The sequence below is a fragment of the Cryptomeria japonica genome, chromosome 7 (assembly GCF_030272615.1).
Source record: "Cryptomeria japonica chromosome 7, Sugi_1.0, whole genome shotgun sequence".
Classification (NCBI taxonomy): Eukaryota; Viridiplantae; Streptophyta; class Pinopsida; order Cupressales; family Cupressaceae; genus Cryptomeria; species Cryptomeria japonica.
The window spans coordinates 335,544,694-335,616,782 of record NC_081411.1 but is presented as its reverse complement, the minus strand read 5'-3'; the positions used below and the strand labels follow the sequence as shown (position 1 = coordinate 335,616,782).

General features: G+C 37.0%; 2 protein-coding genes across 2 annotated transcripts; one reads left to right on the top strand and one right to left on the bottom strand.

Annotated features, from left to right (window-relative positions):
• Positions 1 to 31,391: 31,391 nt before the first annotated feature.
• On the top strand, positions 31,392 to 33,299 carry LOC131057128 (L-type lectin-domain containing receptor kinase IV.2). Its single transcript, XM_057991311.2, has one exon. It carries the CDS (start codon positions 31,392 to 31,394, stop codon positions 33,297 to 33,299), a length of 1,908 nt encoding a protein of 635 aa, XP_057847294.2.
• A 3,632-nt stretch (positions 33,300 to 36,931) lies between these two features.
• LOC131057127 (glucan endo-1,3-beta-glucosidase-like) lies at positions 36,932 to 40,901 on the bottom strand. Its single transcript, XM_057991310.2, has 2 exons — positions 40,654 to 40,901; positions 36,932 to 38,046 (listed from the first exon to the last, which is right to left on the bottom strand). The coding sequence occupies exons 1-2, from the start codon at positions 40,730 to 40,732 to the stop codon at positions 37,052 to 37,054; spliced, it is 1,074 nt and encodes a 357-aa protein (XP_057847293.2). The 5' UTR covers positions 40,733 to 40,901; the 3' UTR covers positions 36,932 to 37,051.
• Positions 40,902 to 72,089: the final 31,188 nt, after the last annotated feature.

Genomic DNA, 72,089 nt, shown 5'->3' with positions numbered 1-72,089 from the left:
AATAGAATATGAAGCTTTGGTTACAGGGATCAAAATGGCTATAGAATGGAACATTACATAGCTTCAAGTCTTTGGAGACTCTCAGCTCATCATCAATCAAATTAATGACGATTACCAAACAAATGATGAAAAGTTAATACATTACAAAAAGATGGTTGACGATGTCAAGAAATATTTTGTAGAAATAACTTTTTAGTAGATTTCAAGGAATGACAACAAAGCCGCAGATGCCATGGCAACACTTGCTTCTCTCCTTCAGACACAGTAAAATCAAGAGCGTTATGAATTCCTGGTGGAAGAGTTGTTTTACCCTGCACATAATTGTCGTGATTCCCAAACTATTTGTCACCTTGTTGGGCATGATTCCTCCCGCTATGCCCAAACTTACACATACCTGAAAGATAATATCCTCCCTTCGGACTTATCAAAGAATCAAAAGAGAAACTTTATTCGCCAATCCTCCCATTGTACTCTCGTCGCGAATACCCTTAAACGAGGTCTGGACGATACTCTTTTAAGATGTCTTGAGCAAGAAGATTCTGCGAAGGCCTTAAATAAAGTCCATAACAACATTTGTGGCACTCATTCAAGTGGTCTTACCCTTTCAAAAAAACACATACACTTGGGATATTATTGGTCAGCTATGGAACGAGATTCTTTTCAGATAGCTAAAACATGCAAACAATGTCAGATCCATGCACCAGCACAAGAACTTCATGCTTTGGCAACATCTTGGCCTTTCTGCCAATGGGGTCTTGATCTAGTAGGAAAGATAAATCCTTCTTCATCCAATGGTCACAAATTCATCCTTGTAGCTACAAAATATTTCACAAAATGGATTGAGGAAGTACCTCTCGTCAATATCATAGGAAAACAAATTGTTGCATTTATTTTGAACTACATCATATGTCGCTATGGAATACCCATGATCATTATCATAGATAATGGGCGATCGTTCAAGAATTAGGATGTACAAGAGATATGTGAAAAATTCAAGATCCAACACAGATTCTCCACACCCTACTATCCACAAGGAAATGGACAAGCAAAAGCATCAAATAAAACCATTCTGAAAATCCTCAAAAAGATAGTAAATGATGCTGGCAAAGATTGACATATTCAATTGAACCTTGCCTTATGGGCCTACCATACCAGTATCCACACACCAACAGGTGCCACACCTTTCTCTCTTGTTTATGGATCAGAAGCAATACTGCCAATCGAAGTAGAGATACCTTCTCTCCGAGTATCATTAAAAAGCCTTATCCCAGATGAAGAACAACGAGTATCTAGATTGCAAGAGTTAGAATTGATTCATGAATGAAGACAAAATGCCTTTGATCATTTAAAGGTATATCAACAAAGAATGTGTTGCAGTTACAATCACAAGGTCAAACTGAGAGCATTTCAAGTTGGGGAACTAGTACTCAAAGAAAATCCAAGCAACCAAGTAGATCGAGAAAAGAAAGGGAAGTTTGAACCAAACTGGTTAGGACCATTTGTGGTCACAACAGTATTTGGGTCAGGAGCATATCAACTATCAACACAGGACGAGGATCATCTCGAGGAACCCATAAATAGCATGCATTTGAATAAGTTTTATGTCTGAAAAAGCAAAAAAATCCAAAAAAAGTGAAAAATCCTCCCCCCCCCCCCCAAAAAAAAAAATCAAATATGAGAAAAAGTGCAATAAAAACAAATGGTGAAAACCTGGCAAACAGGTACTATCTGTCAGCTAGCTCTTCCATCTATTAGTTCCTGCATCTTTTCGTTTGCATTCATTTTCCATAAATGTTGTTCATATCCATAATAAGCCTTTGTACATACGTAAACATCACAGCTGATTTCTTGCCATGGTTTGGATTATTGGGTATATCATAATAACCTTGTTTCTAGGCTTGGGGCAAAATCCTACACCTAGTTGGGGGCAAAATTTACGATCATTTTGAGCTTAATCAAATAGGTAAACCAATAGTTAGACAACACTTGTCAAGTGAAAATACTGAGACACATCCAACGTTGAACATGAAATCACATTGTTAATCATCAAGCTATCACACGTCAGTTTAAGCACATCACACTTTTTTCAATGTATGATATCGTTTGGATATTACTTTTCAACAGTTTGGTTCAACTTTACTAACTTGATTTTTGCTATCATGATTTCTGAGTGCCTCCAGGATGTCTTTGATTAGAGGAACAAGGAAGGAACATGATATGTTTCTTGTCTGTTGTCTGTAAATTAATCATTAGTAGGTACAAATTTTTCTCAGGACATGATCATCAGAGTATCATCGAAGACATTTCTGATTTGCATATACCAATGGTTAATATTGCTTGTTTTACGCAAGCAACACTCAGGTCATCTTGATATAATTATACCTCGATGCTTGTGCTAACTTTCAATATCAAAATCCAGGAAAGCAGTTCTCAAGTTATCATGGTTTAATTATACCATCGATGTTTGCACTCACTTCCCACATTTTCAAAAGCTCAATGATGACAACACACAATAACCCAGTGATTGGTCCAATCGTAGCTTTGCATTTCATTAGCATTCACATTGGCATTTAGCTTGCATTTCATTGTTGCATGGGATCCCACAAGCTCATCTTATCCAAGGCTAAATATATCTCACACCAACATCAATATATCTAAATCGTCCTACAACCTGATATCAACAAACTGTCAGTTCTTTATCCAATCAACCTTATCCATTCTATCAATTGATAGCATCTGATCTATTCTATCATGACTTATACAGGATATATCTTTCCTGGAACCAGATGTTCTGATCAAGTCTTATACAAGATATATCGTTCCTGAAACCAGACGCTTTTGATCATCTTTGTCTTATACAAGAGGTGTCATTCCTAAAACCAGACTAAATCTAGATCTTATCAAACTAGTCAATCTAGTCAAAATTTTTCAAGCTCTATCAATCATCAAGAACCACACCATCGTGATCAAAGAACTTGCACTTTCATCAATTAATGTCACAGAATCAAATCTTTTCTAATCGAGACATCAATTTCGCAATCGTCCAAACACTCCAAAAGTCAATTATCTCAATTGATCTCCCGAGGGGGCATAATCGTACCACAATTTATCAATCAATGTCTAGGGTATCCTATCAAACCTATATCATCATAAAAAATGAGATTATTCTTTGAATCAACGTGTCATCACACCTCACTTCAAAGAGGGGCAAACTGTATACACCTAGAAATGGTCTGAAGATAATTAATTGAATAAGCAATTATTTAATTAACCCTCCTTCCCAATTTAATTGAATTCATTAGCAAATTGATTAACTTCTCTCACTCATCTACTTAATCTAATGATTTATTCAATAGGTTCATTTAAATAGTCCCCTTATATTAATTAATTCAATTTAATTAATCCTCCCCCATCAAATTCATTTCTTCTAATCTCCAAATTAATTAAAACAAATCAATTTATGAGTTGTTGAGAGATAATTAGCCTTTTTCTATTATTTGAATTTTTAAATTTAAACTCCCCACATGCCTCCTAACTTCTAACCACCTAACCTAACCACTCCTAAACCTAACCCATTCCATCTAACCCTAGGTTTAACTAACCCTATCCTATCTTGCACATCCTAACCTCCTTATCCTAACCTCCTATGGTGTGGATACTCTCCCCTTGAGACACATGGCATTTTGGGCCACATGTCTCCTCTCTTGGACACTTGCCCTCTCATGAGAAAGGCTCCTTGACACTTGTCACCACATAGATGATAAGTGTCCCTTCCTCCAACCTCTTCTCCAACCTCCTCCAATTTCACCCTTGATATCTTCAGACTCAATCTTGACCGTTGATTCCTGCCACCTCACCCCTGGCCTTGGAAATCCTATAAATATCCCCCATATTGGAGCACAAAGGATCCCATCTCATTTGCATCTTAGAAATTGTTACTATAGGCATATCTGTAAAGCGGAAAATTGAACCCTAGGTGTTCCCCCACTCCAAGGAGAGAGAAAGGAGGTCACTAGGATTGACAGTTTTCACTTAGGAGAGACTTTACATTCAAAAGAGGGGTTGAAACTCACAAGATCCAATCCCACACAATGCAAGATTGAATTCTAAATGAGTTTCAAGGGTTGAGACAGCAAGGATACCCTCTTTTGTAAAGAACGTCGATAGAAGGATTGAACTAGGAGTGTATGTAAAAGTAGGAAAGATTCGCTTGTAGATGGAGACAGAGACACTGGATGAAGCTACAGACCTGAAATTAGTAGTAAAATGTCGAGATGATGCTGTCCTGCAAGTTTGAGCGAAAGTTGACGGGACGATGGCACCCGGAGTGCACATGGTCCTCCGAAAAATTCGCGAAATGAAGGGGGATCTGTTTGTCTCTGCACAAGGATTCCAGATCTTCAATTACAGCCGCGTACTTGCAACCTACACACAGAAAAGAGAGGATGATTGGGGGGTTAGGGAGTAGGGGTTTGCCTTTAGGTCAAACCCCGGTTTTGGAATTAACCAAGAAATGAGAATGTTGTAAATGTAAATGTTTGTAATGTAATCAAGTATTGATACCTTGTTGTAAGAATGTTTGTATTCTTACATGCGAAGGTGTAATGATGTTGTATGTTGTAGGTGATCTCCTCTTCAATGGTTGAATCCTTGTCTTGAATGCAACACCTAGCCTTGAATGGAGACCTAGGATGCTCAATTGCTTGAAGGAATGGTTGAATGTTTGAATGTTTGAATGTTTTACTGTTTGCCTATCGCTTCCGCCTCTTGCACATTTATGTTTTTCCTCCCCTTTTTTCTAGGAGGGGAAATGTAGTTTATATACTTGTCAATTAGGGTTAGGAGACTGATTTTTCTGACCTTAGGCCAACCTAGGAGCATTATTTTCCAAATTGCAAACTTGAAGACCCGATGCCCAACAAGAGACCGGGCCCAAAATAGGGCCAGGGACTAGGGCGCTGGGCGGCATGGTCCTGGAGGACCAAGGCGCTAGGTGCCATGGTCCTGAGGGACCAGGGTGCTGGGCGCCATGGTCCCACCTCCCGGGACAGCAGGGTGCAAGGAGGATCAGGCCAAGGTGCAGAAAGATGTAGTTTTTGATGTCGTAAACAGGTTTCGGGGTCTCCATTCAGGTTCAATGTTGCGCCGCCATCGTGAAGACCCAAATGCAGTCAAAATTGCAAGTGTCGCAATTTTACGATGCTACATTTAGCCCCCACTTTAGCGGGAGTATAAGCGTACGCCCATACTTCCAGTAAAGTACAAGGAAAAAACATTGAAAGACTTTCACCATGTCAAGGAGGCAAGATACACCAAGCCCCCAGTGGACTAAGGATCTTACGACTTCGATTGACAAAGTAAAAGGGAAGATCACGAGGGAGAACCATGACTGACAGTAGTAAGGTTCCCTCACTATGAGTCATGCAAGAATAATACCAAAAATTTTCAACGCAAAGCTAAGTTTGCCAAGAAATTTTCAAGTATCTTGAAGAGATATGGACAGAGTGTATGCCCCCTATGTTAAAGCGATTGCACATGCCTCATCGGGGGTGATTGCTTTAAGGTAGTGATACACATAAGAAATGAGAAGGGAAAGGAGCATGTTATCACAAAGATTTAGCCCCCAAGTGTGAGATAAACCCAAGGATAATAGACACAAAACACAAAGCACGAGGTGACTTCGCTTTCCTTGGGGTCAGTATGCTGTATGATATCATGTATATCATATGTATGTATGCATAATTGTTCTTCATTCCCTAATCAAGGAAGGTCACCTAGAAGAAGGGAACACATGTGTCTTTTGAGTCAACATGAGAGAGACCAAAAGAGATCTCAATGCTTTGCATCGTCCTCAAGTAGACAACACTAAGGACAACAAATAGAAGAATGAGAATAACAAATAGAAGAAGTAACAAAAGAGATCAAGAGAGGAGGAGAGAGTCTGCTGTGCTAATGAACTAGTCTAGCATGTCATCCACCCCCCAATCTTGCTGATCAATATTTCGGGAAGGCAGGAAACACGCTAGAGGAGGAACATCCAACACAGCAGATGGAGCTATCACAAGATCCAAACAAGGGCTGTGTTCATGTTCCAAGCCATGTTGTTCTTGTCTAGGAGCTAAGATAAGTGCTTTAGAAAATTCGTTAGATAAATGGTTATCAATATCAACATATTCATATTCACTATCAGAAGCAAGAGAAGTAACATTTTCATCATGAATAACATTTTCATCTATATCATCATCAAGATTTATAAAAATAGGATCTTTAACTCGCACAGGATCAAAACCATCATGTATCTTATGCTTAGGAGATTTTGGCTCAATTTTTGGCTAAGGAAAAAATGGAATAATACTAGCTGAAGGTGTTTTTGGGGATTGCAAAGTTTGAGAAGCAGTTGCACGAGCTCTAAGACGACGCTTTCATCGGCGTTCATGCACAGAACGATTTCGTCTAGTCTTAGTAGGAAGTTGAGAAGATTGAGGAGGAGGAATGTTCTCATCCTTATCACTTGGGTGTTTAGGTTGTGGTCTCTTAGGTTGGATAATAGGAGAAGAGGAAGGTCCCTTCTCTTTATAAGAGGAAGGAGGAGGAACTGCTCCATATAAAGGAGGAATATTTGGTTTAGGAAGGAGACCAAGTCCATCATGATGAGGAGGTATAGGTCTACTTTTAGAAAGTTTATTAGACATAGACATAGTCACATCCATAGGAATGGGTTGGGAATCTTCTTGAGGAAAGACATTAGTTTTATCTTTCAAAGGAAGAACTTCCTTCTCAAGAACAATTGGAATATCAAGTTTGGGTGTTCGAGGTTCACTTAGAGATAGGATCATATCTTTTTTCCACTTTTGATAGATTTGAAAAGATGATCACTTCGCGGTGGAAGAGATTGGAATTGTTTAGGCCAAAAATAATCAATAGGAACGCTAGAAGTTCTTTCAGCTGGTTTAAAGAGACTATGATTGACAGTAACAACTTCACCATTATGGGGAAATTTCAAACACTTGTGAATAGGAGAAGCAATAGCTTTCATGGAAGATAGCCAAGGATAGCCTAGCTTCACACGAAATTGTTCGGATGATGGAATAATAGGAAAGCTCACATCAAGGGATTTGTTATGGACCTCAATAGGTAATGTAATAGAACCAATTGCAGGAGAAGAAAATGCATCAAATAATTTCACAACCACATTTGTTTTGTCATAGATCACTTGATTCAATTGCAAAGTAAAAAGAAATTCTTCAGTTATGACATTAACCATGCAAGAAGGATCAATAAGCACTCCACGACAAGGTGTATTCTTGACTTTTGCAACTATATATAAAGGACCATTAGGTGCCCTGATAGTTTCACTGGAATCAAATGTGATGGAAGGTTCTTTAGGGATTTTCTGCTGCTCTACAAAGTTAATCACATTCGGAGTCATAGACACAAGACCATCAGGTGAGAAAGAGGAATCATTAGTCTCAATCACATTAGAGGTATGAGAAGGTAATGGATCAGTAAAAATCTTAAGATTTTGGTTAGGAAGAGCTATAGATGTGTTGCCTTTATCATTCACACCTGAAACAGAGATAGTATTATTATCAATCAAATCTTGAATTTTACCCTTTAAAGAAAAACATTTTTCAGTATCATGCCCAGGTTGACGATGAAATTGACAAAAAGATTTGTTATCAAAATAGGGTGAATTAATCTTTGCAGGATCTATTTTCTTTATAGGAGAGAGAGTAAGCACATTTTGTTCCAATAACTTATTCATAATACTATGCAATGATTCATTCAAAGGAGTAAACTCTCTTTCTTTCTTGAAAAACTTAGAAATAGGAGGCACACCTGATGCTGCATTCACATTGTTGTTGGTGATGTTTTCATTGAACTTAACGAACCCTCTGTTCGGTTTAAACTTCCCAAATGGTTGTTGACTACTATCACTCTTATCACTCGGAGCCATAGGATTTGCTTGTTCCATTTGACTCACAGTTAGTTGATAATTGTGAAGAGTTGCACACAACTGTTGGAAAGAAGTAAACTCAGAAAACAGAAGTTTTTCTCTAATATCTTTTTGTAAATTAGAAATAAAGATTCTTTGAATATCATTGTCAGGTACTGGAAAAGAAATTTGAGCACACAAATGCTTATATCTACCAATGAAATCAGTCACTTTTTCTTTAACACCTTGTTTACAATGCATTAAATCAATCAAAGTAACTTTAGGACTTATATTGTTTTGAAATTGTTGAATAAAAGCATTTGCCAGTTGTTGGAAAGAAGTGATAGAATAGGAAGGCAATGAGCAATACCATTGTAGAGCCTTATCTCTTAATGTTCTAGTAGATAGTTTTGCAAGCAACCTTTGGTCATGAGCAAAATCGGTACATATTGTTTGAAAGGTCTTAACATGTGTTAGAGGATCACCTTTACCATTATAAAGCTCCAACTGCGGGATTTCAACATGCTTAGGGGGGATAGCTCGAACAATGTCAAGAGAAAGTGGGCTCGCAACATCAAATTTGGGCACACTAAACTTAGACTGATTCATAAAGGCAATTTGTTGCTGTAACGAAGAGACAGTTTGTGCAAGATTGTTAATTGTCGCTTCAGTCGAAGAGTTCATATTAGACATGTTAGATTGTGATGGAGGTATTATGTTATTGAAAGAAGGTATTGATTGAGAGTAAGGTGGCGGGACACTATGATAGTTAGTCATAGGAGATGATTGGAAAAAAGGAGCACTACAAGGAGGAATGGAATGGTTGAATGAATTGCCCCCTTGCATCATGTTCATTCGTGGAGATGTAATAGGGACACTCATTGAAGGAATGAATGAAGAAGTCGGATTGAATGAAGGAAGAGGGTTGATTGAAGAGGAAGGATTGCCCCCATGACTGGTGATCATAGGTGGAATGTTTTGTATTGAAGTAGTCATTATGTTTGATGTAAAAGCAGGTATACTAGCAATAGAAGTTGTCAAAGGGATAGAATGATTGACTTGAGTAGGAGGTTGTGTATAACCTAAAGTTTCGGCACAACTCTTCATAGGCATCACATTCAAATCCACAATGTGTGCAATACTACGCAAAATATCAATTCCATTCTTATCACTTTGAACCATACATTTTAGACCCTTAATTAATGGAAGAGCTTCACTATCAGGGTATTCTTGAGACATCCATTGCTGAAAATCATCAAATTGGTTATCCAATTTCGAAAGTTGTTCTATAGAAACCTCATGGAGAGCTTCTTCATCATTAAGAGGATTAGAGGATTTACCCATGTCCTCGTTAAAAAGGCCATTCAAATTAGGTTCCATCTCCTCGATAATTAAACCTTGGAAAGACTTAATTCTAAGGCTTCGTCTAACGGGAATAGTGTAAGTAGGGCTTATTGTTGTAAAACTCATGCACTAGAGAGAGAGAGAAGCTTTTGAATTTTGAAAATAAAGTTGGCAAAATTGAACAATGAGATAATGATTATCCAATTTGAACTTTGTGAAAGAAGAGGGAAACACAACTTCCAAGAAAGGTAGGCACAATTGAAAATTAGGGCCAAGGGGGGTAACTCTTAATTTTAATTGTTATATTGAAAATTGAAATCTTGAATTTTGAATTTATTTTCGAATTTAGAGGTAGCAAATTTCAATAAAATCAGCCAATCTCCTAGATTTAAGCTGTTAAATGCAATCATGACAATCTCCCGAAATTTCGAAAAAAATGTCGGGGACCGTGGCGAACGGAGTGCACACGGTCCTCGCAACTTTTTTCGAAATTTTTAGGGATGAAAGTTATGATGATTTTAAAGCTAATCTAAAAAAATTGAGTGATTTTACGATCTGTAGATAGGCCAAATTAAAGTTGCAATCTCAAAATTGAATCCTACCAAGATTGTTGAAAAATGCAAAATTTGAATTTTGAAAAAGAGAGGGAAACTGAAATTTTGAATTTTATGATTTTAGAGGGAATACTAAAAGCAATGCAAGCTTTGAAATTTAAAAGTTGACTCAATTTCATGCAAAATTCAATTTTGAAAGCGGAAATCAAAGTTGTTGCAATTAAACACTTAATTTCAAAAGTCACAAATTGCAAAAACTTGAATAAAGCACTGAAACTTTGAACGAATGCCAACACACTTTTCAGATTTAGGATAGTAAGAAACACAATTTTAACACAAAATTTCAATTTCAACAATTTTTGAATGATTAGAAGCCTTAATCCAAGCAATCACTAGACCAACTTTGACTTTAATTTTGAAAGTGTTAGAATTGATGAAATCAGCCAAGATTCTGGATTCTAGCAGAAAAATACAGTAAGATCTAGCTCTCGAAATTTCAGAAAAAATGTTGGGGACAATTGCGCTCGGGGTGCACACGGTCCTCGCAACTTTTTTCAAAACTTTCAAGGATGACAGATATTATGATTTTGTTGCGGAATCCAAAGTTACAGCCGATTTGGAGGTGTTCTGATCAGTAAAATCATTGGTCAAAGGTTGAATCAAGAGGGTTTTAAAAATTAGGGTTTTAACACTTAACCACTTAACTTTCAGAATTAAAGCACAAATATGAATTGATAATTTGCAATAGAAGGGTAGATTTGAAACAAGCATTAACAATTAAACATTTCACAAGCTCAATTACTAAAAAGAAAATTTAGGGTTTTTATGCAATTAACCTCTAAAAAAAGATCAAACATGGAAATGTAATTAAGGAAGCAAATTTTTTTTTTTGATCTAACCATGAATAATCAGAATTAGGATGTTCACGTCGGGTTCACCAAAATGTAAAGCGAAAAATTGAACCCTAGGTGTTCCCCCACTCCAAGGAGAGAGAAAGGAGGTCACTAGGATTGACGGTTTTCACTTAGGAGAGACTTTACATTCAAAAGAGGGGTTGAAACTCACAAGATCCAATCCCACACAATGCAAGATTGAATTCTAAATGAGTTTCAAGGGTTGAGATAGCAAGGATACCCTCTTTTGTAAAGAACGTAGATAGAAGGATTGAACTAGGAGTGTATGTAAAAGTAGGAAAAATTCGCTTGTAGACGGAGATAGAGACACGAGATGAAGCTGCGGACCTGAAATTAGTAGTAAAATGTCGAGATGATGCTATCCTGTAAGTTTGAGCGAAAGTTGATGGGACGATGGCGCCCGGAGTGCACACGGTCCTCCGAAAAATCCGCGAAACGAAGGGAGATCTATTTGTCTCTGCACAAGGATTCCAGATCTTCAATTACAGCCGCGTACTTGCAACCTACACACAGAAAAGAGAGGATGATTGGGGGGTTAGGGATTAGGGGTTTGCCTTCAAGTCAAACCCTGGTTTTGGAATTAACCAAGAAATGAGAATGGTGTAAATGTAAATGTTTGTAATGTAATCAAGTATTGATACCTTGTTGTAAGAATGTTTGTATTCTTACATGCGAAGGTGTAATGATGTTGTATGTTGTAGGTGATCTCCTCTTCAATGGTTGAATCCTTATCTTGAATGCAACACCTAGCCTTGAATGGAGACCTACGATGCTCAATTGCTTGAAGGAATGCTTGAATGTTTGAATGTTTGAATGTTTTAATGTTTGCCTACCCTTTCCGTCTCTTGCACACATATGTTTTTCCTCCCCTTTTTTCTAGGAGGGGAAATGTAGTTTATATACTTGTCAATTAGGGTTAGGAGACTGATTTTTCTGACCTTAGGCAGACCTAGGAGCATTATTTTCCAAATTGCAAACTTGAAGACCCGATGCCCAACAAGAGACCGGGCCCAAAATAGGGCCAGGGACCAGGGCGCTGGGTGCCATGGTCCTGGAGGACCAAGGCGCTAGGCGCCATGGTCCTGAGGGACCAGGGCATTGGGTGCCATGGTCTTGATGGACCAGGGTGCTGGGCGCCATGGTCCTACCTCCCGGGACAGCAGGGTGCAAGGAGGATCAGGCCAAGGTGCAGAAAGATGTAGTTTTTGATGTCGTAAACAGGTTTCGGGGTCTCCATTTAGGTTCAACGTTGCACCGCCATCGTGAAGACCCAAATGCAGTCAAAATTGCAAGTGTCACAATTTTACGACGCTACAATATCCATTTTAGCATATTATTTGAACATTGTTATTATAGGCAATTGCATCTTAGATCTAGCTTAATTTGATTATTTTCTAGCATAATTGTTGAATCATGTAGCTTAATCAATCTCTTTTTTAGCTTAATTGCATTATCATCATAGCTTACATTTCATCATCATTTCAAATCCTCCATGTAGGTGTAGTCAAGTCACTGGGATTGTTTATCCAGATCTGAGAGCAAATCCACAGTCGTATCTCTTAGGAGGCGATAGATCGCTTTGTCATGGTTTATCTTTCATTTGCTTTAAATTTGCTAACCATGCTTGTAATGATCTATTGAGTGTTTGTGTTGCAGCTGTAGGTATCACATTTCACAGGCACGACACTCTCCACTCTCTAGTTCTTTCATTCTCTCTCCACCTCTCCACCTCTCTCTCTACCTCGTTACCCCTTTCTCTCTTTCTAAACTACTCTCTTATTTTCTTTTCTTTCTCCCTCACCTCTCTACATCTCCCCTCTCTAGGTCTCTCACTCCTTGTCTACCTCTCCCTCCATCCTTAGCCCTCTCTTTCCTTTTGTTATTCTCTCTATCTCTCATTCCCTCTCCCTCCCCTCTCCAGGTCTTCAAATATATCTTCTATCACCATACATCTATCTCATCCCTCTCTCTCCCCATCTAAGTATCTCACCTCTCTCTCCTCCTTGATGTCTCTCAAATCTCTATCTATCCCCTCTCTAGTTCTCTCCCTCCATCTAGTTCTAGAGAGAAAGGTGATGACCTAGACAATGGAGAGAGAGAGATGGGGGTGAGTAGGGAGAGGGGGGGAGGGATAAGAGAAGAGACATAAGAATAATTAGAGAGAGGAGTAAGAGGGGATGGAAGGAGTGAAAGACTTACAAAAGGAGGAGACAAAGAGGTGAGGAGAGAGAGAAGAGGGGGGAGTCTATAAAAAGAGAGGGGGAAAGGGGAAAGAGAGAGAGGGGGGGGAATTAGAGAGGGGAGGGAGGGAGAAGAGGAGAGATAGAAGAACAAAGAGAGAGAGGAGGGAGTAAGAGGGGATGGAGGGAGATGTAGACATGGAGGGTATCAGAGACCTAGAGAAGGATTAGATAGAGGGGTGAGGAGAGAGAGAAAGAGAAGGAGAGAGTTAATAAAGGGATAAGGGTAGGGGGGAAGAGAGAGGTGGAGAGGGAGAGAGAGAACTAGAAAGGGGATAGATAGATAGGTGAGAGACCTATAGGGGGAAAGAGAGGTGAGAGACCTAGATGTGAGAGAGTGGGGTGAGATAGATAGAGGGAGATAGAGAGGGATAGGTAATGAGACATGTATGTAGAGGTAGATATAGGTGTACAATAAGAGAAGGAAAACCTAGAGAGGGGAGAGAAAGGGTGGGAGGTGGAGGTGATGACCTAGATAATGGAGAGAGAGAAAATAAGAGAGAAAGAGAGAATAATAGAGATTGGGAAAGGGAGATATATATGGGGGTAATGAGAGAGGTGGGTAAGGAGATAGGGAGATAAATGTAGAGATGTAAATATAGATGAAATTAGAAACCAAGGTATGGGGAGAGAGAGGGTGGGAGGGAGAGGTAGTGATCAAGAGAATGGAGAGAGTGTGGAAAGAAACGATAAGAGAGGGAGGGAGACACAAATAGAGATGTGGGTAAGGAGGGAAGGTGAGGTAGAGAGGGAGAAAGGGTGGGAGAGACCTAGAGAGGGGAGAGAGAGAAGAGAGGGATGGATATAGGTCTAGAGTTTAGGGGAGATAAAAAGAGTGACATAGAGAGAGAGAGAGAGAATATTGATAAGAGCATGCTGATTATTAAACTGACTAAGTCTAAAAATTTATATGATCTTCTAAAACCTAGAATCTACATTGTAACTCCTAGAGATCTAAAACCACTCTCAAACATCCTACCAATATATACATGAAATATAAAAGGAAAAAGACATATTTAAATCAGAGAGTTTTTTAGTGGTGATTCTTCACCAATTGGCAAATTTCATGCGAATTGTCTGGGGCAAAATCGTGGTCAAATCGCCCAGAATTTTGGGGTTAATGGTGCATTGTAGAATCTGGCTTCGCCATTGACCACACATCGCCGACATGCATGCCCGTAATATTCACCTGAAATCACTCAGACACGGGTATTAGATCACCTCGGTTATTCGACAACAATAGTAAAATGACCACGTACCCAGGACCTAATTCGCCAATGGTAAATTAAATGTTCATTGCACGCGTCGGCCAAATTCACCAATATCAATTAAAACATTATAAGCATTCGAGGACCCATTTCACCCCGCTTAAATTAAATTTTCATTGCACGCCCACGCAATTCACCAAAAATGCAATTAAATTAAATGTTTATTGGCAATTGCGACGCCTGGGCCCCACGCAATTCGCCAAAAATGCAATCATGGATTGCTATAAATACACTCTTTCTTACACTCTTTCTTACAATTTGTTCGTGTCTGATTAGTAAATTGGGAGCTCTCGAGTCTCAATTCGCATTCCGCAAATTGAGTTGGAAAGTCGAAGTTCATTCACATTGTAGGGCGGAGGGCCAGAGTTACAATCCTGCAACACAGGCCCAGGCATTCCTGATTCCTGATTTAGAGAATTGAGAAGGCATAAAGGTGAGTAATCATTTCTTCATACTTGATAGTATTAGTTTTAACTTTTAATTCGTAGTGAGAGGTCAAGACTCAAGATGTCACAGTCAGACATGGGTGAGACTCCTCAGGGTGGTGAAGGGATTGAGATGTCACACAAGGGTGAGACTAAGACTCCTCAGGGTGGTGAAGGAATTGAGATGTCAGAAAAGGGTAAGACTCCTCAGGGCAGTGAAATTGAAGGGATTGAGAGGCCATCAAAATACCCAAAACTTAAACTTAAAGATACTACCATAAAGTCTTTCTTTGGAATTGGCAAAGTTTCTAGTCCATCAACTTCTGTAGTTGTAGAAGCCATTCATAGTAGCTCACCACCACCACAAGGTGGGATTGTTATTGAGTTAAATGCATCAAATGAGGATGGCAATACCGACATGACAAAAGATGTTGTAAGGGATACACACAATGAGGTAATTCACTGGATGTAAATGCTAGTACTGAAGATGATGTTGGTAGGAAGAAAAGAAAAAGGAAAGTAAAACTGGGGTGAGAGTGGGAGATGACAAGGAGTTTTAAGATTGATTGGGTAGCAAAGTACCCATTCATTGAACGGGTCCCAAACAATGATGAACAACCAACAAAATGCAGGTGTAAGATTTGTAGCTAGAAAACAAAAAGAGAGAAGAAGATGGAGCTAAAGCTTGACACCATAGAAAAGCATATTGGTAAGGTTTATGAAAAACAGATCATAGACGGAAAGGAAACACGAGTAGTAAGATGGAAATCAAAGGAAGAATGTCTTCATGTTAAGTATGCCGCGGAATATGAAGAGCATAACCACAAAATGATAGTGATTGGTAATAGTGGATTTGGAAATACAATCAAGGCTGGGCTTGAACATGCAGTGAAAGATGCAAACCTAGCAAAGACTGTTCAGATGAGTGTTATTTTTCGTATTATGTCGAGAGGGCATCCTATGAAAGATTTCCTAGAATTTAGTAATTTATTATCTTTTTTGAATGTTCCTCACTATCCTATGTCACATTGGTTAATAAATGCTGGATGGGAAATGGAAAACTGTCTCACTGAGGTGGAAAAGAAAAATTTACAAGAGAGTGTAAAAGAGTCAAATTTCATTTCATTATCCATAGATGAAGTTACTGCGGTAGATAACACTACTTGGGTTTGTATGCATGTGTATACTGTAAAAGAACACGTCTGCCGAGCTCATCTACTCTGTGTTCATAAAATGAGGGGCAATTCAACAACAAAAAATTTATATTTGGAAGTTAAGAAAGCTTTGAATGAAATTGCTGGTATGGATGACTTGACAATTGCCAAGAAGTTGGTGTGTGTTGGAGCTGCAGTAATGCAAGGTCAAAGGACCAGTCTTTGCACAAGATTACAAACTAGTATTGCACCATACATGGTTGGCATTCACTGCATGGCCCATGGAATGAATTTAGCATATAGAATTGTAAGCAATTTCCCTACAGTGTCAAAAGTTGAAGATCTGGTCCACGAGATCCACTCATACTTCTGCCAAAGTCCTAAACGTTTTGCAGAATTTCAGATTTTTGCTGAGGGAGTAACAAGAGGAAACAAGCTTCTCAGGGATGTTATGACCAGATGGATCTCCTTGCATGGACCAGTGGAACGAGTTCTAACAGAATATCAATCCTTGATCGGTCTAATGTATGAGCAATGCCTCACAGTAGACAAAGTTCCTGATCTCTTACATAAGTTAAGTGATATAAAGACTCTGTTAACTTTAGCTAGTCTTCTCCCCATGCTAGATTCAATGAACAAACTTGTTAAGAAAGCCCAAGATAGAACTGTGTATATCAATGAGTATAGCACTCTACGTAAAATGACATGCTTGAGCCTGGATGGTCTATATTCAGATCTAACAGGGTGAAGCCCAAATTTTTTTAGGTGGCAGATAATTACAGATTTGAATCATGCTGAAATTTTTTTACATTTCAATACCAAAAATGAGCTATGTGTCTTTGTAAAAGGATTTCAGATACCAATGCACCAATCTAAGACAGGCAAGCGAGGCAGAGCACTACCAGTTAAAAAGGAAGATTTTGACAGGATTGTTAAATCTGTTAGTGATAATTTGAAGTCTATTGCATATGAACTTTCAACTGAGATTCATGAAAGATTCCCTCAAGAAGAAATACTTGAAGCCATGGGTTGTGTGTATCCTCAATTTTGGCATTCAATTGGAGATAATCCAAATGACGCAAAGATGTATCATAAAAAACTAGAGGAATTGATATTGACATTTTCAAAAGATGCATATTGCAATGGACAGCCAATAGAAGGAATTTTAAATTCAGATCATCTTAGAAAACAATGCAAACAATTTGCATTGGTTATGAAACAACAACTGGTTAACTTGGAGAATCCATTTGAACCTGGATCAATCACAAGGCTTTGGAAAAGGATAGATCAAAGTGAAGCATTGCGTATTGCAATACCAGAATATTTCAAACTTGCTGATTTATGTCAAACAATGATATTGGGGTCGGTGGAAGATGAGAGAGTTTTCAGTGCATTAGGGCTTTTGAAATCAAAGATCAGAAACAAATTAGACAAGAATTTGGAAACTTGCTTGAGGTTGTTTGTAACCCAGTATAATGTTAGAGATTTTCCATATGATAGGGCACTGGCAATCTGGAATTCCATGCGTGAAAGATGAGGGGTGTGCAACACTTTAAAAGTTGGTGGTGTTACTACTAGTGCTAGTGTTGAGACAAATGAATATGATGGATTGCAGACTCAGAGTTAGCATGAAGATGAAGACATTTTTGAATACCCGACTTAGAATGAAGATGAACCTGTTAGTATTAGTCAGTTTCCGGATCTTGAGTCCATTTGGGATATAGAAGCCTCAGACAGTTGGACTGAGTCACTGAAGTGAATTAGCAGTCAGTTTATAGGTATTTATAATTATACTACAGTTCTTGAGTCATATTACAATTTCAATTTGCAAAATTGCAATACTATAGTTCTCATTGATGATTTTTGATGTTGTATTCCTTGAATTTGTCAATCAGAAGTAGAATAGATACTTATTTCATATTTTAAATTATGAATTTGAATAATTACTAAATAATTGAATTATTAGTAAATTGGTATTTGGTTCCATATTATGTTGAACATGAAATGCAATAATTTGTGTCACAAGATCCATAAAATTATTCATACTGCATAACCATTACTGCTAGAATCTTTCTACTGTTCTACAGTAAATACTTAAAATGATGTTCATGGCGATTAGGGTTTTGTGTTTTTTTTTTAATCTTAGTTGGCTAGTAAATCGAAGGTGTCGTGCGTTGAAAATCTGAGTTGTCCTCTATTTATTTGTCCATGTCATCGTCAAGTGTGGTCAAACTGGTTGGTCAGACATGTTTAATGTTTCATCTCTACCTCACAAATAAATTTCATGTTTAACAATTTAAGTGGCGAGTTAGCGAGTGTTGGACCTATTGGTTTGGGTTTAAATTGCGAGGTCTCTTGTTTTTTGAGCATTAGCATTTTATGTTAGCGAGGTGGAGATTGTTAATGAAATTGCTTTGGTCGCGAGTTTGCGACTGGGTGTGATTTTATGTTGTCGCACGGTCGCGAGGTGTTCGTGGTTAAGTCATTTTAATTTGTGATCATGTGATGTAGTTGGTATCATAGCTTAGTTGGTTTCATTGCTTGCTCGCAGGTTTTGAAGTTGTTTAGCATTTTAAGTTGCGATCTGGCGATAGGTAAGTTTTGGTTTGATTTTGTGGTCATCGCATGCTCGCCGGTTTCTAAGTCTTAAGTCAAAAAGTGTTGTGAGCATGTGATGGCGGTTAAGTGCCTTGTTGTCGCGGGATCACAAGGGTTTAAGTCAAGTCAAGTTTCGAGTTGCGAGCTTGCAATGAAATAAGTTATTTTGTTAGATTTGCAGTGGTCGCCATCTCACAGGTAAAGAAAGAATATTACAAATAATGTTGCGAGGTTGCGACTGAAGGGGTTGATGAAGATCAACGGCTGTCAATCACTCATGAGATTCTTTGAGGATTCGTAAAAGGGGTTGCGAGCTTGCGATTAAGATGATTTGGTAGCAATGTCGCTAACTCGCCGGTTCCTTTCCTAATTGTTATAACCAGTTGAGAGTGTGCGATTAAAGATGGGGATTGACACGTGGACTTGTTTGTCAAGTTCTATAAAAGTTTTGAATGGCAATCGCAATCAAATGCCACAGTAGCTAGTTCATGCAAGTGTGGCAATTAATGAGACTTGAGAGAAGTGACGGCTTGCATGATCTAGCTGAGATTTTGACATTTGTACAATTGCATTAATGACGGCGCCCATTCCCAAATACCATTTTATGTTGCGAGGTTGCGACTTGATGTGATTTTATGTTATCGCAAGGTCGCGAGGTGTTCACGGTTAGGTCATTTTAATTTGCAATCATGCGATGGGGTTAAGTCACTTGCTCACAGGTTTTGAAGTTGTTTAGCATTTTAAGTTGCACTTTCAATCTGGTGACAGGTAAGTTTTGGTCTGATTTTGTGGTCATCGCATGCTCGCGGGTTTGTAAGTCTTAAGTCAAAAGTGTTGCGAGCATGTGATGGCGGTTAAGTGTCTTCTTGTCACGGGATCGCAAGGGTTTAAGTCAAGTTAAGTTTCTAGTTGTGAGCTTGCGATGAAATAAGTTGTTTTGTTAGATCAATGGCTGTCGCTCACTCGCGAGATTCTTTGAGGATTCGTAAAAGGGGTTGCGAGCTTGCGATTAAGAGGATTTGGCAGCATTGTCGCTAACTCGCTAACACATGGACTTGTTTGCCGGGTTCTGTAAAAGTTTTGAATGCCAATCGCCAATCAAATATAAGGGCATGAATTCAAATTTCGCTCGAGTACTTCAGTTTGAAGTTTGAATTAATGCCACAGACTGTAGCTACTAGCTAGTTCATGCAAGTGTGGCAATTAATGAGACTTGAGAGTTGAGACTTGAGAGAAGTGATAGCGCCGAAATAGTAAATACCATAAATTGCATGATCGAGCCGAGGTTTTGTATAATTGCATTAATGCATTCTATCTTCGAGGTAATCCAGTGAATTGAGCTTTGCAACAACGTTGGAGAATTCAGAGTTTAGGGTGTGAGAAAATTTCAGAAAATTGGTTAAGTTTTTCTCCTGTAGCTAAAATGAGCCAGGCGATGAGTGGTACTGGAGGTTCCAAGCCCAAGCCCAAGCCCAAGCCCAAGGCCACGACAAGTGGAGAAGGAGAACCTAGAGGTTCCAAGGCCAGTGCCACTGAGGAAATGATGGTTAAGAAATACAAAGAAGAATTTGTAGATTTGATGCCAGGGACTTCCGTTGCTTTGAATACAAATCATTTGGCATGGAGAGATTTATTTAGCCAATGCAGAAACCCTACAAAGCCTAATATGACTGGTTATGCTCTGTTTAAGTATTTTTGGAATAATAGGGTTAAGGGTGTCTCGATGTCAAACCCTTGGGATTTAAATATGGCAAAGTTAATTGTGGCAGATGTGTATGTTGATGTGGATTTGATCAAAGAGTTGGCCAAACGCTATTGCCCAGTATCTAGGGTAATCAGAAGAAAGAACCAGTCTACCCTAGTTTCAATTAATAGAGCTAGCTTTGTTGAAGCTTTCCAGATTACTGGTTCTACATGTACAGATATAGATTTGGAGCAGATTGCAGAGGATTATGACAAATACAAAGGTGTTATCAAGAAGCATGCAATCTCCAGATACATGCCTAGGGTGGATAGGAAGCCGGTTATAATTCCAGAGAGTATCGAACCACCATTTGACATCACACCTTTCCACCATTATATTCATTGTACAATCTATGGATTATGTAGAGTGTTGGGTTTTGATGGAGATTCAATAGTGTCAGCTGAATTACTGATGATGGCCATGGACATTCAACACCCAGATGTTAACAAAGATTATGATTATGTGGGCTATGTGGTTGAACACATTCATAATGCTCTAGTTGAAATTCAGAGTGGTGCACCTAGCCCTACATTCAGGCATTATTCATTGCTGATGCATTTAATCTTGTTCTATAATGTTGAGTTCTTGGATAAAGAATTGGAGCTTTTCAAAGAAGAACTCGGTGTCTTAATGCCAATACAAAGATGGACCTAGGTTTGGGATAGTAGTTCTCCCCATTCTTCTTTCCTTTTCTTTGAAAATTGGATTGTTTCGCCAATTATGGAAATGCTAGAAATAATTAGGGAATGATTGTCAATTGATGTTAGGAGAGTTTTGAGACCTTACCAGTTTGTTCCAAACTGGTCTATTTCACATAACTGGGGGGACTTTTATTTTTTTGATAACTTTTCTGTGATCAGAGTCTATGGGTGTCCTCAACCTCCCCATATTTTACCAAAATTTGTTCCAATTAGGATTGCTTTTATGGAGTTTATCTGGCAATTGACCCTAGTTGAAAAAGAATACCTTGATAAACACAGGAAGAGTTCTTTTCTTCCTAGGCTTTGGGTTGCGTCTGATTTTAGCATTGGTAGGAGTTCCTTTGATCAAGTAAACAATTTCCTTAAACAGTATAGGTTGGTTAATGCTGTGCCTAGATTCTGTGATCCGAAACAATTTATTAAAATTGCAATGCCAAAAATGACACCATGGGCCACAATAAAGGACCATGAACCATTGGATGATGAAGATGTGGTTAGAAATTTGCTGAGAAAAGATAAAGTACAAGAAAGGAGAAGAAAATGGAAAAATTTGATGAGAGTTGAAGTAGAATTGAAGGCTGCTGACCCTAGTTTCTCAGGTTTTTGCCCTAATAGCCCGTACCTGGAGAGGATTAACAAAATGTTGAGTTTATATGAAACTCTGATGGAACAAATGCCTCCAATTCCAGATTCCAAAGTGGTTGCTTAGTAGCAAGACCCCCAAGATGTACATTCTTCACATGGCAAGAGGCCACTTAGTGTGTTTGCTGATGATGTAGAGAGTGGGGATGAAGTTCAATCTACCCCAGCTGCAAAGAAACAAAAAACCAGTGAGGTCGGTACAATTGTGAGAGACCCTGCTAGAGCAATTGTTACAGAACAAGGACAATACTTTCATCAAATAAGGACACATCTCAGAGAAGCAGGGCAGAATGAAGAACAGGGAGAAACAAACGAAGCCCTTTCTCAAGGCTTTGATGAGCGTGTGATGTTGTCAAATGAATTCATGAAAGATGATGACTTTATTAAGTCAGAGGAATTTAAATTTTTTTCGTCAAGATTGAAACAAAAACAGTTAAGACAAAATATGATCATAGAGGAAGCAAATGAAGAAAAGAAATAGGAGATCATCGAGGCACTATAGCAATATGATCCTGACAGGGAGCAAATATCTATAGAACAAGCAAGACAATTGATTAAGAGTACTGGTATGATTATGATGCTTGACTAGGATATCCAGTCTACTTTTATTATTGATCAGGTTAGGAAGCAAGAGGACCCAATGTTCAAAACTGAATTTGAAATTGGAGATGTAATAAGAGGATCAGGTTTTAATCCTAAGTCAAAGATACTTGTTGCTTGGTCTTTGGCCCCTTCCACTCAAAAGCCCCACCTTCTAAATATCCAAATAGAAAAGAAAGCTGATAGAATGATCTGGAACTTGCAAAACACAATTGACATGGAGATTGCCTCTTTTTTGACTCAAGTTTCTTTCATGAATTTATCAAAAACAGAGGATTTGTCAAGAAGATACACAGAAACATATACCCAATTGATTACATTGAATAAAAATATGGAGAGACACTGATGAAGAAGGGCGCTTTGGAGGAAGAGTTAGTGGATTTGAAAGAAAAAATTGCAAATGAGCCCCCTCCAATATAGATTACAGAACAAGTACAAGAAATACCAGCTGATGTGACAGCAAAAATGGAGGAATACACAGGGAAAATTGAAAAGCTTGAAAAGGAACAAAATGTCAAGGCTATCTCTATTGTGTTAGGAATTCTGAAACACAGGATTAATGTATTGAAAGGAAAATTGATGGTAGTGCATGATTTGCACATTTCTTTGACAGAGGCAAGTAAAACATCCTCAGAGGCTGTCGCTTTTCTTGGACCTTTGTTCAATGTCTGGTCAGGAAGAAGCAGATTAATGGATAAGCTAGATACTGCAATGATGTATAGTGATGAGTTCCCTCCCAAGATCAGTGACACCAAAGACATGGTGGAGGTAATGAATGCAGCTTATGCATTTTTCACAGGGAAGGATGTGCTTATAAATGAAAAATTGTAGACATTTGGGGAAGGTTATAGTAAATTGGTGCCTTCAATTTATGGTAGTAATGGACAGTTGAAATCAGTTTCTGATTGGACCAGCAAATTTGATTTGATTCTGGAGCAAGAAGAAATAATCAAGCATGTAAATGAACAGGTTGATGCTGATTTCCTTAACGGTATGCGTGATTCACTGTTCAAGGTTGAGGTTGACCATGCAAAATTTATTGTTGAGTCCAAGGCAGTTACAGATGCCAGATGGATAGATTCAGTTGCAAAGTTGGAAGAGGTAAAGGCATTCAGTTGGCCAACAGACAAAGAGGTGGACCGTTGGCAAGCCATGCTAAAGCCAAAGAAGAAATCTCAAGTTGAGGTTGCTACCCAAGATTACTCATAGTAATCTTTTTATTTTCTATCGGTAGAGAGGGATGGCCAGTTGGCCACTTTTATTGATGTTGAACTTGAAAACTCTTATATAGTTATAAATTTATAATAGCTCAACTGTTCAAGAATTTGATAAGTGCATAGTTGAAAACTTGAATCGCATTGTGAATTTACTTTCTGATATCATTATGAATATAATATCAATATCATTTACAGTTTGAGATCTTCACATAATTGTCTTTGTGTTGAATTTATGTTTTCACTGTGAATTGAATGGTCAAGGGTTTTTCAGTTTACATATGAATCTGAGTTGTGTATGTAATGGCATTATTCATTATTGAAGTTTATTATTAGGTTGTCTTGAATTGTAAGTTTAAAGTGACTCTAGAGTCTATGCCCTAGGATAAGGCACCGGTCTGTTGTCTTGATGTTTTACTAATTATGTTGTATAATGTATTCCTATCTATTGTGTTGTTTAATAGTAATACTTTCATTCTTAATACTCTTGAGTCTTATGATTTTATATGCTATGGATGTTTATGTAATATATATTATATATGGAGGTGTTCTATGATTGTCTATAATCTGCCCACCAATTACATTGAGGTGAATCCTTAATATGTATTATGATTCCAGACTAACAAAAAATTTAAATGAAAAATTACATACACCATAACAATACAACAAATGAAAAAAGTTAAATCTCATGATTCTGATCATTTGAAAGAGATACAATCATACACAATAAATTTAATAATTTATATATAACTCCTTCAAGAACTTGCACAAAGCTTGACACTAAATGCTTTTCATTTGCTATATAAATGACTATATAGTATACAACTTGCTCCCTTCACCTAGAGTCTAGAATGAAGAATCACTACTGGAACTAGAAAAGGAACCCCAATGACTATACAACTTGCAAAACTGCTTGAGCCATGCCATTATCACCTTGATGCCTTTGGATGGAATGTGAGATGTTACGTTCTGTCCAACAGATCATTTCCAAATAGAGGAGGAAGCCTTCATGCCCAGGAATAGAGACAATGGAAAGAGGAACTTGAGCTTTCATGCCCACGATCAGGGAAAGTGGAAACATGAGCTTTAGGGTAAATGTAATCTATTGGGGAGGGGTTGCAGCTTCCATGTCGTCACAAAGATGACTGGCTGCCACTCCCCATCCAAACAAATCCTTCTTTCATTCCTCTGCGGGCTCCTTCTTCAAACCCCTTGCCATCCTATGGAAGAGTAGAAGCAGAGGATGTGCCATGCTTGGCCCTTCTTGACAAGAAAAGGCTTTCACACCCCCTCTGGCAATCCTTCTCACTTTCACAACCCCTCTGACAATAAACAAACTCACACAGAAGAAAACAAAAAAACACCCATCTGGTATCACAGAGCACACAACAAGTACAACTCCATGCATGATCTTTCTCAAACATCATCTTCCTTTCTGAGGAAAAAAACCACTCTCAGAAAATGAAAAAGGTTTATTTTCTCTTCTACCAATTAAGTCACCACTCCATTGTATTTATAACATTTTCACACTTCATTTGGTGATGCTCATTCTACATTCACGTGAAAAATTATCATTTTGGTGGTTTCCAACATGACTGTAGACTCTAGAAGTCATCATCATGCCTATCAAATCCACTGTATCCTGCTAAGGCTCATCTATTGTGAACAATTTTGTTCTGATTTTATTCCTCCTTGATTGGACAAATTCTGCTTCAAAATCCCTGACAACAAGCAACCTAAGCTCTTATTTCTCAGAGAAATCCGTGATCTCCCATCTCTAACTCAGAAGCTATCAAATCCTTTTATGCCTTTGAAACCATCGTCCTCGCTTGTCTAATCAACCTCGACTCAAGAGAAACCTTCAAACTAGTCCCTTAGGAATGAGTCAGCATCCAAGCCTTATGGTTATCACTAGCTTGCGAGGTAAAATGTTTGAAGACGTGATCAAGCCGTGAGCTAGCGACCAAATAGTTTGTGGTTAAGTTTTATGGTTATCGCTAGCTCACGAGGTAAAATGTCTGAAGAAGTGATCAAGCCACGAGCTGGCGACAAGTTGGTTTGGGTTTACATTGCAAGGTCTCAGGCTTTTTGGGTGTTAGCGTTTTATGTTACCAAGCTAGAGATTGTTAGTGAAATTGCTTTGGTCGCGAGGTCTCGAGTTGGTCCAATGTCATACATTATAGCCACGAGAGTTAGCGAGTAACTCATTTCATACAGTTGTCGCTAGCTCTCATGTTTGTTTAATGTTAGCATTGTTAGGTCACGAGCTAGCGACTAGACAGTTTGTGGTTAGGTTTAATGGTTATCACTAGCTCACGAAGTTAAATGTCTGAAGACCTGATCAAGCCATGAGCTTGCGAGTGAATTGCTAGCGGTTAAGAGATAAACAGTTTTATGTTGGCGAGTACGCAACAAGGGTTAAAGTTACCACTATCTCCAAGTCGCTGCGGTGACGAGGACTTAACATTTTGTGGTCGAGAATTGGCTAGTGGCAGTTCAGTTTCCCTCAGTCGCTAGATCTCGGGTTACGAAGGCTTAGCATTTTCAGCTTGCGAGTTGGAGATAGAGAGAGTCGTAAGGGCTTGTCACTAGGTCGCGAGATGCCCTAATGGGTAGTCTTCTAGGCAGAGAGATGACTACTGCGTGCCACATGTTTTAATGACTTAAAGTTAATATCTTGAAATCACCAATATTTTTATTTTTATGGTTTGAAAATAGGTTGAAATCGCCAATATTTTTTTTTAATGGTTTGAAAATAGGTTGAAATCGCCAATGCAAATATTTTTTTGGTTTTAAAAACATTACAATTCGCCCATGCAAATATTTTTGGGGTTTTAAAAACATTACAATTCGCCAGGATTTTTTCACAAACTTTGAGCGATCATGGCTAATTCGCCAATGGAGATTATTATTTTTCTTCGTGAACTACAAAAATTCGCTCGTAAAATCAAAATTTTCCTCGAGAATTACACAACTTTCGCTAGGTTTTTACACCTTGTCCAAGGGGGGGGTTTCTTAAAGTTTTCCCTGATTTAAATGTGACTTAAACTTAAATGTTATATTCCATATATATATATATATTCTTTCTAGGAGATTGAGTTTGACTCGAGTTCAAAGAATTTATTCAATGTGGGAGAGAGAGAGAGAGAAAGCAAAGATAATTCTCCAATGTAGAATATTTGGTGAGCACTAAATTTGGTGCTTTCCCAATGCAAAAAATACATTTTTCACATTTGGCAAGCACCAAATTTGAAAATATGCATTTTTTGAATTTGGTGAGCACCATATTTGGTGCTCGCCAAATGTTTTGCATTGTGAAGTACCAACACTTTGGGTTGGATTTCCCTTGGGCATCCAACCCAAAGGGTTGGACGACCATTTCATGCCAATGAGTGCCAAACACCTTGATGGGGGCCAAAAAAAGGTAGGCATATTTTTGTTTGCACATCTTGGTGCACTCACCCAAATATTGTAATTAGCTATGTAGGTCACAATAGATAATGTATGATCTCGAAACATCATATAATGAGGAAAATGAAATTTTCATGTGAGTGTTGAACATTATTAATCAATACTTGTTTTAAGGATACAATTTATGAAGCCATGGAATGGGGAAATTATGTTGAAATGGTCAAAATTGGAAGTTACAAAGCATCTTCCCAATTTGGATGTTATGGAAAATATTTCAAATACCCTAATGGAATACCTTGATTTGTTGAAGTTGTCGATTGGGAGTCATATAATATTGATGATCTTTGTTAGAGAGGTGTAATATGTGTAAGATGAGTCACTTACTGTTGGTATTTTGATGATGTTTAGTTGTGATTGTCATTGATGGACACACACTTATTTGATGAATGTATTATTCTCAACCGGTAGTTGTTCTAATCGGTATTGTATGTATAGTCTTTATTTGATTGAAGACTATCGGTGTTTCAAAGAAGAAGTTTATCGGTCAAGTGGTATGAAGACCTCAAGCAGAACGGAGACCCCGAGCGACAGTTAATCTTTTGATCAGATAGACTATGATCAAGTTTTCCAGTCTTCACCTGTTAATCGGTGATTAGTATATGTAATTAACCGGTATACATGTATACATGTAATGTGTGTCGTGTTACCAAATGTGTCTAGATGCACTGTACCTAGGAAATTGTAATCTAATCCTATTGGACCAACATGAAATCAAGTTCCTATTTAAGGACATCATGTCTAGGGTTTTAAAAAGAGAACAAAAGTTGATGTGTGCGAGTCTTTGAGAGGAAATGTATCTCGTGACTGAGATTGAGAGTGCAAAGCATAGAAGACTGAAGTAATGCTTGAATGCATTAACAAGGAGTTATCAGGAATCTAATCAAGCATTATGTGCTACTATCTAGATCATTCACTTGTTGATTACTAATATCTTCGACAAGTCTGAAACCTTAACCGGGTAGGCCCAGCCAAGCCTATTGTAAATCCTCTAACAAGGTGGTTCACAGTCGTGGATCTGAAATCCTTTAATAGGGTAGTCTTTAACAGGACTTATCTCCTAATAGAGATCTGGATTCCTAACAGAATCTATTCTGGTGAAGAACATTGTAAGACCTTAATTGGTCTGACCTTAACTGGTCTGGTTACTATTCTGCAGATAGTTGACTTGTGAGTTTTACTCACCGTGGTTTTTCCCAATTGGGTTTCCACATCAAAAACAACTTGTGTTATGGTGATTACACTTTTGTGGGTGAATTCTTTATTTGCTATCTGGTTTGTTTTTGTTCTAATCAAGTTATTGTTTAACCCACTTCACCGGTCAATAGTTAAACTATTTAAGTATTTATTGCGATTATTAGGTATACTAATTCACCCCCCCCCCCCTCTTAGTACTCATCACTTACTATATTGAGTTGCTTGACCATGATTATGAGGGTGTTAGCTTTTATTATGGGTCATGATTTTGACTTATTATTTTAGATACCACTTGATGATTTCTAGTTTTTTATTTTCTATATATTGGAGACATGTGATAGAGGATTGTATGGTTCTTTTGTAGGAACTCTCATGCTACTATATTAATGCCATAGTAATAAGTGATTATATTGGCATGTGTGCATAATTGACTATGATTAATTCAAGTTTAGGTCTCTTTAGTGGTGGATATTTCCCTTAAGATATTTTTAACATATATCTAATGTTGATTATATTTTTTATGTTTTCTTCTTTAATGGTATATTAATATTGTTGGTTTATTCATGTGCTTAATTAGGTTAAACCACCATCTTATTAATAGTTTAACTGTATCTTTTACCTCACTAATAAAAAAATATCTTGAATCAATCTTTGATGGAAATTCCATTTTAATTAGATTCCTTTGATTATTTTTATGTTAACATTTCCATGTATTTGGTCACTAGTTTGTGAGTTGTGGAGCTGAAACAAGTAGTTGTGGGTTGCGTTAAATTCACTATTTCAAAATCTATGATCAACAAGGTTATGTAGGTTAGTTGTCATTGATGGAAGGTGGATAGAATTGAGACATGAAATTCATTGAAGACTTGCTCAAGTAGTGAGAATCTCTAGTCAAATACTACACTAGTTATATATGGGATGCTCTTCCCCACCCATGGAGTGAAGTGAGTTGGTCCTTGATAAAGTACTTCACTTTGGAAGGTAGGTTCTCCATTGTTCATTGCTACCATTTTCTCTTTACAAGTACATCTTAGACAATCATTTAATTATCCTTCATTTCTTTATGATAACTTTATTTGAAAATTTTATTTCTATTGGTGCTTCCCCTCCTTTACAGCAAGGCCTAACTTAGTACCTTTAATAGTTCAACTTGGTATATACCCCTACTAATATATTAAATCCTAGTGGTTGAATTATTGAACATGTTGTTAAAACTCGTATAGAGAAAGTTATGATTAAAAAACCTCCCACATCTTCTTCTAAACCATTTGTTAAGTCATAGAATAATATTCCTCCCACTACTAAGTAGGTAATGCAACCTAAGCTAGTGAAGACCCCCATTATCAAAAAAATTCCCCAAGTCAATATTATGGCCCCCAACCTAGATCTTATGTAAAATCCAACAAAAAGAAGTTCCTAGACCTCCATGAATTGGAGAAAATATTTTTAATCCTTTAAGAAGGTTGCTATGAAAACCCCCTTGTAACTATAAAGTGAAACGTAAAAATGTTAAAGTCAAGTTTGAAAAAGACATGCTCTTCATTAATGCAAAATATGTGGCTAGTGGTATGGACCATATTGGTTTTGGTGATAACCCCATTTCTAATGTCTATAGGATAATAATGGTGCTACAAAGGGTATGACTAAGAGTGAGAATTTTTTTATAAAGCCTGCTAATCCCCCTTCCTTTAATGTAGTTAACAGTGCTAGAAGGTTAGTTGGGCTTGCTAGTTTTTCTAATGGAATTAAGAAAAAGGGCATTGAGGAGGGTGATGATATTCTTGGTGATAAAGGGAAGGTAGTTGAGAAGATTCTTTCCAACTCTCCAAATGTATTGATTTTTTTTTTTGAAGAGGAAGATTCTTAGTTTGAGGAATCTAATAATAATTTTTGAGATTCTTCTTTTCATTCGAAGTTGCTCGAGGTGAATGTTTAATATTCTTGATGTGTTTTCTCAGTTTGAATCTCTTATTGAGAATAAGGAAACCATGAATAGGAAAGTTAATAATTGTTATACATGTGATAATAAATGGGTTGAATTGAAGGAGGGGATTGATATAATCCAACATAGAATGAATAACTATGAAGAAGCTTGGAACAAGATTATCAAGATGAACAATGACATATTACAATGATTTAACTCTAGTTTTGTGAGGCTAAAGGTTGATCTTAGGAAGATAAATTATAAAGACACTAAGGTGGAGCCTAAGAACAAAAGGAGAGCTGAAGAAAGTTTGTAGGAGCATGTAGGGAACCTTGATTGAGAGGTCAATTTAATTTTACTTATCGAGAATCAATTTAAAAAAAAGCCCACCTTAGATTTGGTTGGTATTTCCTCCATGTTTTTCTATTGTTATTTTTGGTGTTGTTTCTATGCTACTTCTTTGAAACATAGACCTATGTTTTCTAGATATTAGTTTTGTTGGTTTTTTTGTTTCATAACTCTTTCATTTTTATGAGGGATTAGGACCCTTGTTTCCCTTTTATGTATCAAAAACATTTCTATGTATTTTTGTTATATTATAATGAAAATGGGGTGTTCTAAATGAGCAATATTTTAAGAGAGTTTAGATATTATTGGCTAGTTATAATTTTATGTTTGACTAAAAATAATTCTAAAAATGGGTTGGTGTATGCTTTTTATGTTGAAGAACAAAGAGATTTCATAATGGTGTTCTTTCTCCATTAGACTGTGTGAGAATTTTTTTATCAACATTTTGGATCACATTTATCTCTCTTCTATCCTGATGATGGATCACAACTTGTGATCCAAAACATTGATACAAAAATATTCTCATACAATCTAATTCAGAAAGAACAACATTATAAAATTATAGATTGTGGAAATATGATATCATTGAATAAAGAGATTATCATATTTTAGACTATCCAAATTCTATATATGTATATTAAACTAATTTTGTTGGAATTATAGAATTGGTTGTCTCATTTATTTTGTATTGTGTAGGTCAAGAAAAGAATAGAGTTATGTCAAATAACAAACTCCTTTTTAAGTTAGATTAAGCTATAAGGTAAATCCTAGTCAAAGAAAGGCCAGTCATTGTTTTCTACTTGGCAACAAAAATCTTAGACTCTGAATCTTCCTTCCCTGCTCCTCATTAATCAATGGCAGGCCTGTCTGTCGTCCTTGTGAGTTACCTCCTCCACCCGTGGCTGTCCACTCATGCACAAACAACCTACACTACACAAAACAAATCTGTATTCGTTTTGTATAGTGTAAGAAAAGAAAGAGTAGAGATTTGTCAAAGATCAAACTCCTTTTTAAGTTAGACTAGGCTATGTGATGAATACTACTAGTCAGGCATTTGGCCAGAGTCCTGGTTTTCTACTAGGCAACAGAAATCTTAATCTTCACTCCCTCCATGGCAGGCATGTCAGTCGTCCTTGTGCTTTACCTCCTCTTCCACCCATGCCTGTCTATTCAAACACAAACAACCTTCGTCTTTCCTAGACTGACTGGCTTAACCAGTAGAAACTTGTCAAGCCTGTATTTGCAAGGGAACGCTGTAACGAAACCCAATCTCATAGGTATCCGCCTCACCAATCATTCAGAATACATTACTGGCAGTGTTTTATACTCAGAAGCTGTGCGTATGAAAGAACGAGGGTCCAAGAATGCAACTTTATCATTCAGCACTACTTTCGTTTTCGCCATGGCTCCGTCTTCACAGCATTCGATAAGTGGGAATGGACTGACATTTATCATAATGCCCAAGAAATCACATAAGGCTGGCCAACAAGATTCATATCTTGGCTTGTTCAATTTCACAAGCATGGGACAACCTTTCAATCATCTGTTTGCAGTAGAATTCGACACGGTAAAGAACCCAGAATTCGATGTCATCAACGACAATCACGTTGGAGTAGATCTCAACTCTCTTCATAATGTAGAATCTAAAACTGCAGGTTACTGGGCTGGTGATCAGTTCATTCAATTAGATCTGAATGGGAGAAGGAATATTCAAACTTGGATAGACTATGATCATCTGCAAAATCAGCTCAATGTTACCATAGCTCTCGCTGGTTCACTTCGCCCGGAAAGACCTCTGATATGGAAAAAAAATTTGAGTTTGTCGAGCATTCTGGAGGAAGAAATGTATGTTGGTTTCCTGGCATCTACTGGAAAATTCGTTCAAGAACATTACCTTCTCGCCTGGAGCTTCAGTACTAATGGAACGGCACCGGCCTTAAATGCATCTATTCTTCCATTCTTGACAGACCCAGAATCCAATTCCAATAACCTAATATCCCCGCTAAGAGTCGGCGTAATAACCGCTTTCGCTGTTTTCCTAGTGCTCGTGGTTGCAGTTGTGTGGTTTAAGAGAAAGCAAAACAGAGAGCTAATTGAAGACTGGGAGATGCAGTATTGGCCTCATCGAATTAGCTACAAAGATTTAGCTATTGCAACCCAAGGGTTTGGAGAGAAGCAAGTCTTAGGGTTTGGAGGTTTCGGCAAAGTGTACAAAGGAATCCTTCCTAGTAAAGGCTTTCAAGTGGCTGTGAAATCTATCTTTCGAGAAACCAGTGAAGGAGTGAAGGAGTTCATAGCAGAGATTTCAACTCTTGGTCGTCTCCAGCACCGGAATCTAGTGCAAATCAGAGGATACTGCAGGCAGGGACAAAAGTTTTTCATAGTGTATGACTTCATGCCAAATGGAAGCCTGGATAAGATGATATTTAAGAATCCTTCCCGAGTTCTAGAATGGGCTCAAAGGTTCACAATTCTCAGGGACGTGGGTGCAGGATTGCTGTATCTTCATGAAGGATGGGAGCAGAAAGTGGTGCACAGAGACATCAAATCTTCCAACGTTTTGTTGGACTCAGAGCTTCATGCAAAACTGGGGGATTTTGGGCTTGCTCGTCTGTATAGGCATGATGGGAACTCCCTAACCACACGTGTGGCCGGAACCCCTGGCTATATCGCTCCAGAATTGTTAGCCACTGGAAAGGCTACCACCAGCACGGATGTATTCAGCTTTGGAGTTTTGATGTTGGAGGTTGCGTGTGGAAGGCGTCCTGTAGAGTCTCCTCTAGATGATTCTCAAGTAATTTTGTTAGATTGGGTGAGGGAGCTGTATGCCAACAATAGGCTCATGGATGCTGCTGATCCAAAGCTTGGTGGCAATTTTGTTGAAGAAGATGAGATGAAGACAGTACTCAAATTGGGTCTATTTTGTTCTAATCCTCAACCAGAGGCAAGACCTACTATGAGACAAGTGGTTCAAATACTGGAAGGTGAAGCCTCCCTTGCTGTCTCTGATGTTCCTCCTCATTTCTGAATTAGAGGAGTCATCAGATACTTTCTCTTCCAAGTCCTTGCAAGAAGCTTGCTTAATAAGCTTGAAAGCATGTTTGTTACTAGGTATCTTTCTTGCTGCAAAATGTGTTTTATGTAGTTCTAGTTAGTCATGAGGCTGTGTGCAGAATGTTGAATTTATTTTTCAGACTTGAATATTTCTCTTTGCCTTGCCTTTGCAATTTTTGTATCTGGCTTTTATAAGCATTACAGATATTCATTTTCATTTGATACCTGCAAATGTGCACAAGATAATGTGTGCTGATTCATTTTTTCTTTAATACGTGCAAACTTGAACAAGATAATGTGTGGTGAAATAATACAACAGTCATGAAAGAAGTACCATAACTTAACAATTAGCAAGGCCAAGAAATTCTAAATTGTTTTATTTTGGTTTCTTATTTTAGAAAACGAGAAGGTACCTGTTATATAGAGAGCTACATTTTATAAAGAAAAAAACAGGGATTTCAAAATTGTCTGAATCCCTATAAAAACAGATCTCAAAAAATAAATAATATATTAAATTTAATCATTATCATGCAGTTTAAGATGCATATTAATCCCGGCTTATTATTGGCCAATGCATTTGGCACTTTCATAAATTTAACTGCATTAAACTTGTGAAAATATATTGATAAAAATTAGTTGTAGTATCAATTATCAACATACTTCCTCTTGATGCTAAACAGATTTGAAGGATGATTTCAGAGTGTCAAAAATCAAGCCTTTTAATTGCCTTTGTAAAGATATCTGCAAGTTGTTCTTGAGTCTTTATATACTTCAATTCTACTTCTTTTTTCTGAATCAAATTTCAAATGAATTAATATTTCGAATAAAAAAGCTTTGTCCTATTATGATGAATAGGATTATAAACTAATTTAATTATACTTATGTTGTCACAAAAAAAATATTCCAGGCTAAATTTATTTCTCCCAATATCCTCTAGAACTTTTCAAAGCTATAATACTTGTTTATGTACAAAGGTGACTACAATATACTCTATTTCTCTAGATGAAAGAAAAAAAGTAATTTGTTATTTTGATCTCCATGTAACTAAACCCAAACAAAGTGAAATACAAATACCAAATGTAGGCTTCTAATCCTTGAAACTACTCCTGCAATTAGAGTTACTAAAGTCAACAAGTTGAAACCTTTTAGAATTGCATAATAAGGAATACTAAAACTTCTAGTACCTTTCACATACCTCAATATCCTCTTCGTTTTCTTCATATGAATTTTGGATAGCTTAGTCATATACCTTGAAATAAGAGAATCTAAATAAGTAATTTATAGTCTTGTGTGAGTTAGAAACATCAATCTTCCAACATTACTTTTTGTAAATTGTTTCATCATCTATTTTAGTAATATCTTCTCTACATAACCCAACTCCATAAGTAGATGAAATGGACGTTGCTTTACATTCAATTGTACCAAATTTTTCAACATTATCTTTTGCATATTTTTATTTGATAAATAGAAGTTCTATCCTCACTCTAATGAAACTCAATTTCTTAGGAAGTATTGCATGAGACCTAGACCTTTCATTTCACATTTGTTCGTCATTAACAATTTTTAATTCATCCCTCATTTTAAAACTACTACCCATATACAACAAATCATCAACATAGAAACCTCATTTCTTATAGTAAAGAGTAGACCTACTCTTGCTTCTCTTGAATTTATTATACTAAAACTAATCATTAATCCTAGCATACCATCTCTTAGTGCTTGCTTGAGGCCATACAAAGCCTTCTTTAGATTGTATAGTTGGTGTTATTGTTTTTTACCTTGCGCTTCAAAACCCTATTGTTGTTGGACATAGACTTCCTTTTCTAACTACCTATTTATGAAGACACTTTTCACAGTAAAACCATTATTCTAATGGTCTGTTGTCTTGCTATTGATGCAAATATATCTTGATAATCTATGCATATTTTTGTATGAAGCCTTTTATAGCTAGCTATGCCTTAGATTTTTCAACACTACTATCAATGTTGTACTTAGTCTCAAGTAAATCCAATTTGTACCAATATTTTTCTTCTCATGTGGAATCTACGTAAGTTCTCAAGAATCATTCCTATTAATAGAATCTACCTCTTCTTGCATTGCTTGCATCCAAACCTCATTAGTACATGCATCTTCAAACAATGATAGTTCAAAATTAAGTTGTGAAATTAAAGTAAAATTCATTATTTCACTTCTCAAATTATCTTCCTATGTTGACTTATACTCCTCTAATAAATGTCACTTCAAATTCTTATCTATTCTTATCTATCTTGTAGAACTTTAAATTGGAGCTAGACTTGCACTATGGACTTGTAGTGCTAGAAACTAAAATATCAGTGGACTTTTCGTTAACAATATCATCATTGAGTCTATCATTAAAAATAGATTTGGACTCAACATGTCTTTTTTGGTGTTCATAAACTCTTCCTGCTTCAAAAATCACATCTCTTGACACAATCATACAATTAATAAGAGGATTTTACAACCTAAACTCTCCCTTTACCAAAAGATAACATCTCTTGACACAAAAATACTATTTGTCAGAGGATTAGACAACTTGTAGTCTTTACTTTGTTCACTATAACAAACAAAAATGTATGATTCACTTTTTTTGGATCTAAATTTATGCCTTTTGACCAACTATAGGAACATAAGCTTCAAAATAATTAGCATTATTCTTTCTCTCTTACTAGGCTTCATAAGGATTCACAAGTGTCTAGTGAGACTTTATAATTTGAAAATATACACTACAATAGCAACTACGTAAAGCCCAAAAAACAATTGCTCAATCTCTTGGTTTGTAATATAACCCTTACCATTTCCACCATTGTATGATTCTCCCTTTCAATGATGTCAAATTCTTGAGGTGTGTGAGAAATGGTGAGTTGTCTTTAGCTGCCACTAAGATCACAATAATCAGTAAAATCTATTGAACAAAATTATCCTCCATGATTGATTTTATCATCATTTTCATTTTCCATGAAGGCTCCAAACTTGTTGAATATATCAAACGCTTATTATTTTGATCTTAAAAAATTAAAAACAAAGATTTTCATGAATAATCATCAACAAAAGTAATGAAATATAATGACTTGCTTATAAATATTGTTTGCATAGGACTACATATATCAAAATGAACTAGCTAAAGTTGATAATGGATATTTTTGAAAAAAAATATTTTTAATATAATAACCAAACATTTAAAAATTGATGTCTATTACATCTAAAATCTTGTATAAGTTCAAGTTCAGGTTGTTCATTTGCATTATTATTATTTTAGGAATGAAACACATTCACTAACATGATAGAAATCAACTCCAAAACTACTTATATGATAAATGTAAACATTAAAGATGAATACTAATATAATGTTTTCACTTCTTTTATATATCTTCTTAATTTATATTTCATTCTAATCAATCTTAAGAAAATTATTAACAAAAAATAAAATTAAAATGATGTATTATTAAAAATCTTGAAATATCAGAAGCTTCTTTATAAAAACATTTTTAGATTTAATATTCTACTTAAAATAAATAAAATGGGCTTCCTTTTGAGACACAAAAAACGAATCGATCATCAACTGAAAATTAGAGTTAGATTGTGGTATGAATTTGTACATAGAAATTTGATTTGTAATGTAAATTAATTTAATAAATTGTGCTCTAGCAGTGCTCTGTTTTCCTCTGTATTGGAGGTGCTAACAATTTTAGTTTAAAAAATAATTTTTTAGACTACTGTTAGATATATATACACCACTTTCAAACTCCTGGAACTTTCAGGTGAGCTGAACACTGTGTAGGCAGGAGTTTTATTGGTTTCAAACAGACCAAAATGGCGCTCCTCCTCATCTCCGCCCTTCTGATTCTCATTGAACAGTGCAAAAATATATGTATCAATTGTGGTTCCAGGTCTCTTTGGCGTTCCGGCGTTGGACAAAACATGCTTGATGAGATTGTTGTTGTAAGTTCGGGCATTGTCCACAGTAGCCACGACATTGCCTGCAGAAGGCCACCCGGTTTCAGTTATCACAATTGGAATATTGGAATGTCCCAGCTTTTCCATAGCAGATATAAAAGTGTCAACCATAGCATCGAACAAATTGTTATACATTAGACTGCCATCGTTCACCACAGTACTCATCGATCTGAACAATGCATAGTCTGCAGAAATTGAATCCGTGTTGTCTTTGTAGCTGAAGTATGGATAGACATTGGCCATGAAAGGGGAGTCATTATCTGACAGAAACTTAAGTATAGAACTTATATCTTCACCAAATGTTCCCTGAGAGGGAGGATATGAATTGTTCAAGACGGACGTTGCGTGTGGTGTAGAGACCTTGATGTCGTTCTGCAGATTGGCGTTACTCAATGCCGTCTGAATGTTGTTCATAGCAGGCAGGAGATATGAAACGTATGCTCTATTTGCAAAAACCTCGTTTCCCACTGCAATGTATTTGATGTCGACAGAAGGATAGAATGCTTTAATATTGTCATTCACCCATCCGTTTGCTGCACCTTGATCACCTGCAATCTTCTCAAGCTCATTGTTGCCGATTCCCACAATCACTTCAATTCCAGAACTCTTCAGCGCCTGCATGGCGTCCCGGTTTGCTTCGTATAATCTCACCTTTCCTATGTTCGACTTCAACAGAGTCACCACCTCGTTGTGAGAAGGCAAACTGTCTGAAAGCATTCCATAGCATACTCCTATCTTTTCACCATCTGCTAGACATAAGAAAGAAAGGATTTATTATTATTTATATATTTGAATATTAAGAGATTTCATTAACATGAAATCAATACAATTTACTTTCAGTACAACAAAATTTAGTTTAGTTCAATTGAATTTTTGAAGTTAATATGTGGGGGTTTTATTAACAGGTTATTTTCATAAACTATTAATACTAAAATATAGGGGAAAGTATTTTATGTGTTGTTTATGTGGGCATTACAACGTTTGCTTTTCCTATGTGCTCTCCATTATTCCTTTTTTGGGAATTTTGTTTGCTATAGTTTATGACTGATTCTTTAACAGAAATAAGATCCCGATTTTCCTTGAGGATCCTAATTTTCCTTTTTATCTAATAAAAAATAAAAAATATCTCTAAACTATAAGATTAAAACAGCAACCAATAGTAGCCACCTGATAATATTGCAAAACAAGCATATCACTAGCAATTGTGAAACCAACGAGTCATTCTCATGGTAGGTGGAGCTGTCAATCTGCGATTATAAACTCCATTGATTGAAAGAGCAACCTGAGCCAATTCCATTGAGGGAATAATTGATCCCACTGATTCACCCAATCCATGAAATCCAAAACCTTTTATCGCCTCCACCCTGATTCCCAGTTCACACTACCCTAAACAGTCTTAAATCATTTTCCAATAGAGGCATTGTGCATCCACTAGTAAGTTCCTGAATCCCTGTACCTAATTTTTTTTTTTATTCAATTGCAGTGGCAAATTTTCTCTAGTGTCTGCGTCTTCAACATTGATTCCTGAATCGTACCATCTATAGCTTTTATACCAACCTTAAACCCAACCACAGGCTCCTCGCTCTTTTCTCCTGGTGCATGAGGACTTGTCAGGAAACCCACATTATCCCACATTATCCTTGTCCTCAACATCCATTTCAACAGGATAGTGCATCAAGAGAGCAAGGAAAGTTTCATGTACAACTACACCACCCATTGTCCATGATTCTATAACAGGAATAGAACCCTGATTTTCCTTTCTTATCTAATAAAAAACTTATAACAAGATTAAACCAGGCTCTCAATTATTCCTTTTAAAGAACTTTTTTCGTAATAAACTCCTATTCTGTAACAGGAATAGAACTCTAAATTTCACTTTTTAATCTAATAAAAAACATATAATATCTGTCACCCAATAGTAGTCATCAGATAATAATAAATATTGCAAAACAAGCAAAGTACTACCAAAACACATTAGGGCAATTGTGAAACTATCCAACGGGCCATTAACAATGTTAGGTGGAGCTGTCAATCAGTGGTTAAAGCCCTACTATAAACTCCATTGATCGAAACTGCAACCAATTCCATTGAGAGAACCGCTACCTCATCCAACCCATGAAATCTATAGCCTTGTATCCCATTCACCCTTTACACTACCCTAACCGGTCTTATCATTTTCCAATAGAGGCATTGTGTATCCACTAGTAAGTTCCATAATCCATGTACCATATTTTTTCTTACAACCACACAAATCTGTTGGCAAATTTTCTCTAATGTCTAGATCTTCAACATTAATTCCTAAATCGTAGCATCTGTAACTTTTATATCAATTTTAAATCCAAGCACAGACTCCTTGCCCTTTCCTCTTGTTGTGAAAGGACTTGTCTGGAAAGCCACATTATCCTTGTCCTCAACATCCATGCACAACTGCATCACCCGCTGCCACTTTCAACATTCTTAGAAAATCATCTATAATGGTCCCTCTCGGCTAAACACATATCAAAACCAAATTCATCCCATCCTACCCATCATAAACTTCCATGCTCCAACTTGGATGTCTAAATATTGATAGCCCACAAGAATGAAGATAAAATATGTTTCATTATCAATGGGATAAGACTACCTTAAGCACCGGTGCCGATTTCAACATGATCATTTCCTCTAGAGGCTTTGACATGCCACATGGGATGGCCAAAAACATAAAACCTAGCTTTAAGGTGGTTGATCATAAGCTTATAGTTCAGAGCTCAATCAGGCCAATCTTCCACCTGCCTCCTTTCCAGATAAGATATATCATTAAGATTCACCCCTTCATTTGTCAAGTAATCCAGTATCCCACTCTGTGTTAGGTGCCCCTGTTTTTCTTGCTTGCACAGGACTTATATTGGGGGTGCAGTTAGAAAATTTCCTAGATTAGTACAGGAGATTTTGCAGTTAAATTTAGATCCGGACAAAATTTTTAAGGATAATTTCTTATTCAACTACCAACTGCTGTTTAAAAAACTAATAGAACTACCAAATTTTGGAACTTCAAATCTTAGGCTTACCCAAAATTCATTAGACTATCTGCTTTAAAATACTCTGAAAATTTCCATATCTTAGAAAACCTGTATAAAACCACAACCTAACAGATTTTCTTAATTTGAATTAAATCTATCCATCCAAAAAAAATGCTTCAAATATTATACTTCCTTGTAATATATTGACAACATTTGTATAAAACTTTATAATTTATATACCCTGAAAATATAACTTGGCTGCAACAATAACGTGAAATGAAACAACTGAAGAAGACAGCAATTCCAATTTCTTCCCTATATGCAAATGAGAGTCTCAATAAGAGTGAATCTCACCTGCGTGGGTTGTGTAGAATGAAACGATAATGAGAAGAACCAAAGCATAGCAGTCCTTATTTCCTTGCAGGGAAGCCATGCTGCTTTGCCAGACCGGACAATTCCTCCAGGCCGAAACATATAATTGTTTACCATCTACGTTTTGTAAGTATAGAGAGAAAAACTAAGATTACCTAAGTCAAGTCAGAGTCTTGACGGGTGGAAGAACGGTAATTGCGCGCAAAATCAGCAGAAGCAGCGAAAAGTCGCCAAAGTCATCCTCTTCGTTTAGTTCGAGTCAGATTTGAATAGGAACAAAACAAGATTCTTTTCTTCACGTTCTCTAACAGTAAAAGGGGTTCACAGATGTACATTCCGATAAGAATTCCTTTTATATTTGTCGAACGCGTATTGTGGTGGACCAATAAAATCACTGAGATAATTTGATGTATGTGTATCAGGGAAGTGTACCAGTAGCAGTCACAGATTTTAAAAGTATATTAGATTTTGATTATTTTTTAGATTTTAAAAGGTACATTAGATTTTGATTATTTTTTTGATTGTCTTTTTATGCAACTTAATTGCTTATAGCTATTGTTTTGGGTTCTGGGTAGTAACTATGCATACTGTGAGATCCGCTATGCGTGCAAAGATAAAAAAGTACACTTTTCAAAGTGTCACCTGATATTTGTTTAAAGATGCCCCAATAACCCTGCACTCAATTCTTATGTACAAATGAGCCAATTATGGTCCAAAAAAAACTTAAAAATGAGCGGCTATTGGTACATGTGTAATATTTTTATTTTTATTTTTTTAAAGTTAGTAATTAGGGGGTTGGGTGTGTAAGGAGTGAACGGTTATTAGAACATGAACGGTAACTGGTGCTCTTCCCCTAGGGAAAAGGATCTAGTAGTTGAGTGTGTTTCAATGGCTATGATAGTGTTTGTTGATTTAATGTTCATATTTGTTAATTTATTGTTGGTATGAACTTTAAAATTGTTATTGTGATGATGACTACCCATAATTGAATGAAATGTATCCCTAAGCACTAAAAAGCAATGAATCATGTGATGCCACGTTAGCGCACAAGTATTGGTCTCACTTTTGCACAAGTATTGGTCTCACTTTTGCACAAATATCGATCTCACTTTTTTTTGGACTATTTTGGACACCTTGGCAAAAAGCATGCTAGTGTAGCATCATATTTGATGATGTGGCCTTGAAACCTTAGTTATACACAGGGGACTTGCCAAGTAAGTTGCTATAAAATATTGAGAGTAATTTAAAATTTGTACATAGGTTTTTGAGAAGTGTAAAGTTAGGTGCTCGACTACTAGGTCCTCTCCCCTAGTTTCTTTTGCTTTCCTTATGTAAGGATCGTAAAAAATTGATCAAGGGACAGAATGTGTATTTAGAGTGTTGGATAGACAAAATGTCTATTTCTAAGTTAAAAAATTGGATAATTTTTTTGATAATCGTTTTTCTTTTCTTATGTCAATTATAAACGTCATAACTATAATGATGTCGTAATATTCATTAGTTCCATCCTAACAATTTGTATTTTCATCTCTAATTATGAACTTCACATATTTTCTAGTGTGAAAGAGGCGATTAATATGTTTGTTCAATTTAACTTCATTTCCACATTACTCTTGAGATATATCATGAATTCAACAATCAATAGTTAATTTTATATATAATTTGTTAGGGCGTCAAATTGTAATAAACTCTCGATATTTGAGTTTGAGTGAGTAAACTTAATAGATAACAAATTACATTGTTCTCTATATCTTATATAATGAGTTGGAGGAATACCTCAAGTGAAGATTATCGTCTACATTCAATCTCATTTCTTAAAGATTTTAAGAGTTACTTAAAGATGTGAGTTAATTACTATTTATATTATAATAATTAAAATTGTAGCATGCTTTCATTGGTTATTAGTCTTTGTATTTGTGAAGCAATTATATATTATAAATTTTCTTACTCAAAGTAAGTATATATATTTTTAATTCACAAATTTTAATCCAGAATATTAAAAGAAATTGTTGAGATTCTTAATGATAAAAAAATTTCACATCTTATTGCAACCTTTATGTCAATTGATGAATTGAAGAGAACTATCAATTAATAGCAATTATTAATGTCTTCTTTGATGATTTTTAAGTCACTCTATTTGTGGATTTATTGATTTATAACTTGATTTGTTTGCAAGTGGGTCGTGCCATATTTTTGAATCAAAAAGAAGTTACAAACTTATGTAACTTAAATTTCAAGTAAGAAAAATAAGCAATCAAACCTTACACATTAAAGATTACAATCAATTTACATTAAGAGATCATTATTTTTATTATAATCATCTTTGATAAAAATATATTTCCATAATTTAATATTAACCTATAAGAAGAGTAGTGTACTAAGGGAAATTATTCAGTTTTAAACCAAAAATAATATGAAAACACACAGGTCAGTGCAAGAAGCAGAGTCCACTTTTTGGCCAAAAAGTGGAAGTGTTTTCCCTGATTTTCAGATTTTGTCTCATTTGAGCTTAAATTTTGAAACACTTAGAAATTGAATCTTGGAAAAAGTCTGTAATATAAAAGATAGCCCTCTGAGTGTACTTTCCAAATATGTAATTTATTTTAATACCCACATAATAAAAAATAACTTTTTCAATGGAGTTCTAAAAACTATGTTTTAAAAATGTCTGTTTCAGGACCATACCATGCATGTGTACGACCCACACTTTTTGACACAATTAAAATTATTTTCTCAAACCTTTTTGGGAAATGGTTTTTAACACACTGAAGATTGATGAACATATTTTTTTATATTTTTTTTCTAATATTTTTTTTTAATTAATTTTTTAATGACCGTAATTATCTTTTTAAAAATTTGACGTGTACGACCCACATAATTTGACGTAAACTTAATTTTTTTTATTTTTTATTTTTTCAAATAGAAAAGAATTTTGTGTAGATTGATGACATATAATTTTTTTTTCAAAATTCATTAAAATAAAAAGTTATTAAATTAACAAAATTAGTTAATATTTCAAGTTTCTAGACCCGATTTAGTATAAATTAAATGAAAAATAGTTAAAATAATTAATATTTAAATAAATTTACATATTTAGAATCTAGACAATATAATCTAAAATGGGTTTTAATTTCGTATAAAATTCTCTAATTACAGGCATGTAAACTATTTTAGAAGTTCATATTTGTGCTTTCATTCATGGAGATTTGAATTTGCAGGGCCATCTCTTAGGTGTGGCCATCCTAGGCCTATCCCAGGCCTAATCTTGAGCCAAGTGACAGGTTGTGGAATCAACTTCCACAGAACAGGGCCCCATTTTAAAATTGGGGCCCATTTATAAAACGGGGGCCTGTTCCTTTTTTTTATCATTGAATTTAATAACGGACCCCCATTTTAGAAACGGGGGCCTATTCCTAAATAACCGTTACTGTAAAAAAAAAGACAGATTGCATCAATTTACCACACTATCATTGAAATCCGTATTGACAAACATTTTTTACATCATTTGGCAGTACTTTTTAATGGGTATATGCATGAAGTTGTGGTACCAAAAAGGTGCCACACTTCAAAAAAAAATTAAAAAGCGCATAAGGCGCACGCACTATAGGGCGTGCACCCTATAGGTTTGGTACACCAAGCCTATAGGGTGTGCGCCCTAAAGTGTGCACGCCTTATAAGGCATGCGCCTTATGTGCATTGTAAACTTAAAAAAAACCCTGCTCCGCATTTTGGATGCATTCTGCATTCCAAATCCACGTTTTGGCATTTTTGGGTGCCATTTTCTTGTGCTCACCCTTTGTAAAAGCTTGAAATTGGGCACTAAGTTGTCCATCTCTCATCAAAATGCCGCCACACCATCGAAGAGCTTGAAGAGGTATGTATTTTTATTTTCTTATTGTCATTTTTTTATTAATTTGAAGATTAAACTAGGTTTATTGATTTTGATGCCCTCCTAAATGGCACAAGGTTAGCAACTGATAAACAACACAAAAGATACGAAAACCGTTAGTGTTAATCAATCAAAAACTAATCTAAAAAGGCATACCAAAAGAGACACTAAAAGCATGCTAATATATCTAATAAACAAAGCAAAGATTATGAGGCATCTCCAACTGCCTCTTAGCATGGCTTTAGCTTCTTCTCCCTTGTGCCTCTCCTCTCCAAGTTCCAAAATAGTGTAGCTCTCAGCAGCTTTTTGCACTATGGATGCTTATGGAGGATTGAGATTTAATATTAAGCTTCAAATATGAAATGAAAAGCCAAATACTATGCTAGTGATGCTAAAATGATTGATTTTACCAAAAAGACAAGATTTTAGTTATGCTATGCTAAATGCTCTCTAAAATGTCTATAGTCTAAATGCATACAAGTTTTCAGGATCTGGATTATGAAGGAATGGGCTCTATTTATAGGAAAAATGGAGCAATGGATGGCCAAGATTGAAGGGTTTAATCAAGGGTCAAGCTTGAAAGTTGGGGATCCATGTGCACAATTGGCACCAATGAAATGATGACAAATGTCCACATAGGGTTGGGTTGAAAGAAGAGGTTGGAGGCATTAAAGGCCTGAGAAGACCTCATGGTTATCTAGAAGGCTAAGGGTCAAGTCTAAGTTAAGATTACCCATTGGATTAAGAGTTAATGCAAGGATAAACCTTTGTGCAAATGATTAAGAGATAACCATGGTCAAAGCATTAAAGGCTTGATGAGACCCTTGGGTTGGGTAGAGGTTGAGTCAAAACAAATGTTTTAACCATGTAGGAGGGTTTGGATTAACCATTAATGGTTATTGGAGACTTTGTGGATTAAGTGGTTGAAAGTTGGAAGCCTTTAATGGCTATCAAAGACTTTGAGGATTTAAGTGGTTGAAGGTTGAAAGCCTTTAATGGTTATCAAAGACTTTTAGGCTTTGAGAAGTGACTCCATTTTGTTTAGGAATGTGACAAAGTTTAGAAGATGGTTTAGGCTAATTTAGAAGTAATTAGAAGAATCTAGAAGAGGATTAGATTTGCAAGTGGAATTGGTGGGTGAGGGAAAATAGGATTTTATTAAAATAAAAATTCATTTATTTCAATAAATGTGTGCAAGTTGCATTTGTAGGAAAATGCAAGTGGGGTGGGGATAATGATTTAAATAAATGTTTTATTTAATTTATTTAAAAGAGGAAAAGGGAGATTTTAATTAAATAAATTGATTTTATTTATTTAATTAATTGGAATTTGATTTTAATGAATTAATTAAAATAAATTGAATAATTTATTTAATTAATAGAAGAATGTTTGGGGATGAATTAATTAAATATTAATTTAATTAATTGATGGCTAGTGGATTTTTAATCAAATAAATAGCGAATATTTATTTAATTAAACTGGACAGATTTGTGTGACTACAGATTTAAATTTATTTTCATTATCAAGAAACGAGATTAGACAAGAAAATGTTGAAAACACTCAATCACCTCCTCATGAAGATGATATTGAAGAAGAAGCACATCAATCACCTCCTCATGAAGACCATATTGAAGAAGAACACATCAAGAACCTCCTACAATCCCTAGACATCCCATAGGTACACAAGAAAACCTATTAGGTCAAATAGAAAATAGCCAAAAGAGCTTGAAGGTTTAATCACAAGGCTAAAAGATCCCACTAGAACAAACTCCCATGGGACAAACCTTGCTAGTTCTTTGCAATCTATTGTATCTCACATACAATCTATGAGTGGGCAAATAAATTTTTGGTCCCGTAAGAAGGAAGAACAAAAGCAATTTTATGCTGACAAATTATCATATGTGGCAGTGAAGAAAAAGAAAATTAAAAAAATTGACTCGTGTGCTCTTTTTACGGACCCCTGAACGAATCAACCTTTACACCCTGGATTAGGAGTTTCCCTATTCATTGGTGTCATCATGAAGGTATTAAGAACAATTTTTGGGATAGGTGGTGGATGGTATTTGATCAGCCCCCATGCAATAATCATGAGGTACCCCAATAATTTTTGAGAAAATTGTGCTGTGAGTTTGTCCTTAATGAGATCCCAAACTATTTTGATTTTCTAGATTTCCAAGGTAGAGGTGGGGGTTCCTCGCATGATAGAGAGGGTGCACAGCGTGATCCAAATCTCCCACCAAGACCCTTGAATAGACCTATGGTGGAGCATGTTATTATTCCTTCCATTGTGAAGGAGAGTATTGAGGTCGAAACTCTAGACTCGATTAGCTCACTCACTCAGACCCTTATACAGTATGCTAGGCCTCTAGTAGAGGGTGATGTGAGTGATGATGTTGATTCTTCTAGGCATCGAGTTCCAGCTTATTTTTGTCGATCTTGTGGTTCTCTTTGCACTTATGATCCTAATAGTTCTGAGAATTCATGTGCACGAGTGGAGTTTGCTACAGAGAACATTGTCATGACAGAATCCTTGCTGAACGAAACATTTGGCATTGATACCCAGGTGAATTTCATTACAAGTTCATTTCATTCTTTTTATTAAATCTTATATGTAAATTTGAGAATATATCTAAATTAGTAAATTATTATGATAAAAAATCAGGGTCAAAGTGTTCACAATACTAGCAACATTCTTTCAACACCCTTTTTCACTACTTCTTCGACTCCATAGGTATACAATGAGTGAAAAAATATAATTATTATATGTAGATAGTTGAACCTTATGTGAATGATTTTCTAATTACTCATTTTGGATGTCAAATAGTTTGATGCTAGAGCTTCAACATCAACACCTCTTAGTGTATTTCATCAACAATCTTTCACCCAGGTAAACAATTTATCTTTAATGTTGTTATTAAATAATATAGATAGTTTTGGCGATTAATCAATATACTTTGTTTATTTTTCAGATGTTGACATCAGATACTCCTTCTGCTGTCCGCGCGTCAATGGAGTGCGGTGTTGCTGCAGCAGTAGCGAGTTCAACTGCTTTAACATAAGTATGAGACATATTTGTAAATTTAGTAAATTTAGCATTACATTTGTTATCTTAATAATATGTTATTGAAAATTTTAACGACACTTGTATTTAGTTTAATTTATATTGTGATGCTTACAGGAGGGGCTTGTCACTCCAGATCATGAACGTGCACCTATTGTGGATGAACATCATGATTATTTGTATGCGGTAAGTGACTATTCTATTATATGTCATTCTAAAATTCAATTTTTGTATATGCTAACATCATTATTTTCATTGTATCAAGTGGAGTTACAAAAAAGTCTGGAGAGGAGGTCGAGTGGACATACTCGAAAGACACTTGCATCATATACATCTCCATCCCCTCGATAGGCAAAGATATCTCGTGATCTATTTCCTTCCCCTAGAGGGAAATGAATAGAATAGGGTCCTATGTTGTATGCCTATATGGCAATTTTGAACATATGTTTTGTATTACGAATATGTGACATTCTATCGCCATATGGCTTTTGGCAAGCTTCTATTTGACTTTATTGGATACCATGTTGTATGCCTATATGGCAAATTTGAACATATGTTTTGTATTACGAATATGTGACATTTTATGTCCATATGGCTTTTGGCAAGTCCCTATTTGACTTTATTGGATATCATGTTGTATGCCTTTATAGAAATTTTGAACATATGTTTTGTTTTATGAAATTCTAAGTCCATATGGCTTTTGGCAAACCTATTTGTTTGTATTGGATATATTTGATAGTTTTAATGGTATACAATGTTGCATGGATTTGTAGCTTTTTGGTTAATGCAAATCATTTATCATGGTTATCCATAATTGCAGGACAAATGATTAGATGAATAATTGCACAAAGTTTATTGTTACTTAAGCTTTTAACCTAAATATGTGTTTGCAATCCAAGACACTAGCCACCCCAATGCGTATGAGCTGATGGTTCGGTGCCACAACACAACCCCGCAGGATCAGACAGATCGTTCTTATGATTAACGGGCGTTGGGAAACGCGATGCTGAATATTGACAACTTTGAGCAATTTGAGCACTTGGGCGATTTTGCTGCTAGGGTGTGGCCCACAACGATCGGGTGAGTTGGAGAGAAAAAAGAAGGCATATCTAGCATAAACTTGGCCACCCCAACGCGTACGAGCTAACAGTTCGGTGTCGTGACGAGCGGATTGAAAGATGGGGCATTGTGCAACTTTTCATTGAACTCATTTGACGCTTTTTGTCACAATCGAGAGAGAGTCGCCACGAGCAAATGGATCTGAGTCTACCGAAACTGAGAGAGGCTTTTTTAGAGTGCCATAACATGACCCCATAGGATCTGACAGATCATTCTTATGATTAATGGGTACTGAGAAACGTGATGTCGAATATTGACAACTTTGAACAATTTGAGCAATTGGGCGATTTCGCTGCTAGGGTGTGTCCTGCAACGATCGAGCGAGTTGGAGAGAAAAAAGAAGGCATTCCTAGCATAAAATCGGCTACTCCAACACGTATGAGTTGTTCGGTTCTGCAATGAGGGGATTGAAAGATGGGGCATTGTTCAACTTTTCATTGAATTCATCTGACACTTTTTGTCGCAACTGAGAAAGAGTCACCACAAGAAACTGGATCCAAGTCTACTGAAACTGAGAGAAGATTTTTTAGAGTGCCATAACATGACCTCGCAGGATCAGACGGATCGTTCTTATGATTAATGGGCATCGAGAAACGCGATGCTGAATATTAACAACTTTGAGCAATTTGAGCACTTGGGCGATTTCATTGCTAGGGTGTGTCCCGCAATGATCAAGTGAGTTGGAGAGAAAAAAGAAGGCATTCCTAGCGTAAAACTGACCACCCTGACGCATACAAGCTGACGGTTCAGTGTGGCAATGAGCGGATTGAAAGATGGGGCATTGTGCAACTTTTCATTGAACTCATCTGACGCTTTTTGTCGCAACCGAGAAAGAGTCGCCACGAGCAACTGGATTTGAGTCTACCGAAACTGAAAGAGGCTTTTTTAGAGTGCCATAACATGACCCCGCAAGATTAGACAGATCGTTCTTACATGTCGCTAACATCGAGAAAAACCATGCCGAATTTTGATAATTTTTCACACTTTGAGTGATTGCCAACAAATGAGCATTTTTTACTTCTTTTACCATATTAGCAGGGTATACTTCACGAAATGATCCCATGTGATCTCTAATGGTCCAAAATGACATTATTTACATAAAATCACACAAAACAAGACAAAAACACAATTTTTTATATTACAATGCTTTGAGTAGTAAAAAATACAAGTCATGTACATATATCCAAATAAGATTGATATTATAATTTTTAACATTTACATTTAATGCAATGAACCATCTGGATCTGCTCTACTCTTTATCATGTCTAGTATGGCCTCATGGTCAGACTCACGAACCTTCCATAGGTTCTTGTTTAGTGGTCTACCCCCATATCTGATCAAATGAACATTTGAAGCTACAACAAGGTTAGAATAATGAAGAATCTTCCTATGTGTCTTGAAGTCCTTGAACAACCACAAGTTAGACTTCTTCACTGGGTACCTTCTAAGCCATGTACTAGTAACAACTACTGATCCTGTGGGGTACTCAATATTTTCTCCATCTACCACAAGGCAATCCAATTTCTTTTTTGCGTCCACACAATGACACAGGTAATAATTTGTTCCTTCTTCATTGTCTTCAGCTGCAATTACTACATAAACATGTCTTGCAATGATAAAGTGAGAATAATCTAGCAAACAAGTAAGGTAAAATATTAAAGTACAAAAAATTGCATGAGGATAATTTACCTGGTTGGACTAAATCTGACACATGGTCAAAGTCAATTGATGCTTCCATTTGTGTGAGTTGTAGTGCACTCAGAGGTCAGTATGTCTCAAGTGGGATTAGAGGTCTCATACACAATTCGTCCACCCACTCCTTTGACTCATAGTCATTATAGGCACCATCTCTACATGGGAACAATAACATGCCATCCGCTGCATATGGATAGTCCATGAACCTGCATTAGATCTTTTGAAAGAGTGTAGCTCACTCAATCCTGTCAATGTACAACAATCTTCTAATTTTGCAATGTTAGTATCATCTACCAACCAAAAATATCTGTGAACTGAAGACTTACCTTGATTACCTGGACCAATTGTACCATTGCACCATTGAACAATTGATTTTGCATCTTTCAAGTTTGCATTCCCTTTGTACTTTAACTCTTCTCGTGCTAAAGCTTTTTTAATACATGCTCTTGCACCATCATGCTCCCCTTTTCCATGCCCAGCCTTAGAGAAATTCCACATACGTTGAATAACAGTCAACTTATGCATCCTACTCAACCAATAAAACATCTAAGAGTTCTTAAATTGCGATGCACAATTATCCGACCATATGATATGTTGACAGAATGATATGCCTCGACTAGCCAAATCATCATAGAATATCTAAAAAACAACCTTGCACAAACTCTGTAGAGTGTGAGAGATCATCACTGATGTAAAAATGATACTTCCTCAATATCTTCCTATCCTCTTCCATACTATCATGTGCATGAATGAATGCTATATGCACAAATATGGCAACTTGTGTGGAGTTGTAATATTGTGTTTGCACCTCATTCTGCGGTTGTAGTGTGTAGTTCTCTGCAAAGTCAACAATTGAAATGATTATATGAAGTGGAAATGTGTCCTTGCATAGCTTAAATTGTGAGTCCAACCAACGAGCTCGATGGTTATGCCTTGCATACTCATACACTATATTCTCATGAAAGATGCCCATAAACTGATACACTGGAATCTTCTCACTAACCAATTCACACCTTTTTGCTTCTTTTCCATCTTTTAGCATGTAGGCCACTGTCTTATATTTTCCAAATTCTACTAATTCATTACCAATTTCTTGTCCAATATCCATATGTTGACAAATTTGTCAATGTTGCAATCCACCACAATCAACACATGTGCCATCCAAGCAACACTTATTGTAATATACTTGACCATCTACTCTTTCACATAAGATGCTAGATATGAATTCCCTTGAAGATGTCGGTGGACCATTTATGTTGCATTCCTGCAAAACATTGTTAGCATGCAAATCTATACATATGCGTTGATAAACATCATAATGATTAGAAAATTCAATATGTACTCTACAAAAACAAGTTGTGCATGTGTGATTTATTTTGACATAAAAAGGCTTTACCATTTAAAAGAATCTTTGACTAATCTTTTTATTTGAGGATACATACGTTGAAACTTGGCAAAAAATTGTGTTCAAGTCATATCCAAAAAATGTTTCGGATGTGGATCACGAATTTTACTACCAATCCTCCTTCTTACAACATCTCTTTGATTTGGAGAGACCCTTGTGTTATTCTTCCAAAAATCTTCAATTAGGGATCTCAAGGCTTCAACAATTGCTTTATCTTTCCGTGGTAATCTACCGGAAAATGCCCATAACTCATTGTTATATGGATCCTCCACTCTTTGTTGCCTTCCCAAAGCTCTCATTAGAGTTTGTCTACTTATCTTCAATTGTTTACTTGTCTTTCTAAGGAGGTGAGCTTTCTTAGTTTGAGAGCTTACAATTGTTGATGTAATGACACGTCGTGTGGCATTACTATCTTTTGTGCGTGAGTTAGAACCAACAGTATCATATGCATTCATCAGATTCTTCACAATAGATTTGTCACTTGATTCAATCAATGTTCTTAGCCCAAGAATCTTCATTATAGGCCTAAATTTCAGATTTCTCATCATTTCAACAAATAGTTGACATCTTCCTATCTCATTTAAAGGCTCAAAAAATATTTTTTATATCCAGTTAGCATGTCTTTGACAAGTACGCTTCAGAATCTTGTCAACCATTGGTTTCAAAACATTAGCATCAATATCAATCAAATACTTAGGCTTTTTATGCAAAACTCTAGGAGGTGATCTCAAACTTTAAGTTACCTCAAGATTAGGAATGTCAACAACATTAGGGATAGGTGGCATACCTTCAACCGGAGATGAAAATGATGACATACCTTGAAATAGAGGTGTACAAGATGGTGTAGCTCCAATACTTGATGTCAGTCGTGAAGTACTTGCAACGCGTCAAATGTCATAGAGGGAGTGCATTCAATATGAGATGTTGTAGACACCAACGGTGTGCCAATAAGAGATGGTGTGCCTTCAACTTGAGATGTAAGAGATGGGGTGCCTTCAACTTGAATTGTGGTAGACATGATCTCAACCTCGAGATTCAATTGTCTCATTGCACGAAGGTTTTGCATCCGTTGCCTTTGTGTGGCCAATTTTGTCTCTCTCTTAGATTGGATGGATATTTTATGTTCCTCTTCAATTGGCACCTCTTCAATTGGCACCTCTTCTTCTATGGTATTCAATTTCCTTTGTTCACGAAGTTGCTTCATTCCTTCTCTTTTTTTTGCATTCTTAGCTTCACGCTCTTCCAGTGTTACATTTTTTGGTCGTTTCCTCGGCGTCATGATGATTTCTACATGTACATGCACATAAAAGAGAATAAAGTGAAATTATGCATCTATGACTGTCCTAATTATGCATATGTTAAAATGGATATATGAAATTGAAATTATTTCATGTATTCCTTTTCTAAATTATCCATATCTTAAAAAGGATGTATGAAATTGCAAATTTTGTTTTAAACCACTAAACAAATAATTTTCTTATGCAACTTCCTTCAAATGCTTTGTTAAATCTAATGTAAATCTAATTGGATTATAATCAATTTTGACTCACACTTTTATTCTAACGTTTAAACAAAATAACACTTAATAAATATTTGAATTCTAAAAAAAAGAAAATATTACCTCAATTATTCAAATTTGATAAAAAAAACTATGTTCTTCCTCTTTGACATTGCCAAATGAAAAAAAAGGTGGTGGGGAGCTAATGGAATGTATAAAATAACCTTGCATAAAATGTCAACACCATGCAAAAAGCATTTTTTTGTCTGATCATGCGTAGAAAGAAGACAAAATGAGAGAATCTGGGTTTGGATCACAGGTCAAGGGTCCCATATAACCGTTTTTTAGTGCAGCTCATTTGGCTAGCGCCAAATGACTTCCATTGAAATTTTTTACCTTTGATAAATTTATACTCTATACCCTATAACCTTTTTTTTGTGAAGCTCATTTGGCTAGCGCCAAAAATGGCGCTAGCCAAATGACTTCCATTGAAATTTTTTAACCTTTGATAAATTTCTACTCTATACACTATAGTTTGATAGCCACAACCATAAAAATTAAACCATATGACTGCTTAGGACATAATATGGTGTCTTAGGACACCATATGACCCCTTAGGTGTCGTTATAGGTCGTATAGTGTCCTAAGGGGTCATATGGTGTCTTATGACCCCTTAGGACACCATATGACCCCTTAGGATACAATATAGTGTCGTTATGGGTTGTATGGTGTCGTAAGGGGTCATATGGTGTCCTATGACCCCTTAGGACACCATATGACCCCCTAGGACACAATACGATGTTGTTATGGGTCGTATGGTGTCGTAAGGGGTCATATGGTGTCTTATGACCCCTTAGGACACCATATGACACCTTAGGACACAATATGGTGTCGTTATGGGTCGTATGGTGTCCTAAGGGGTCATATGGTGTCCTATGACCCCTTAAGACACCATATCACCCCTTAGGACACAATATGGTGTCGTTATGGGTTGTATGGACACCTAAGGGGTCATATGGTGTCCTATGGGGCCATAGGACACTATATGACCCCTTAGGTGTCGTTATGGGTCGTATGGTCTCGTAAGGGGTCATATGGTGTCTTATGACCCCTTAGGACACCAGATGACCTCGTAGGACACAATACGATGTCGGTATAGGTCGTATGGTGTCCTAAGGGGTTATATGGTGTCTTATGACCCCTTAAGACACCATATGACCCCTTAGGACACAATATGGTGTCGTTATGGGTTGTATGGTGTCCTAAGGGGTCATATGGTGTCCTATGACCCCTTAGGACATAATATGGTGTTGTTATGGGTCATATGCACACCTAAGGGGTCATATGGTGTCCTATGACCCCTTAGGACATAATATGGTGTTGTTATGGGTCGTATGCACACCTAAGGGGTCATATGGTGTCCTATGGGGCCATAGGATACAATATGACCCCTTAGGTGTCGTTATGGGTTGTATGGTGTCGTAAGGGGTCATATGGTGTCCTATGACCCCTTAGGACACCATATGACCCCTTTGGACACAATATGGTGTCTTATGACCCCTTAGGACACCATATGACCCCTTTGGACACAATATGGTGTCATTATGGGTCATATGGACACCTAAGGGGTCATATGGTGTCCTATGGGGCCATAGGACATCGTATGACCCCTTAGGTGTCATTATGGGTCGTATGGTATCATAAGGGGTAATATGGTGTCCTATGACCCCTTAGGACACCATATGACCCCCTAGGACACAATACGGTGTCGTTACGGGTGTCGTATGGTTTCCTAAGGGGTCATATGGTGTCCTATGACACCTTAGGGCACCATATGACCCCTTAGGACATAATATGGTGTCGTTATGGGTCGTATGGACACCTAAGGGGTCATATGGTGTCCTATGGGGCCATAGGAGACCATATGACCCCTTAGGTGACGTTATGGGTCGTATGGTATCGTAAGGGGTCATATGGTGTCCTATGACCCCTTAGGACACCATACCACCCATAACGACACCATATTGTGTCCTAAGGGGTCATATGGTGTCCTGAGGGGTCATAAGACACCATATGACCCCTTAGGACACCATGCAACCCATAACGATATCATATTGTGTCCTAGGGGGTCATATGGTGTCCTAAGGGGGTCATAGGATACCATATGACCCCTTAGGACACAATATGGTGTCGTTATGGGTCGTATGGTGTCATAAGGGGTCATATGGTGTCTTATGAATCCTTAGGACACCATGTGACCCCTTAGGACATAATATGGTGTCGTTATGGGTCGTATGGACACCTAATGGGTCATATGGTGTCCTATGACCCCCTAGGACACCATATGACCCCTTAGGTGACGTTATGGGTCGTATGGTATCATAAGGGGTCATATGGTGTCCTATGACCCCTTAGGACACCATATGACCCCTTAGGACACAATATGTTTTTATTATGGGTCGTATGGACACCTAAGGGGTCATATGGTGTCCTATGGGGCCATAGGAAACCGTATGACCCCTTTGGTGTCATTATGGGTCGTATGGTGTTGTAAGGGATCATATGGTGTCCTATGACCTCTTAGGACACCATATGACCCCCTAGGACACAATACGGTGTTGTTATGGGTCGTATGGTGTCCTAAGGGGTCATAGGGTGTCCTATGGCCCCATAGGACACCATATGACCCCTTAGGACACAATATGGTGTTGTTATGGGTTGTATGGACACCCAAGGGGTCATATGGTGTCCTATGGCCCCATAAGACACCATATGACCCCTTGGGTGTCCATACGACCCATAACGACACCATATTGTGTCCTAAGGGGTCATATGGTGTCCTATGGGGCCATAGGACACCATATGACCCCTTAGGTGTCATTATGGGTCGTATGGTGTCGTAAGGGGTCATATGGTGTCCTATGACCCCTTAGGACACCATATGACCCCCTATGACACAATAGAATGTCGTTATGGGTCGTATGGTGTCCTAAGGGGCCATATCATGTCCTATGACCCCTTAGGACACAATATGGTGTCGTTATGGGTCGTATGGTGTCTAGGGATAACTTTAAGAAACTCCCCCCCGGACAACTGTGTAAAATCCTAGCGAATCAGACATTATTTTCTGAGGGAATTTTTTCATATCGATGGTGATTTTTTTTTTTTAAATGACGAAAAAATTATTTTGTATTGGCGATTTTTTTTCTAAGGTACGAAAATGCCATAAATTTCTGGCGAATAATACCTTGTTCTATGGGGGAAATATTTATTGTGGGAGGCGAATAATTATTGTTAAAAGGAACAAATATATAATTGTATGAGCGAAAAATTTTACTCCGAAGGAAAAATTATTTAAATGTATTGGCGATTTTTATCCACCGCTTGAAAATTATTTAATTTGTTTTGGCGAATATTTTATTATTTATGGTACAATATATAATTCATTGGCGATTTCGTAAATTCATTGCCATTAATAGACAAGGCACATCACATCACATCTGTACATCACATCACATAATACATTGAGTCCGAACTCTGCATGATGTATCAATAAGCGCGACCTCTTTGACACGTAAAGGGTGACACATACCTAAAATCTATCAATGATTTTAAACCATTCAATGATCGTATATCAATGGATGAAGTTTTATTTCGGCCCAATTTTCTGAAGAGAACATAGCTCACCAGAAAGTGCCCGAAATGGAATTGGATTCAATAGACACGTATCAAATGTCACGAATCACGATCGATAATTTCATTCATTTAATATATATCTATTCACTTATGGCAATCCACTCTGTCCCCATGACTTCCAATGTGATACTTACTAATTTGATACTGGTTCATAGCTATTTCCAATTTCACACACTCGTGCATTTATGGGAAAGATTTGCAGAGATACGAAAGATTTAAATAAATTTATAGCAGTTAATACTGTTAAAGAAGTAATTATTACAATCAAGAGCTTCAACAATTTATATACAATCTCTGCTTCTTTCATCTTCAATTAGCCTTTGCCATTTGGTAGATAAATCATCAGAGCTCATGGTATTTTAGGTTTATAGGCTCACTGCTCAGGTTGTTTAATTTGTTGATCTATTTTCTCAAGATGGACACTCCCATCCGCTTCAGAATCATTTCTGCAGAGGACCATAGGGCCTTTCTAGGCTCTGTTAGAGACCCAACCCTCCAATCAGTCTACAAGGAGGTTGGGTCATTCACCAATGAAGCTGTATGGATGGTGCTGGGCAGAGAATTTCTGTGAAACGAAAATAGGCACCGTGTTAAAACGGACCTTACATCCCACTTCTTAGTGTCTCTTCTGGACTTGGGAGGAGACAAGGTGGATATGCTGATGTTGTTGAGGAAGGTATTTAAGGAAGACTTCCTTGTAGATGACATTACTCTTGTCGTTCTTGCAGAAGTAGGGGTGGGGATCCCTTGGGCGAGTGATTTATCCAAGCTTCTCCTCCCTGACCAAACACTGCCAGTGGCTAGGAAACCGTTTCTCCTAAACCTGAATGCGGAGTAGTTGACGCGTCACAGAAAATGGGTGCGGATTGGTAGGGACTTCCTCCAGAAATGGTTCCTCCTGGACGACTTTCCAAACTACATGTGGCTTGAAGAATTCTCTCAGCTTATGCTATCTAAAGAATTCTACATGGAAGGAGGGCCAAATTCTTAGGGCAAAATTGTAAACAATTCCAATACCTGTAGTTTTTTTTCCCTATGTCCTTGAACCCTAACAGGCTGAGTGCCAGTGGCTCATCATTTTGGCTTTTAAGTTTTTGGGGGACTCAAGTCTCTGACGAAAAAATTATAAATTTCAAAAGCATAAATATTAATGATAATTTTTCAAATTCCAGTTTGTTTCACTTTGCCTCTTATAGTCTTATGGATATAAAAATGCTTTCTATAATTCTATTTCATTTTTATTAATTAATTTCTTTCAAATGCTTTTTGTATATGAGCTACGTTATTTCAATTATTTGTTAAACAATGGAAATAAATTTAATACCGTGATCTTTTTATGTAATGCTATAAAAAAAAAAATTCATTTTGTTCCATTAATTATTTGTACATTGATTATGGTTGATTATAATTTTATAAATATATACTATATAGTCATTCAAAATACAAAATTTCAAAAGTTGCAAGATACAAAAGTTTATCGGTAAAGGTTTTTTCATTCAATTAATTGAAAAGTTTCAAGATACAAAATTTGCCCACAACTTATAGCAAGCAGACAAAAAAATTAGTTCATTGCCGATAGGCCGCTCACTCAGTCTCACTATCCCCCTGGGTCACCTCCTCCCAGTCCCTTCCCTCCTCGGAGGTCGATGCTTTGGCTTTCCCTTTTGCCGCTTCAACTTTCATTTTTGGAATGCAGTTTAGGAACCCGAAGTCAGTTTCGCCCTCCAAGCTTGCCAGTAGCTGTATGGCCCTTCCTTCTTCAGCCTTATCTCTCAATTCCCTACCAACCTCCATCCTTGCCACCACATGCAAAGCATTCAGGACTTCATCCACCCTCGTTAATTTAACAAAGAGTTTCATCGCTTCCCACCCCACTCAGGCTCGTTCACGACATTGGTATTTGATTTCATCCTCTGGGCCACGAATAAAAGGAAGCAATTCCTCCTAGTCATCCCCTTACTTAATTCGAATGCCAACTCCCAGTACCACCCACTCTAAGATTGAATCCAGGTTAATCAAAAAGTCCCCATCAATCAATTTGACCAATGTGATTTTTACCTTTTCCACTTCCGGTTCGAATTCACAGGTCCACGCCATAATCAGAGAGTAAACCTCCATGTTAGTTCAATATCGGTGACTAATATGTGCCACCTCCTCTACAAGCATCAATCGAGTTGCCGCCCACAACTTCTCCTCCTTAAACCTGAACAGTCCTTGCATTCGTTTATCAGATACTTTGCCCCAAAAGGGCACCAATTTCTTGTCTGTTCGAAGTGTAAAATTGGCCTCCATTGTCCCCTGCAATTTCAAAATCACTTCCTGCGAAAAATGTCTTACAGAAGGTACGATTTTACAAACTATAGATTTGTTTCGCAGTTGCTTCAAAGCAAAAAGTGGTGCACAAATCAAAAGGTAAAAAAATATGCCTCTATCTTATAGGCCGGGTAATGAATGTGCACGATAAGACATTAATGCCATGAGATCAGGAAAAAGATTTCCTACCATCCTCCCCTTCCTCCTTTTGCACGACATGCCGCAGACAACTCCTTGTGCAACAATTAATCGTCACCTTGGCATTTGTACTTTCCAAATTTTCTCGCCTTAACAGGTTGAGGACTGCAGTTGCACATTTTTAAAAATTAATACACTAAATTTATGTTGAACTTTTATATATATTTTTAAACTATTTTTGAAAATTATATATCGTAAACATATTTTCAAAGAATTTTGTTAAACTTTAAATTAATATTTTAGATTTAATATTGAATGTTTTCTTTTTAATATTAAACTTTTACCTTTCAAATTGCGTATCAAAATTTCTATTTTTATTTAGTTATTTGTTTTATTCTAGAAACTAAGTTACATGTTTTATACTATTTTTGAATTTCAAATTTTTACAAATAATATTAACATTATATTTAATAGTTATTTCAAACTATTGCACATCTTTAATTACAATTAATATTAACATTATATTTAATAGTTATCTCAAACTATTGCCTGGAATTGAACATTTTAAATTTAATTAAATAGAATTAAGTCTATAGTCTATAGAGTCATAGACTATAAATCTCTTTTTCGGGCGGAGTTTTAAAATGATTAAATAGACTTTAAAAACAGACCTGAAAAGTAACACGAGTATGGTGACGTGCCAGAAAATGGCAGAAGTCGTGAGACCCACTTCATCTTAAATAGGTACCATCGACCGTTGGATGAACAAAGATCAATGGCTAGGGTGGATTTCGGCCCGAATGTGGGAAGTGAACACCTTTCTGAGAACTTCACCCGAAATTGGATATTTTAAATTTAATTAAATATAATTAAGTCTATAAAGCTTTTTTTCGGGCAGAGGCTTAAAATGATTAAATAGACTAAAAATCAAACTAGATAAGTGACACGAGTATGGTGACGTGCCAGAAAAATGGCAAAAGTCGTGGGACCCACTTCATCATAAATAGGTACCATTGACCGTTGGATGAACAAAGATCAATGGCTAGGGTGGATTTCGGCCCGAATGTGGGAAGTGAACACCTTTCTGAGAACTTCACCCGGAATTGGACATTTTAAATTTAATTAAATATAATTAAGTCTATAAAGCTTTTTTTCGGGCGAACGCTTAAAATGATTAAATAGACTAAAAATAAAACCCGATAAGTGACATGAGTATGGTGACGTGCTAGAAAAATGGCAAAAGTCATGGGATCCACTACATCTTAAAACAGGTACCATCAACCGTCGGATGAACAAAGATCAACGGCTTAGGGTGGATTTCGGGGCGAATGTGGGAAGTGAACAGATTTCTAAGAACTTTGCCCAGAAAAGTGACACGAGTATGGTGATGTGCCTAAAAAACTGGCAGAAGTGATGAGACCCACAACAATTGACAACAGGTACCATCATCCGTTGGATGAGAAAAGATCAATAGCTTAGGGTGGAATTCGGCCCGAATGTGGGAAGTGAACACATTTGGGAGAACTTCGCCCGGAATTGAAATATTTTAAATTTAATTAAATATAAGTAAGTCTGTAAAGCACTTTTTCGGACGGAAGTTGAAAATTATTAAACAGACTTAAAAAATAGACCCATAAAGTCACAACAGGTACCTTGGTCCCTCGTCCATTGGATGAGCAAAGATCAACGACTTAGGGTGGATTTCAGCCCGAATGTGGGAAGTGAACACATTTGGGAGAACTTCTCCTAGAATTGAACGTATTATATTTAATGTCCTCAAAATTTATACTGAAGTAGTGAATGTTTTGTCCTTCGGCATCGAATAGTTATTAATAATAATTAATAAAATTACAACATGATTCTTAATGTCCTCAAAATTTATACTAAAGTAATGAATTGTTTGTCCTTTGACATCGAATAGTTATTAATGGTAATTAATAAAATTACAACATGATTCTTGATATTTTGCCCTTTAGGTTTTACTTTTCTACTTTTTAGAGTTTTCAAAATAAGAGACTCGTAAATCATAATCATCTTTCATTTCTTGGATAAACCTATAAAAAGAGGGAGATTTAGAAACAACTACTAGATTGAGGAATGCAAGTTGCAACAAAGACTGTTTGCGCCAATCTAGTGAAATAGAAATTCCAATTTTTGGGTAAAATCTAGAACACCTACATCCCGCCTTTTTTGCTTTTGGTAATCTCGTGGTCCAATTTGAGGGTTAGTATTTTCAGGTTTTTATCTAGCATTATTTTGAATTATTGACAATAATAGTGATGGGGAAAATGGGAAGCAGTAGTTCAACAAGAAGCCAAGTGAAAAACAAAATGTACCTAACCGAACTGGTTAAAACACTAGGTTTCACTGATGAATACCATGATATTTATGACCCTGCTATCCATGGTGAAAAGCGTATCATAGATATTAGATATACATTGTCTAGTAAGGCGGGAGATGCAAACAGGGTAAAATTTACTGTTTTCAACCCAATATTACAACAAAAAACAAATAAAATTGCATCGTGGGATGTTGGATTGGGAAGCATGATGTTTCTTGAAGTATTCCCTTGCCTTGATTTTGTCATGGTTTGCACCGAAAATTATGATGAAGATAAAAAAGCAATTGTCAATAAAAATACAAAAGAGGAAATTCTATCCATAAACGAGGGAGAATTTGCTCGTTTGTTGAACCTAGGATTTGAAGCCCAAAACTCAAACGTCCAAATTGACCTTGAAAAGATGGTAGGGAATTATGAGAGTCTCAATCCAAGTCACGGAGATTCATTTATCAAAGCTCTAATAAAGAGTGGTACTGGTATTGTGTTGGATCAGAATCATAAGCCTCCTTATGATTCTAACATTTTTGTTCCATGGGTTGGGGATACTATTTCCTTGCTGCCGTTTTGCCTAGGATTGGAAAATGATAGGGAAGTGGGTGCAAGCCTTCTTGAAATGATTTATAATATCCATTGTGTAGGTCAGCCAGTAAGATATAATTTTGTTGAGCACGTTGTTCAATCCATGCAAAAACAATTACTAATGATAAAAAAAGGTTCCTGTAAGACATTTAGGTTCTCATCCTACTTGTGCTATCTCCTTCTATCCAAGTATCGTGCAATATTCGAGACCAAGAAGCTTCAAATTGTGAGCTATAAGATTGATGAGAAGAGTGGGAAGAGAATAGAGTGTCCAATATATGATTGGATGCCAAAGATAAGGATGCATGATAACAAGAAGAACTACAACCATTTTGTAGACTTCTTTTTGGCACCAATGTACAATGAAATTACAAGCACTCCAATGCCTAGGTTGCCTGTGTCTTGTAGAGATTGCATTCAACTCGGAAGTCAAATAGAATTGGCTGACTGGTTCTTCATGGAAGAATTCACTGTGTTAAGGTTTTGCGGATCGACAGTAAAACCATACAGACTTCCAATACATGTGACAGACAAGGTATTTGCATTAGAGTATGTATGAAAATTGGAGAGCAAAAATAGGCACTTCCATGGTCAGCAAAAGAAGAGCATATTTCCTTCCTTGCCTTTCTCATGTGGAGGGTTCACATTTGAGAGAAAAGCATTCAATGTGGCACATGATTTTTTGAGAGTTTTTAACTTTGGTGATGAGGGTCTCTGGTAGTATGAGCCAATCAGTATAGTTCAAGAAAGGCTTAAGAAAAATGGGAACTCTTCAGCATTATGTCAACATGAAAGTAAACCATTGCGAGAAAAGCTTAGAAACATGGACTCTTGGGATAAGGTTAAAAAAGAGATGGAGAAAATTGCAGTTGATAAAAACATTTCAACAGAAGAAATTTCATCACAAATTATGGCATTGCAAATGCACACAAAGAGGACAACAGAGGAGGGCCAGGGAATCCAAAATAGGAGGTCCTACAATTTCTACCTAAAATCTGCTAATCCATCTAACAAATCTATTCCCAAATCAATTCTGCACGAATGTAAAGAGAATTATTTCACTCAAACCAAAATAAATTATTTTTGGAATATGAGGAGGAATCTCGGTGAACCAAAGACAAGTGCAGAATTTGAGAGCATTGACAAGGATGCAGAGTTTAGCAAATTGTGGGATATGGAGCATGGCAGGACTGAAGGTGATGTTGATGAGCATGAGGTTGCCATTGAGCCCCCTCCAACAACTACTACACTCTTGAAAATATTAGGTGGAGTCAGCGAGTCCATGAAAGAAAAATATAGCAAAGGGGAAAACCTTGTGGAAAAAATGGGTTTTGAAGGTGGTGGTCTAGGTCCCAGAGGAGATGGCATTTGGTATCCACTTCAGGTACAACTTCCATCATAGTCAAAATCAAAAAGTCATCTTAAACTAGTCATTGGACTTGATTCTTCAGATTCATCACGAATAGGTACTACTCATTACCCTTAGGGTCCACCTACATTTGTTTCAAGTTCAAATCCACAACCACCAGGTCCACCACCACATCATGGTATTCCCATTGGTGGTGAATCAAGTGCCACTACCACTGGTGGGGAATCTGGGGATAGTATTCCTATTATTGTTCAGTCAAGTGCCGCTGTGATTGATAGGGTTGGCATGGGTACTACTACTGATACTAGTTGTCTTGGTGTTGGATAAGGGCAACATCAAAATATCTCTCGCAAGAGGCCACTAGAGGTAGATACTCAATCTCATACTATTGATAATCCTATATCAAGTGCCACTTACACTAGGAATCAATCATTTGCAGCTTCATATCAGACACCTCAAAAGACTATGAAAACTACACATGAAAGTGTCAGTGGGAGTGGGACAGCATCAGGAACTGTTGTTGGTAATCCTGGTCAAGCATTAGTTAAAACCACAAGAATAAGTGGATCTGGAGCCTATGGTATTCCTATGTCACTTTTCAAACATTCAATTGCTTCAGCAAGCCTAGATTTTCAATTTCGTGATTACTATAAAAAATATGAATACACAACAAAAGCAAATAAAGAAAAAAAGAAAGCATTTCATAGGAATTCTGTGTCTGAAGTTGTAAACGAACAACCTGCAAGGAACATGATATTTCCAACATATGACCCACAGAAAGATATGATGAAGTTCATGGTTGTTATGCCCCCGGGCCCATCTAAAGATAAAAATCCACCACACAGTCAGATAGATCCATCTCAATTTCAAGTTAGCACCCTCCAAATGGATTTTTCCAAAGTACATAATGTGGACAAAATTAGTGTGTCAAAAAGGACTAACAAAGTGGTCTACACTTCACTGCTAAAGGTGGAGAGAGAAAAAAATAAACTGGAGAAACAAATAGAAAAGTTACAGGTAGACCTGGAAAACAAAAAATCAAGGAGGAAAGTAGCAGATAGTGAGTGCAATGATTTACAGAAAAGGATACAAAATTCGGGCTCTGCAGTAAAAATTGCAGAACAAGAGAAGATGAATGCAGAATTGAAGGACCTGACAGAAAAACTGGCTAAAAGCAGTGAAAAAATTGTTGAGGAAAAAGCCAGTTTTCAAAAATTATACAAAAGTTATGAGTCTATTGCCGCCGAAATGAGAAAATTACAGGACCTATTGGATCATGGGAAGGAAAAAGAAAAACATTTGCAAGAGGAAGTAGAGGAAGAAAGAAAAAAATGTGCACAAATGAAAGAAGACCTGCATAATGCAAATGATAAAATAAAAACTTTGGAGGATAGATTGAAAGATAACATGAAAAATACAATGAATTATATACAAGAAAACATTTGGCGGCAAATAATGCAGAGGAGTGAGAAGTTGTGTGAATGGTTTCAATTCACTGAAAGTATGAGACAATTTTTTATAAAAATCAAAGGGCACTATGAGAAGAGCACACATGTTTATTCAAAAGAGGAAATGGCAAAAAAATTCTGAAAGTAGTCTACAGTTCCAGTGACAGCTACTTGGCATCCAAGGGAATTAAGAGCCGCATTGATGCCATAGTTAAGACATCATCTATCATTCAAAAATGCCAAAAGCTAAGGGAAACCTTAGAAGTTATGGAAAGTTGTGGAAAAAAGATAGCAAAGCTGCAAGAAAAGAAAAATAATTTGATTAAACTTGGTTTGCCTAAGCCTGTTGACACATCAAATAAATTCATTGGAGAAGAAGCTTGCAAAAATTATGGAGATAAAAATGAAGTCTGATTTAGACTTGCTTCCAAAGGACACAACTCCCAAAAGCTTTCTGGAATTCATCCAACCATTTACAACTCTAAATTCGGTATTGGATGAAACAGTGATGTCAAGTATATCTTCTAAATATGTATTGTTGACAAAGTTGGCGTTCACTTTCCATAGTTTATAGAATATTGACCTTCCATCAGATGAAGAGTGTAGCACCCTACAAAAATTGGCACAAAATTGTTAAGAATCATAGTATGTATTGCACAATTTTCTTCTTTTATTCTTAATTTCAAGGTTTTATGTTTTTTCTATTTGCTATTTTGCTAATCCAGCCTATGAATCTATGATGCACTCACTATTGCTATTTTGCTAATCCAGCCTATGAATTTATGATGCACAGTGAAAAACTTCATCCAGTAAATTTGTATTCTCAAATTCTCCCTTGCTTTAACATTTATTCATTTCTCTATTTCTGATTAGTAGGTTTTAGGCACTGCTATTATCTATGTTTGATTTGTCATGGCGTGAATTAATATTTAATTTTGAACTCTATTTTTTGAACAGGAGACATCAAACATGTACCAGATGTTAAATTGCTAATACGGCCCATGATGGCCATATAAATATGTGCTGAGTTTGTGATTTTGATGTTCAGTGTTTACATGTTGCAAACTTGCAATTCGACCTGAAGCTGTTGTTGCTCCCTTGTTTCTATAAAAGGGAATTTAGGGTCATTTGCAATTTTGCAAAGGGTTCTGAAACTTTGTATTCACTTTTGCATGGACATTGGAGAATCACACATGAGTTGTTGTTGCTCACTTGTTTCTATAAAAGGGAATTTAGGGTCTTTTGCAAAGGGTTTTGAAACTTTGTATTCACTTTTGCAATTGGCATGGAGAATCACACAGATTGGTGTATTACTATTGAATGAATGGTATCATATGGCTATATTTTGAAAGAATTAATGAAAATCTAAGTTCTCTACATGTGTATTACTATTGAATGAATTGTATCATATGGTTCTGAAATGTATCACACAGATTTGAGACTCAAACATGTATAAATAAACAATAAACATTTCTGTAATTGTATCAATAAACACATTATGGTTTTTTTTTATTATGCTATTTTGAATCTAGAAATAGAAAGTTGAAAAATACAATTACAAATCAATATTAAATTCTAATTGCAAAAAGTAATATGCTTTTGTAATATGAATGATGAGATACAGTAATAAGATTAATAAATACCAATCTCTTACAGTTGCCATTCATCCTCATCAAATTCAGTGCTTTCTTGATTTTGATTCTCGTCTGTGGTTTCTTCACTCCGAGTCTAAGTCTGCATATCTTTGCTGCACTGTATCTCAATGCTACCATTAGGTCCAATAGTCCCACTGGCACTTTGGTTTGAAGTGTTGCCCAAACCTCTTCTTTCACATTTGGACCTCCAGATTTGCAGTGCCCTATCATAAGGAAAAGTGTGGACATCATACCTAGATGTATAGAGCCTCAAGCAATTTTCCAAATTTTTGTCTAGTTTGTTTCTTAGCTTTGATTTTAGGAACCCCAAAGCACTGAAAACTCTCTCATCTTCCACCGAACCCAATATCATGGTAAGACATAAATCAGCAAGCTTCACATATTCTGTCATTGAATCACGCAAGGATGGGTTCTCAGCTATATATTTCCAAAGCCTTGTTATTGATCCCTCTTCGCGGGGGTTCTCCATTATGGCATATTGTTGTTTCATAGTGTATGCAAAATGAGATGATTTCTCTCGAAGATGAGTTTCATCTAATATTCCATTTATAGTTACTCCATTAAATTCTTTGGATATGCAAAATTGTTTTATCAAAGTCAGTAGCTTACTTTGAAAATCAGATGCACTGTTGTGGCTCCAATAATGAGGAAACACAATAGACATGGCTTCGAGTAGGTTGTTAGGAGGGAATCTGCTTCTAATTTGTGAGGAAAGATCATATGCAATTTTCTTCATAGAAGTAGTTACAGTCTCAACAATCTTGTTGAAATCTTCCTTTGTAACTTTTGCTAGTTTCTTCCCGGGGCACTTTCTTGGTTCCTTGGGGTCAACCGTGGCATAGAAGTGCATTGGTATCTCAACTCCCCGTACATTGGCACATACCTCCCCATCTGCACCAATTTGTAAAAAGTTATCAGGATTGTTCAAATCTGTGAGTGTCCGCCACTTAACAAATTTTTCATCAGATAGTGTTGGTTGATTTCGATAGAGATTCTCGAGGGTCATGCATGTCATCTTACGCAGTGTAGCATATTCTGCAATATACAGAGCTTTTTTTTGGGCAGCCTTCATAATATTCCTCATTTCCTCTAGCATGGGCAGAAGAGTTGCTAAAGTTAAGAGTGTCTCTAAATTACTTAACCTGCCAAGAAGTTCAGGAAATTCTGGTTGATCTGATTCGTCGCGAGTTGTGTGAAATAGTCCAATCAAGGATGGATATTCTGAAAACACTTGATGCGCTGGACCATCCAAAGAGATCCATCTGGTATCATTATCCTTGAGAAGCTTATTCCCATCAGTTAATCCATCAACAAAGTGTTGAAATTCCATAGGATGTTTGGGACTTCGACAGAAGTGTGAGTAGAGCTCTCTGATTAAAATTTCAAATTTTTTAACCGAAGCAAACTTGCTAACAATTCCAAAAGCTAGATTCATTCTGTGGGCCATGCAGTGAATTGTAGTAATGTATAGTGCAAATGAAGTTTCAATCTTTGTACAAAGACCATTCCTGTGACCTTGCATTACCGAAGCTCCATCTGCTCCAACACAAACCAATTTTTTGGCTACCGTCATGTCATCCATACCTCCATATTCAATTAAACTTCTCTTTACTAGTTGAAATAAATTTTCCATTGTCGCACTCTCCTTCATTTTAGCAACAGATAGTAGATGAGGTTGGTGGGTATGATTCTCTATAGTATAAACATGCATGCATACCCATGAAGTATTGTCTACTGCCATAACTTCGTCTAAAGAAAATGCAATGAAGTTTGACTCTCTTATTTTTTCCTGTACATCTTCTTTTTCAACCTTAACAAGACAACTTGCCCATTCCCATCCATTGTTTACTGGCCAATGTCTATTAGGATAGTTAGGAACTTTCAAAATGTGTAATAAACCACTAATTGATGGGAAATCTGTCATAGCACACCCTCTGCTCAAAATATGAAAAACAACGCTTAACTGAACAACTTTTCCCAGTTGTTCTATTTGCATTGCTTTTCCAAAAACAACTTCAATAGAACCTTTAACTTCAGTAGGCTTCGTTTGTAATTTCTCATGAAAATAATACTCTTTGGCATTCCTCACATGCTTACATTCATCCTTTGTTTTCCATCTTATCACTGATTTTTCAACCCCGTCTATCATTTGTTTTTCATAAACTTTACCCATATGCTTTTCTATGGTGTCAAATTTTAGCTGCAACCTAATTTCCTTGTTATGTTTCCAAGTGCAAATCTTACACCTCCATTCTATTGGAGGCTCGCCTTCAATTGGATTCTCAACTGGTTCAATGAATGGATATTTTGATGCCCAATTAATTTGAAAATTCCTCACTGACATATCCCACTCCCGATCCTTTTTTGATTGTGGGTCACCCTTTTTTGATATGGCTTTTCTTTTCCCCTTCCGTGCATTATCATCAATGGCATTATCACCAATTCAATTATATCATTCCGACTAACTTAGGTATCTACCAAATAATCTTCTTCAAGATCATCCTGATCTGAGATATCAAGTTCGCCGCCGTCTTCAACATGTGGTGCAGGTGGTGAATTTTGTACTTGTACTTGTGATGATGTACCTTCCTGATTTTCATGAGTACCACAATCTTTTCCAATGCCAAAGTATGAAGACAACGTTCTGCTCTTTGTTGGGCTCTCCTGGCCTTCCCCACATTCAGGTTTCCTACCCCTCTTCCTGTTCAACATCTCCAATGAAATAAAGGCTGCCAAAAAAATATCAATTTGTTGAAGAGGCAATAATAGACTATAATGTATAGTATACTACTTCAAAAATATGATCCCTCACCTTTAGGCTTTAGGTCATTAGCAGTCCCCGATACAGTCAACAACAATGATTTTCCTTGGTCTGAAACTTCACTATTGATCAGAATTCAGAGCCTAGAACCCACCAGATTGTGTTGAGATAGATCTGATCTTTGCATGTATTTTACCAATCCTTATATGGCAAATTCCGCGGGAATTTTATATGGTATACAAATATTTGGCGAATCCCACGTAACTATAACATGACTTATGTAATTTTCAAGGTGATTATAGGTCGTCCAAATAATAGGCAAATACAATATAGTTGGTGAAAGTTGGGGTGAATGGAGACACGCATCGGCAAGATGTCGGGTGAATTGGGTCCCCCTCATGAACAAATCTTCACATGCCTATAGGAGAATTAAGGTCATCTATTAAGGCAACCTCAAAGAGTGTAGGCGAAACAATTAAATTTACCGTGTGTCCACCATATATTGTATTGGCAAAATCATCGCATAGAAACATTTAATTGCATAAAATATATGGCGATCAAGCCATTACTTTGACAGAAATTGATAATGTTTTGGCGACATGGCCACCCCCAGACGGTACAAAATATTCACCATTTTCGACATGGCCGACGTGAAAAATTTGCCATTGGCAAATATTCGCCACTAAAGTAAACTTTGATGGTGTCCTAAGGGGCCATATGGTGTCCTATGACCCCTTAGGACACCATATGACCCCTTAGGACATAATATGGTGTCGTTATGGGTCGTATGGACACCTAAGGGGTCATATGGTGTCCTATGGGGCCATAGGATACCATATGACCCCTTAGGTGTCGTTATGGGTTGTATGGTGTTGTAAGGGGTCATATGGTGTCCTATGACCCCTTAGGACACCATATGACCCCCTAAGACACAATACAGTGTCGTTGAGGGTCGTATGGTGTCCTAAGGGGTCATATGGTGTCTTATGACCCCTTAGGACACCATATGACACCTTAGGACACAATATGGTGTTGTTATGGGTTGTATGGTGTCCTAAGGGGTCATATGTTGTCCTATGACCCCTTAGGACACCACGTGACCCCTTAGGACACAATATGGTGTCGTTATGGGTTGTATGGACACCTAAGGGGTCACATGGTGTCCTATGGGGCCATAGGACACCATATGACGCCTTAGGTGTTGTTATGGATTGTATAGTGTCGTAAGGGGTCATACGGTGTCCTATGACACCTTAGGACACCATATGACCCCCTAGGACACAATACGGTGTCGTTATAGGTTGTATGGTGTCCTAAGGGGTCATATGGTGTCTTATGACCCTTAGGACACCATATGACCCCTTAGGACACAATATGGTGTCGTTATGGGTCGTATGGTGTCCTAAGGGGTCATATGGTGTCCTATGACCCCTTAGGACACCATATGATCCCTTAGGACATAATATGGTGTCGTTATGGGTTGTATGCACACCTAAGGGGTCATATGGTGTCCTATAGGGCCATAGGACACAATTTAACCCGTTAGGTGTCATTATGGGTTGTATGGTGTTGTAAGGGGTCATATGGTGTCCTATGACCCCTTAGGACACCATATGACCCCTTAGGACACAATATGGTGTTGTTATGGGTTGTATGGACACCTAAGGGGTCATATGGTGTCCTATGGGGCCATAGGACATCGTATGACCCCTTAGCTATCGTAATTTGTCATATGGTGTCATAAGGGTCCACACCATATGACCCTTTAGGACACCATATGACCCATAACGACATAGTATTATGTCCTAGGGGGTCATATGGTGTCCTAAGGGGTCATAGGACACCATATGACCCCTTAAGACACCATACGACCCATAACGACACTGTATTGTGTCTTAGGAGGTCATATGGTGTCCTAAGGGGTCATAGGACACCATATGACCCCTTAGGACACCATATGACCCCTTAGGACACCATATGACCCCCTAGGACACAATACAGTATCATTATGGGTCGTATGGTGTCCTAAGGGGTAATATGGTGTCCTATGACCGCTTAGGACACCATATGACCCCTTAGGACATAATATGGTGCCGTTATGGGTCGTATGGACACCTAAGGGGTCATATGGTGTGCTATGGGGCAATAGGACACCATATGACCCTTTAGGTGATGTTATGGGTCGTATGGTGTTGTAAGGGGTCATATGGTGTCCTATGACCCCTTAGGACACCATATGACCCCCTAGGACACAATATGGTGTCGTTATGGGTCGTATGGTGTCCTAAGGGGTCATACGGTGTCTTATGACCCCTTAGGACACCATATGACCCCTTAGGACAAAATATGGTGTTGCTATTGTTGTATGGTGTCCTAAGGGGTCATATGGTGTCCTATGACCCCTTAGGATACCATATGACCCCTTAGGACACAATATGGTGTCGTTATGGG

Bases quoted from the DNA above. Each gene is read 5' to 3' on its own strand.
- LOC131057128 (XM_057991311.2), top strand. From the start codon at position 31,392: ATGTCAGTCGTCCTTGTGCTTTACCTCCTCTTCCACCCATGCCTGTCT.
- LOC131057127 (XM_057991310.2), bottom strand. From the start codon at position 40,732: ATGGCTTCCCTGCAAGGAAATAAGGACTGCTATGCTTTGGTTCTTCTC. The intron at 38,047-40,653 runs GTGAGATTCACT...TATGTCTAGCAG, and splicing joins ATTCTACACAACCCACGCAG to ATGGTGAAAAGATAGGAGTA.